This window comes from Hemitrygon akajei, chromosome 7, assembly GCF_048418815.1.
Source record: "Hemitrygon akajei chromosome 7, sHemAka1.3, whole genome shotgun sequence".
NCBI lineage: Eukaryota > Metazoa > Chordata > Chondrichthyes > Myliobatiformes > Dasyatidae > Hemitrygon > Hemitrygon akajei.
The window spans coordinates 18732750-18804838 of record NC_133130.1 but is presented as its reverse complement, the minus strand read 5'-3'; the positions used below and the strand labels follow the sequence as shown (position 1 = coordinate 18804838).

At 45.1% G+C, this 72089-nt stretch overlaps 1 long non-coding RNA gene across 1 annotated transcript; it reads left to right on the top strand.

Annotated features, from left to right (window-relative positions):
- The first annotated feature begins 25860 nt into the window (after positions 1–25860).
- LOC140730254 (uncharacterized) lies at positions 25861–50072 on the top strand. The gene is made up of 3 exons (XR_012099548.1): positions 25861–26251; positions 49129–49239; positions 49328–50072. It is a non-coding gene; the product is annotated as an uncharacterized lncRNA (long non-coding RNA).
- The last annotated feature ends 22017 nt before the right edge of the window (positions 50073–72089 follow it).

The following is a 72089-nucleotide window of genomic DNA, read 5'->3' as shown; positions in this document are numbered from 1 at the left end:
AGAACTGATATTAAAGTTCTCTTACTTATCTTTAATGCTCTTAGAAGTCTGCAACTAGAGAACATCACAGAATCGTTTTCATTTTTTGATCCTGCTCGAGCTCTCTGGTCTTCTTCTGCCAGTATCTTAAATTTAAACAATCTCCCTCGGAAGATAATTGGCAGCTCAGTTTTTTTTGCACCACACCCCTAAACTGTGGAACTCAATACCTGAATGTATAAGGTGTGAAGACTCAGTTGACACTTTTCAACACGAGATCAAAATCTATTTATTTAACTTTGATTTTTAACTAACATCGTTTTGTCTTTTATTTTCATTTATTTTTATTTGTATTTTTTTCCATATTTGTACTTTTATCCCATTGTAAAGCACTTTGAACTATGTCATCTGGATGAAAAGCTCTGAAGTTATTATTACTATTATTAATAGAGAATGTCCGGAGTCAGTGGGGTCTCTGATTTTGCTGACTTCTGAACTGAGTAAGCTACAAATGTGGACAGAATCCATGGAGGGGAGGCTGATTTCCATGATGTGCTGCACTGTGTCCACAGTCTTCTGGACGGGGTGGTTCCAAGATTTATAAAATTGTGGTTAGACAGCACTCAAAATATTGTCTTCCTTTGTGGTCACCCCACTGCAGGAAGGATGTGGAGGATTTGGAAAGGGTGTAGAAGAGATTTACCAGTATATTGCCTGTATCAGAGGGTGTGTGTTATGAAAAGAAGTTGCACAAACTTGGATTATTTTCTCTGGAGCAATGAGAGCATCATAACTCCACACTCGGTAAAAGATAAAAATATTAAAATATTAGCTTTATTTGTCACATCACAATATCAAATCATACAGTGAAGTGTATTGTTGCGCCAAATCAAATCAGCGAGGAACGTGTTGGGTTGCCTGCAAGTGCCATCACGATTCTTGGGCCAACGTACCATGCCTACAACTAACCAACCCCCAACTCGTACGTCTTTGGGATGTGGGAGGAAACAAGAGTACCCATGGGAGACCCATGAGATCATGGGGCGAACGTACAAACATTTTACAGACTGTGTCAAAATGGAACCCCGATGGGTGACTGCTGGTGCCGTAGAGTGGTGAGCTAACCACAATGCTACCCCATGAATACAGTGAATTATTTGTCTCACTGTATTCACCGGTGAAATAAATAGCTCAAGGGCACTCTACTACTGACATACTCAACTGTACATGGGCAAAAATACATGCAGTGGCCTGCACACGTGCAAACTTACAAATACAGTGCACACATGCACACAGACATACAGGTGCTCACTCACAGGAGAAGCAAGAGTCTTCAGACACTGGAATCTGGAGCAGGCAACAGTCTGCTGGTGGATATCTATGGGTCTGTCGAGGGAAATGGACAATCGACGTTTTGGGTCGAAACAGGTTGGCACATGGAACGAGCTGCCAGAGGAGATGGTAGAAGTGGGTACGATTATAGTTTTAAAATATATTTGGACAGGTACATGATAGAAATTGTGTAGGGCGATATGGACCAAAAACAGGAAAACTACACTAGCTTAGATGGGCATCTTGCCTGATATCTTGGACCAAGGAGATTGTTTTGGTGCTATGTCTGCATGATTCTATCTGTACACATGTGAATACACATATAGAAAAATATAACTGCATGCAAGCACAAAAACATACATACAAATATATAAACATTCCTATAACATGCCAACATACATGAGCATGCACTCACAATGAAACATAAACATACATACTGAAAGATTCAAGATTGAAAGATTAAAAGTACACGCATTATCGATGTATGTATGCAGTATACAACCCTGAGATTTATCTTCCCACAGACAGCCACGAAACTAAGAAAACCATGGAACCCATGCAAAGGAAAACATCAAACCTTCTTCCCCTCCACATGCAAAAAGAAACAAATCGCACCAACAGCATAAAACTGAGTGAAAAATACAGAATGTAAAACACCAAATCCAGGCATATTCAGTTCAGCACAGTTCCAGAAGATGACACACGTATGCGTGCACACACGCAGGCAGTATGCACGGTAGCAAGTGGTTAGTGCAGTCACTTTACAATGCCAGCAATCGCTGATTGGAGTTCGATTCCGGTTTCTCTCTGTCAGGAATCTGTACATTCTCCCTTTGACTACTTGGGTTTCCTCTGGGTCCTCCTGTTTGCTCCCACAGTCCAAAGGCATATGGTTAGAGTTAAGGTTAGGGAGTTGTGGGCACGCTACCTTGGGGCTGGAAGCATGTTGACACTTACCAGCTGTTCCTAACACAATCCTCAATGATTTGATTTGACATAAATGACACATCTCAATGTATCTTTTGATGTGCATATGACGAATAAGGTTAACCTTTACATTTTAACATACATATTGTATCTGTGCATGTGTGCACATACACACCTGCTCATACACAGTAGCACAAGCCCTTTCACACTCTACAGTAACCATTTAATCAAGAGCATCGACTGTATTTTCCCTCCATGGATGCTGCCTGACCTGCTGAGTTCCTCTAGCATTTTGTTTGTGTTGCTCAAAATTTCCAGGATCTGCAGGATTCCATGTGTTCCTGTAAACTAATCCCATCTACTTGCACGGTGTATCTCTCTCCGATCCCTGCCTGTCTATGTGTGTGTGTTGAGTTGGTGGGTGGGAGTGGGGATGAGAGGGAATGTGCCTTGACAGGTTTACATGCAGGAGCAGAGTGTGAGGAGTCGAGCCTCTGACTGGAGGACAGCTGTGCCTCGAGGGCAAGAGTTTGGAACGGGGAGTGTGGAGGCCAATAGAACTGACCTTTCAGGCGGCGTGAGCCACTCATTGTGTCACCGAGGAGCATTCTGCCACGATCCCGTCCGCAGGGCTGGGACCGGGTCCTGTGAGGCTCTCTGTCCAATGATAATGCCCCCTTTTTGCCAACAATTGGCCACGCACACTGAGCTATGCTGGGACATCTGACGCCTGACCTGAGCACAAAGCCCTAATTGACAAGAGCATCAGGCCCAAGTGTCTCGCGTGGCCTGCTGCACTGTGAACGCTCGCTGATGGAACTGGGTGAACAATGTATCCCTTTGATACAGAAATTGGGGACAGATGCACAGAACATCAGCACTCACTTGAGGCTTGTCACATGGCAAAAGGCTTCAGGGCACTTTGCTGTGCAGTCAACAGGAAATATACAGGTTGGAGGTCTTTCGGTTTTTATTTGTGGCTGTGCCCTTTAATATCAGGGTCTCATGCATCTTCATTCTAATTACACTCAGTGGCCACTTTACTAGATACCTTCTGTACTTAATAAATTGGCCAGTGAGTGCATGTTCTGCTGCTGTAGCCCATCCACGGTCAAAGTCAGCTGGATCACATTTCCTCCCCATTCTGATGTCTGATCTGCACAACAACTGAACCTCTTGATTGTATTTTCTTATGACACTCAGCCCATCATGTCAGATCAATGCCCAGCAAAGTCATTCTCACAAGTGGAAAGCGGCCAGTGAGGGACTGGGCCAGTGAAGGAGTGGAGATTTGTGGCTTTGACTCGAGAGGCTTCGACGAGAAGAGGCTGAGGACGAGCTTCACTCCAAGTGAGGTAAGGCCGGGTAAGTTCCTTTCAAAGGAGAAAGTTTCAAAAGTTGAGGCAAGTATTGGGTAGGTCATGACAGCTGAGATTGGCCCCGGGGTTTGTTCATCCTGCAGCATGTGGGAAATCAGGGATACTTCCAGTGTCCCTGACGGCTATGTGTGCAGGAAGTGTGTCCAACTGCAGCTTCTGGCAGACCGCATTGAGCATCTGAAGCTGCGATTGGATTCACACTGGAGCATCTGCAATGCTGAGAAAGTCGTGAGTAGCACATTTAGTGAGTTGGCCACACCGCAGGTAAAGGCTACACAGGCAGTAGGGGAAGGGGTGGCCACTAGACAGTGTAGCAGTAGGCAGGTAGTGCAGGAGTCCCCTGAGGTCATCTCCCTCCTAAACAGACATATTGTTTAGGATACTGTTGGGGGAGATGTCTAATCAGGGGAAGGCAGCAGCAGCCGAGTTCATTGCACCATGGGTGGCTCTGCGGCACAGGAGGAAAGGAAAAGGAGTGGGAGAGCTATAGTGATAGGGGATTCGATTGTAAGGGGAATAGATAGGCGTTTCTGTGGCCGCAAATGAGACTCCAGGATGGTATGTTGCCTCCCTGGTGCAAGGGTCAAGGATGTCTCTGAGCAGCTGCAGGACATTCTGGAATGGGAGGGTGAACAGCCAGTGGTCGTGGTGCACATAGGTACCAACGATATAGGTAGAAAACGGGATGAGGTCCTACAAGGTGAATTTAGGGAGTTAGGAGATAAACTAAAAAGTAGGACCACAAAGGTAATAATCTCTGGATTACTACCAGTGCCACGTGCTAGTCAGAGTAGAAATAGGAGGATATTTCAGATGAATACGTGGCTTGAAAAATGGTGCAAGGGGGAGGGATTCAAATTTCTGGGGCATTGGAACCAGTTCTGGGGGAGGTGGGGCCGGTATAAACAGGACGGTCTGCACCTGGGCTGGACTGGAACCAATGTCCTAGGGGGAGCGTTTGCTACTGCTGTTCAGGAGGCTTTAAACTAATGTGGCAGGGGGATGGGAACAAGTGCAGAGAGACAGAGGGGTGTAAAATGAGGGTAGAAGCAAAAAGTAGTAAGGTGAAAAGTAAAAGTGGCAGGCAGGCAAATCCAGGGCAAAAAGCAAAAAGAGCCACTTTTCAACATAATTGTATAAGGGCTAAGAGTGTTGTAAAAACAAGCCTGAAGGCTTTATGTGTCAATGTGAGGAGCATTCGTAACAAGGTGGATGAATTGAATATGCAGATAGTTATTAATGAATATGATATAGTTGGGATCACAGAGACATGGCTCCAGGGTGACCAAGGATGGGTGCTCAACATCCAGGGATATTCAATATTCAGGAGGGATAGACAGGAAAGAAAAGGAGGTGGGATAGCATTGCTGGTTAGAGAGGAGATTAACGCAATAGAAAGCAAGGACATTAGCCTGGAGGATGTGGAATCGATATGGGTAGAGCTGCATAACACTAAGGGGCAGAAAACGCTGGTGGGAGTTGTGTACAGGCCACCTAACAATAGTAGTGAGGTTGGAGATGGCATCAAACAGGAAAATAGAAATGCGTGCAATAAAGGAACAGTGGTTATAATGGGTGACTTCAATCTACCTATAGATTGGGTGAACCAAATTGGTAAGGGTGCTGAGGAAGAGGATTTCTTGGAATGTATGCGGGATGGTTTTCTGAACCAACATGTCGAGGAACCAACTAGAGAGCAGGCCATTCTAGATTGGGTATTGAGCAATGAGGAAGGGTTAGTTAGCAATCTTGTCGTGCGAGGCCCCTTGGGTAAGAGTGACCATAATATGGTGGAATTCTTCATTAAGATGGAGAGTGACATAGTTAATTCAGGAACAAAGGTTCTGAACTTAAAGAAGGGTAAGTTTGAAGGTATGAGACGTGAATTAGCTAAGATAGACTGGCAAATGATACTTAAAGGGTTGACGGTGGATATGCAATGGCAAGCATTTAAAGATCGCATGGATGAACTACAACAATTGATCATCCCAGTTTGGCAAAAGAATAAACCAGGGAAGGTAGTGCACCCATGGCTGACAAGGGAAATTAGGGATAGTATCAAGTCCAAAGAAGAAACATATAAATTAGCAAAGAAAAGCGGCACACCTGAGGACTGGGAGAAATTCAGAGACCAGCAGAAGAGGACAAAGGGCTTAATTAGGAAAGGGAAAAAAGATTATGAGAGAAAGCTGGCAGGGAACATAAAAACTGACTGTAAAAGCTTTTATAGATACGTGAAAAGAAAAAGATTGGTCAAGACAAATGTAGGTCCTTTACAGTCAGAAACAGGTGAATTAATTATAGGGAACAAAGACATGGCAGACCAATTGAATAACTACTTTGGTTCTGTCTTCACTAAGGAGGACATAAATAATCTTCCGGAAATAGTAAGGGACCGAGGGTCTAGTGAGATGGAGGAACTGAGGGAAATACATGTTAGTAGGGAAGTGGTGTTAGGTAAATTGAAGGGATTAAAGGCAGATAAATACCCCAGGGCCAGATGGTCTGCATCCCAGAGTGCTTAAGGAAGTAGCCCAAGAAATAGTGGATGCATTCGTGATAATTTTTCAAAACTCCTTAGATTCTGGATTAGTTCCTGAGGATTGGAGGGTGGCTAATGTAACTCCACTTTTTAAAAAAGGAGGGAGAGAGAAACCGGGGAATTATAGACCAATTAGTCTGACATCGGTGGTGGGGAAAATGCTAGAGTCGGTTATCAAAGATGTGATAACAGCACATTTGGAAAGAGGTGAAATCATCGGACAAAGTCAGCATGGATTTGTGAAAGGAAAATCATGTCTGACGAATCTTATAGAATTTTTTGAAGATGTAACTAGTAGAGTGGATAGGGGAGAGCCAGTGGATGTGGTATATTTAGATTTTCAAAAGACTTTTGACAAGGTCCCACACAGGAGATTAGTGTGCAAACTTAAAGCACACGGTATTGGGGGTATGGTATTGATGTGGATAGAGAATTGGTTGGCAGACAGGAAGCAAAGAGTGGGAGTAAACGGGACCTTTTCAGAATGGCAGGCAGTGACTAGTGGGGTACCGCAAGGCTCAGTGCTGGGACCCCAGTTGTTTACAATATATATTAATGATTTAGATGAGGGAATTAAATGAAGCATCTCCAAGTTTGCGGATGACACAAAGCTGGGCGGCGGTGTTAGCTGTGAGAAGGATGCTAAGAGGATGCAGGATGACTTGGATAGGTTAGGTGAGTGGGCAAATTCATGGCAGATGCAATTTAATGTGGATAAATGTGAGGTTATCCACTTTGGTTGCAAGAACAGGAAAACAGATTATTATCTGAACGGTGGCCGATTAGGAAAAGGGGAGATGCAATGAGACCTGGATGTCATTGTACACCAGTCATTGAAGGTGGGCATGCAGGTGCAGCAGGTGGTGAAAAAGGCAAATGGTATGTTGGCATTCATAGCAAAAGGATTTGAGTACAGGAGCAGGGAGGTTCTACTGCAGTTGTACAAGGCCTTGGTGAGACCGCACCTAGAATATTGTGTGCAGTTTTTGTCCCCTAATCTGAGGAAAGACATTCTTGCCATAGAGGGAGTACAGAGAAGGTTCACCAGATTGATTCCTGGGATGGCAGGACTTTCATATGAAGAAAGACTGGATCGACTAGGCTTATACTCACTGGAATTTAGAAGATTGAGGGGGGATCTTATTGAAATGTATAAAATACTAAAAGGATTGGACAGGCTATATGCAGGAAGATTGTTTCTGATGTTGGGGAAGTTCAGAATGAGGGGTCACAGTTTAAGGATAAAGGGGAAGCCTTTTAGGACCGAGATGAGGAAAAACTTCTTCACACAGAGAGTGGTGAATCTGTGGAATTCTCTGCCACAGGAAACAGTTGAGGCCGGTTCATTGGCTATATTTAAGAGGAAGTTAGATATGGCCCTTGTGGCTAAAGGGATCAGGGGGTATGGAGAGAAAGCAGGTACAGGGTTCTGAGTTGGATGATCAGCCATGATCATACTGAATGGCGGTGCAGGCTTGAAGGGCCGAATGGCCTACTCCTGCACCCATTTTCTATGTTTCTATGTTTCTAATTATAGAATATAGAACAGTACGGCACAGGAAGAGGCCCTTCGGCCCATTGTGTCTGCACTGACCACGCAGCCTATCTGACTAACCCCGTCTGCCTGCTTGTGATCTATACTCTCTCCATTCCCTGCATGTTAATGGGGGAGCTATGTACTTGCAGCCCAAAATCCCTTAATGTTTCCTAAACACCTCTCATCGTAGATCCATTCAAGGGTCTGGAGACTGTGGGACAGAGGCTGGCCTTGCCCCTGGTGGCAGGTGCTTTCAGGCTGGTGGTTACTGTGATGTCCAGAACTCTCTGCAGTTCCATGTGCTCACGTGCAGCGCTCTCACCAGGCCGAGCCATTATGCATCCCGATGGAATGCTTTCTGTGGTGCCTCAATTAGAATTATTAAGGCTAGGGGTGGTTGCAGAGACTGGACAAGGGGATGCTGTCACAGGAATTAAAAGGCGGATCATTCTAAAATGGAGATGTTGACCATAAGACCAAAAGACCAAAACACTGCAAGACGTAGGAGCAGAATTAGGCCATTTGGCCCATCAGATCTGCTCTGACATTCCATCATGGCTGATTTAATATCCTTCTCAACCCTATTCCCTGCCTTCTCACTGTAACTTTTGATGCCTTTACGAATCAAAAACCTCTCAACCTTGGCTTTAAATATATTCAATGACCTGGCCTCTCCAGCCGTCCGTTCTCCTAATCCATCTTAATCCTTTTGCAGATTCCCTGCTTCCTCAGCACTGCCTGCTCCACTATCTATTGTTGTATCATCAGCAAACTTGGCTACAAAGCCACCAATATCATCATCCAATCACTGATATATGACGTGAAAAGAAGCGGTCTGTCAGTACCTCCAGATGAACTCTGTCTTTTTGTGTGTTTTCCCCCTTGCTGTCAGTCTGTGGTTTTGTATTGCCATGTGCTCCTGTCCCCGCTCCTGCTCTACTCCGGCCCCTGTATCACTGAGTACTCCGTCTCTCACCTGTTTCTCATTATTCCCTGCATTGCTGCCACCCGTGTCTCATTGTGCTCCACCTATCATCTGCCTCTCTGTTTATTGCTCAGAGTATCTCAGTCCTGTGTTTTCACCTGTTTGTTGTGAGATTGTGCCCGTGAATTTTCCTGAGCCTTTCCAGCATTTGTACTCTGTCAGTCTGAATATCGACTCTGCCTGTTTCCCGATTCTGGTTTTTGGATTTCTCTGGATGTTTTGATCTCTGCCTGAACTTTGACGCCGACTTTGTTTGCCCCTTGGGATTTGTTACTCAAGTACTATCACTCTGTGCACAGTACTGGGTCTGCGATTGAATCCCTGCTCCAGCACCCTGACACTGTCCCAACATCAATCCCTGCAGAACATCACTAGTCACTGGCAGCCAACCAGAAAAGGCTCCTTTATTCCCACTCTTTGCCTCCTCCCAATCAGCCAATCTTCTATCCATGCTAGTAACTTTCCGGTAATCCCATGGGCTCTTGTTAAGCTGCCTCATGTGCAGTAACTTGTAAAAGGCCTTCAAGAAAATGGCATCTACTGACTCTCCTTTGTCTCCCCTGCTTGTTATTTCCTCAAAAAATTCCAACAGTTTTGTCAAAGAAGATTTTCCCTGAAGGAAACCATACTGACTTTAGCCTATTTTATCATGAGACTCCAGGTACCCTGAAAAATCGTCCTTAATGACAGACTGTTGACACAGCAATGGGTCCTTTAGTTTACTCTGTTCATGACTTTAATCACATGGTTAGCTGGACAGGGAGGGTGGGCGTGATTTGAGGTAAGTGCACAGAAGCTTGAACTGAAGAAGGGAATTTAAGCCTCAGGAGTGGAAGCCACAAATGATTCTTTTAAAATCCTCCCCTGCCCAGAGCTATAGAGGCTAATTGTAGCAACCTTCTGCCACTGATTTCTTAACTACAGCTGAGGATTGGTAGTGGGGGATGGAACTGCAATTAACTCATTATTTAAGGATTGGCTTGTGTATACTTGCACGTATTTTAAAAGCGTTTTTTGAACATCTGGTCAAATCTTGGGCTAGGAGTCTGGTAGAGATAAGATAACGCCTCCAAATATTCTGACTCCCTCAGTCCATTCTTTGCACTGCGTCCACATCTGAAATTCTGATATCCAGACTTTCAGAAATAGCCCCAGAATGAGAGAGGGTCAATACCTTTAGCATTATCATATCTGAAGATCTGTCCTGGTACCAGCATGTAAGTCCCATCACATACACTCAGTGACCAGTTTATTAGATACAACTGTACACCTGTTGTTAATACAAATATCTAATTGGCCAGTCATGTGGAAGAAACTCAGTGCATAAAAGCATGTGGACATGGTCAAGAGGTTCAGTTGTTGTTCTGACAAAACATCAGAATGTGAAGAAATGTGATCTAAGTGACTTTAACCATGGAATAATTGTTGGTGCCAGACAGGGTGGTCTGAGTATCGCAGAACCTACTAATCTCCTCAGGTTCTCACGAACAACAGTCTTTAAAGTTTACAGTGAATGGTGCGAGAAATAAAAAAAACATCCAGATAGCAGTAGTTCAGTGGACGAAAATGCTTTGTTAGTGAGAGGGGTCGGAGGGGAAAGGCCAGACTGACAGGAAGGTGATGACAGTAGCTCAAATAACCATGTGTTACAACAGTGGTGAGCAGAAGAGCATCCCTGAATGAACAACACGTTGAACCTTGAAGTGGATGGGCTACAGCCACAGAAGATCACAGGAGGTACCTAATAAAGTGGCCACTGAATGTATACAAGTAATTGTTTAAATGATTAATAGCATACAGCGGGGCTGGAAGAACCAGCAGGTGAGGCAGCATCTGACCCGCTGACCCAGAGGGAAACGGATGGTTGACATTTCAGGTCAACATCTTTCAACTGAATGAAGGGTGTGGACTCAAAACATGGACTGTTTATTTCCCTCCATAGATGCTGCCTGACCTGCTGAGTTCCTGCAGCATTTTGTGTGTTGATCCATGTGCCATTTACTTGTCTCCTTAAATGATAGAATTGAAATTGGAATTGCTTTATTGTTGTCATATTTACCAAGATACAGTGAAAAGCTTGTCTTGCACACTGTTCATACGGATCAAATCAGTAATTGGTGCTTTGAAGTAGAATAAGACAGAAAAATAACAATGAAGATTAAAGGCTACAGAGGAAATGCAGTGCAGGTAAACAGTAACAGCAAGGTCATAACAAGTTCGATTTTAAGGTCAAGGTTCGACCTTATTGTAGGAGAGGTCAATTCTACCCCACTGAAGCTGTCCTTGAGCTTGGTGGTATGTGGTTTCAGGCTTTTGTGTCTTCTCCCTGATGACAGAGGAGAGAAGAGAGACTATCCACAGCATGTGTGGAGTCTTTGATTACACTGGCTCCTTCTTGCCTTGAAGTAGAACGATGTAAAACAACAGAATGAAAAATAAAGTGAAACAGATGCAATACAGGCAGACAATAACATGCGAGATCATAATGAGTTAATTGCACTGCTATTTAATAAGGCAGATAACAAAGATGGCAGTCTGCAACACATCCTGTGCAACCTTTCCTCATAAGGCATGCTCTCTAATCCAAGCAGCATCCTGATAAATCTCCTCTGCACCCTCTCTAAAGCTTCTACATCCTTCCTGCAATGAGGCAGGCCAAATTGAAGGCTGCCTACTTCAGTAACAGCAGTGGCTGGTGCAATCGTGTATCAAAAGTCATCTGTGATTTGAAACGTAGTTCTAAAAAGTATGTGCACACCCTTCAGGGCCCTACTTGCTCAGGAGGCTAAAGAAATTCACTAACTTTTATCAATGCGCTATAGAAAGCATCCAACCTGGATGCATAACAGCTTGGTATGACCTCTGTACTACCCACGATCACAAGAAACTGCAAGGAGTTCTCGACACAGCTCAGCACATCATGGAAAGCAGCTTCCCTATATAGGCTCTGTCTAAACTCCTCACTGCCTATGTAATGCATCCAGCAGCATCAAAGAACCCACCTACCCCAAACATCCTCTCTCTTGGTCTTTCCTTTTGGGCAGAAGATACAAAATCCTGAAAGCATGTACCACCAGGTTGAAGGACAGCTTCTACCCCGCTGCTATCAACCTCTTGAATGAACCTCTAGTACGATAAAGATAGACTCTTGAGTCTATCATGTTATGACCTTGTATCTTGTTGTCTGTCTACACTGCACTTTTTACTGTAACTGTAATACTTTATTCTGCATTCTGTTATTGTTTTACTTTATGCTACCTTGATCACTATGGACAGTATGGAAGGCAAGCTTTACGGGAAATCTGACTCTCTGGCTGCCCTCCTTCAACCTGCATACAGGCACCCTCATCGCCAATTTGTTGTATCTGTGCACAACTACATATATAATTAAAGAAAGGCATGCACGCGGGAGATGGCTTTAACTGGTGCATTCACAGTGCAGCGAGAGAGAAAACAATGCGCATGCATAGACAATAGCTCATGCGCAGACAACAGGTAAGGAATGGAAGGCAGGTCATTGCTCTAACAGAAATAGATCCATGCATTACACTTCCTCCCCTTTTAGATTAATGCAACATAAAACTGTGTATGTACAAAACATTCAATTTCCTTTCATAAACCCACGTTCCAAATAAACATGCTTTCACAATAACAGTCCAAAACTAACTTCACAGTCTTCTGGCTGGTGCTCTGTTTCTTTCAGGATAGTGCCCCTGGACCTGTGGAGTGGCATTAGGTTTGGCAGGTGTCCATAAGACATAGGAGCAGAATTAGGCCATCTGGCCCATTGAGTCTGCTTGGCCATTCAATCATGGCTGATCCCTTTTTTAAAAAATCTCCTCGACCCCAGTTCCCAGCCTTCTCCCCGTAACATTTGATGCCATGTCCAATGAAGAACCTATCAAACTCTGCCTTAAATGTACCCAATGACCTGGCCTCCACAGCTGCATGTGGCAACAAATTCCACAAATTCACTTCCCTTTGGCTAAAGAAATTTCTCCGCATCTTTGTTTTGAAAGAGCCTCCATCTGCCCTGAGGTTGTTACTCTCTTGTCCTAGACTCTCCCACCACAGGAAACGTCCTTTCCACATCTACTCTGTCTAGGACTTTCAACATTCGAAATGTTTCAATGAGATCCCCTCTTATCCTTCTGAAATCTAGCGAGTACAGACCCAGAGTCATCAAATGTTCCTCATATGATATCCCTTTCATTCCTGGAATCATCCTTGTGAACCTTCCCTGGACTCTCTCCAATCCCAGCACATCTTTTCTAAGATGAGGGGCCCTAAACTGTACACAATACTCAGGGTGATGCCTCACTAGTGTCTTATAAAACCTCAACATCACTTCCTTGCTCTTGTATTCTAGACGTCTTGAAATGAATTCTAACATGGCATTTGCCTTCCTCACCACCGACTGAACCTGCTAGTTAACCTTCAGGGTGTTCTGCACAAGGACTCCCAAGTCTCTCTGCATCTCAGATTCTTGGATTTTCACCCCATTTAGAAAATATTCTGCAAATTTATTCCTACCACCAAAGTGCATGACCATGCATTTTCCAACATTGTATTTCATTTGCTACTTCCTTGCCCATTCTCCTAATCTGTCTAAGTTCCTCTGCATCCTACCTGTTTCCTCAACACTACCTGCCCCTCCACCAATCTTTGTATCATCTGCAAACTTGGCATCAAAGCCATCTATTCCATCATCTAAATCATTTATATACGGCATAAAAAGACCCCAACACCGACCCCTGCAGGACACCACTAGTCACTGGCAGCCAACCAGAAAAGGATCCTTTTATTCTCACTCACTGCTTTCTTCCAATCAGCCAATGCTCTAACCATGTTAGTAACTTTCCTGTAATACCATGGGCTCTTAACTTGGTAAGCAGCCTCATGTGTAGCACCTTGTCAAAGGCCTTCTGAAAGTCCAAATATATAACATCCACTGCATCCCCTTTATCCATCCTACTTGTAATCTCCTCAAAGAATTCCAACAGGTTCGTCAGGCAGGATTTTCCCTGAAGGAAACCATGCTGACTTTGTCCTATCTTGTCCCATGTCACCAAGTACTCCATCATCTCATCCTTAACAATTGACTCTAACATCTTCCCAACCACTGAGGTCAGACTAACTGGTCTATAATTTCCTTTTTGCTGCCTTCCTCCTTTTTTAAAGAATGGAGTAACATTTGCAATTTTCCAGTCCTCTGGCACCACTAAGACAACATTCTTGTTTGTTGGTGTCACATTGCTGTCAGTGACATGATCATTACTGACAGGTAAGTCCAATGACTGTAATGTGTCCATATTGTAGGATACAATAGGCTCAGGTGTGTTCTTCGATTAAACATCTAGTATCTGATCCACATGACAACTCCATGTCTGATATCCAACATCCACTGTGAACATCAGTGGTCCAGTTCTTGTAGCTACCCTACCAGGTGTCTACTTATCTTCTCAGTAATTACATGCTAGGACTTCCTATCCAATCTTAAAGCTCCTCGCTGCTTCACTTGCAACTGGTTGAACTATTTATTCTGTACTTCCCTCCAGAGATCTGGTTTAAGGAGGTCATGAGCAGCAGGAATTGCAGGCTTGGTTTGTTTCACATGAACAGAGTTGCAATACACAATAAGGAAGTTGTCCATCTTATGGCTAAAGACTAAAACTCCAGAGATGGCTGTGGGGGGCAGAGAAGCAGCCGCAGGATTGCTTTGTGTCAGTGGAATGGGCCATGTACAAGGACTCATCAGAGGATCTGAATGAATACACCGGCGTTGTCAAGTGACAATTCCAGACCAAACTTGAATCACTGAAGGATGCTGTGGCAGTTCTTGAATGCTATCACCTCCTACAAAGTGAAACCAAGTGACCTATGTGACAGCAAGGCTCCAGTCCCAGATGAGCTCAATGTCTTTTTATGCTCACTTTGACAGTCAAAACATCGAGGAACCTTCATGGACACGCTCAGCCCCTGATGACCCTGTGATTTCAGTATTGAAGCTGACGTGAGGGCATCCTTCAAGAAAGTGAATTGGTGGAAAGCATTCAGCCCAGATGGAAGATCTGGCCAAGTACTGAAGACCTGCACCAATCAACTGGATGGGGTATTCGGTGATATCTTTAACCTCTCGCTTCGGCAGTCTGAGGTACCCATCTGCTTCAAGTAGGTTTCAATTATACCAGTGCCTGAGAAGAACATGGTAACCTATCTCACTGACTATCATCCAGTAGTATTTACTGTACATGCAATGTAATGAAGTGCTTTGAAAGGTTGGTAATGAAACATATCAGCTTCTGCCTGAGAAGCGACCTGGATCCATTTCAATTTGCCTACCATCACAGCAAATCAACAGTAGATGCTATTTCATTGCTCTTTACTCAAACCTGGAACATCTGGACATACAAAAGGATGATGCATACATCAGGATGCTCTTCATCAACTATAGCTCAACATTCAATTCTGTAATCCCTTCAAAACTAATCAATAAGCTGCATGCCCTAGGCTTCAGTACCTCCTCGTGCAAATGGATCCTTGATATCTTCACTTGTAGATCCCAGCCAGTTCGGATTGGCAACAACATCTCATCCACAATCTTCAACAGCACAGGAGCACCAAAGGGATGTGTGCTAAGCTCCCTGCTCTACTTTCTGTATACTGATGAGTATTAGGCTAAGCTCAGCTCCATTGCCATATTTAAGTTGGCTGATGACACCACTGTCATGTCCGAATCAAAGGTGGGAGGGAGTTTGAAAATCTGTCTGAATGGTGCCACGACAACCTTTCGCTCAACGTCAGCAAGACCAAGGAGCTGATCACTGATTACAGGAGAAGGACACGGGAGGTCCATGAGCCAGTCCACATCAAAGGATCAGAGGTGGAAGTGGTTAGCAACTTTAAATTCCTCAGAGTTTATCATTTCAGAGGATCTATCCTGGGTCCAGCACAATGTAAGTGCCTCTAATTTCTTAGAAGTTTGTATACTTTGGATGGCATCTAAAACTTTGACAAACTTCTACAGTTGTGTGGTGGTGAGTATATTGACTGGTTTACCACATAGTCTGGTATAAAAACACCAAGGCCCTTGAACAAAAATATCCTACAAAAAGTAGTGGACAAGGCTCAGTCCATCATGGCTAAAACCCTCCTCACCATTGAGGATATTTACAAGGAGCACCGTCGCAGGAAAACAGCAACTATCATCAGAGACCCCTACTATCCAGGCCATGCTCTCATCTCGCTGCTGCTATCAGGAAAGAGGTACAGGAGCCTCAGGACTTTCACCACCAGGTCCAGGAACAGTTATTATCCCACAACCATCAGGCTCATGAACAAGAGGGGATAACTTCACTCACCCCAGCTCTATGGACTCACTTTCAAGGTCTCTTCATCTCATGTTCTCAGTATTTACTGCTTATTTATTTATTTTGATTATTTGTGTGTTTTTTTATTTACTGTGAATGCCCAAGTAAATGAATCTCATGGTAGTATATGGTGGCTTATGTGTATGGATAATAAATTTACTTTGAACCTTGAAGATTTTTACTGAACCTCAGTAAATGTGACAATAAACTAATTCTATGTAAATTCCAATTTGTACATTAAGATTGCTCTTGGCCAACCGTTGAGCACATCTACATGAAACACTCGTAGGAAAGCAACATCCATCTTCAGAGTTCCTCACCACCCAGGCCATGCTCTTTTCTCACTGCTGCCATCAGGTAGGAGGTACAAGAACCTCAGGATTCACACCACTAGGTTCAGGAACCATTACTATCCCACAACCATCAGGCTCTTGAACAAAAAGGGATAACCATGCTCACTTGTCCATCCATTGAGATGTTTCAACAACCAATGATCTCACTTTAAGGGTTCCTTATCTTGTTATCTTCTGTCCCTGTTATTTATTGCTGCTTATTCATATTTGCATTTGCACAGTTTGTTGTCCTTTGCATTCTGGTTGATATTTTATTGATCCCGTTATAGTTATTATTGTATAGATATGCCGAGTATGCCCGCAGGAAAACAAATCTCAGGGTTATATATATATATATATATTGACATATGTTGACATATATGTACTTTTGTAGCGGTGTGCTACACGCAGCGCTAAAATAACGACACGGAGTCAGTAAACTGCAATTAAAGAAGAAGATTTTATTCGAACTTCACAGCCTTGCTTTAAAGCCTCCCTCATCCTACCCTCCCCGGGCGCGGATGCTGTAGGGGGCACGTACTCACAAACCCCCGCAGGCTTTTCCCTTTGTTGGTGAAGCAGACCTGGCCTTTGTGCCGGCGCGCTGGCTATTTGTGAGCCGGTTCGAGTGCACTAGGAAGCGGGTCGCCACGTAACCCCCCCCCAAGAACCGGCGATACACCCCCCCAATGACCACAGTCTGGGCCGGACCCTGTTTGGGAGGTCGGCCTCTGCGCCGCGGTGCCAGAAACTCGACCGGTTGCGCCAGGTCCACATGGGCCGGTTTGAGTCGGTCCACCGTGAAAACCTCCTCTCTCCCCCCAATGTCCAGCACGAACATGGACCCGTTGTTCCTGAGCACCGTAAACGGCCCCTCGTAGGGCCGTTGCAGCGGTGGCCGATGCCCGCCCCTTCGTACAAACACAAACTTACAGTTCTGCAGGTCTTTGGGTACGCAGATCGGGTTCTGCCCATGCTGCGAAGTGGGTATGGGGGCCAGGTCACCGAGCCTCTCGCGTAGTCTGCCCAGGACTGCTGCGGGTTCTTCCGCTTGCCCCCTTGGGGCTGGGATGAACTCCCCGGGGACGACCAGGGGTGCGCTGTACACCAACTCGGCCGACGAGGCGTGCAGATCATCTTTGGGCGCCGTGCGGATGCCGAGTAGGACCCAGGGAAGCTCGTCTGCCCAGTTGGCTCCTCGCAGGCGGGCCATGAGAGCCGACTTCAGGTGACGGTGGAAACGCTCCACCAGGCCGGTCGACTGTGGGTGGTAGGCAGTGGTGTGGTGCAGCTGTGTCCCCAAAAGGCTGGCCATAGCTGACCACAGGCTGGAGGTGAACTGGGTGCCTCTGTCGGAGGTAATGTGGGCCGGTACACCAAAGCGGGACACCCAGGTGGCGAGCAGTGCCCGGGCGCAAGATTCGGAGGTGGTGTCGGTGAGCGGGACCGCCTCTGGCCATCTTATGAACCGGTCCACGATAGTGAGGAGGTGCCGTGCTCCTCGCAACACTGGCAGGGGGCCCACAATATCCACATGAATGTGGTCGAAACGCCGGTGGGTGGGGTGGAACTGCTGCGGCAGAGCTTTGGTGTGCCGCTGCACCTTGGCCGGCTGGCAGTGCATGCACGTTCTGGCCCATTCACTGACCTGCTTGCAGAGTCCGTGCCAAATGAACCTGCTGGAGACCATCCGGACGGTTGTCCGGATGGAGGGGTGCGCCAAGTTATGAATGGAGTCGAAAACGCGTCGCCGCCAGGCTGCCAGGACGACGGGACGGGGCTGGCCGGTGGCGATGTCACAGAGTAGGGTCCTCTCACCTGGGCCTACGGGGAGGTCCTGGAGCTGCAAACCGGAGACTGCGGTTCTGTAACTCGGGATCTCCTCGTCTGCCTGCTGCACCTCTGCCAGTGCCTCAAAGTCTACCCCTTGGGAAAGGGCATGAATGTTAGGGCGAGAGACCGTGTCGGCCACGACATTGTCCTTACCCAAGACGTGCCGGACGTCCGTCGTGTATTCAGAGATGTAGGACAGATGGCACTGCTGGCGGGACGACCAGGGATCGGACACCTTTGTGAACGTAAAGGTAAGCGGCTTGTGATCCGTGAACGCGGTGAAGGGCCTACCTTCTAAGAAGTACCTGAAATGCCGGATTGCCAGGTATAGCGCCAACAGCTCCTGGTTGAAAGCACTGTATTTGAGCTTGGGTGGCCGCAGGTGTTTGCTGAAAAACGCCAGGGGTTGCCAGCGACCCACGATGAGTTGCTCCAGCACCCCACCGACTGCCGTGTTAGATGCGTCCACTGTGAGGGCGGTAGGGACGTCCATTCTAGGGTGCACTAGCGTTGCGGCGTTCGCCAAGGCTTCCTTCGTTTGAATGAAAGCGGCGGCGGACTCCTCGTCCCAGGCAATGTCCTTGCCCGGACCCGACATCAGGGCGAACAGGGGGCGCATGATTCGGGCAGCTGAAGGGAGGAAGCGGTGGTAGAAATTGACCATACCTACGAATTCCTGAAGGCCTTTGATCGTGGTGGGTCGGGGGAAATGGCGGACTGCATCTACCTTAGCGGGCAGAGGGGTTGCCCCGTCTGTGGTAATCCTGTGGCCCAGGAAGTCAATGGTGTCGAGCCCGAACTGGCATTTGGCCGGGTTGATTGTTAGATCGTAGTCACTCAGCCGGGCATAGAGTTGACGGAGGTGGGACAGATGCTCCTGATGACTGCTGCTGGCTATGAGGATGTCGTCCAAATAGATGAATGCGAAGTCCAGGTCGCGTCCCACCGCGTCCATTAACCGCTGGAACGTCTGTGTGGCATTCTTCAGGCCGAGGAGCTCGAAAAGGCCGAACGGGGTGATGAGAGCCGTTTTGGGGACGTCGTCCGGATGCATCGGGATTTGATGGTATCCTCGGACGAGGTCTACCTTGGAGAAGATCCGTGCGCCGTGCAGGTTTGCTGCAAAGTCCTGAATGTGCGGCACAGGGTAGCGGTCTGGAGTGGTAGCCTCGTTCAGCCTGCGGTAGTCGCCGCACAGACTCCAGCCCCCTGTCGCTTTGGGCACCATGTGCAGGGGGGAGGCCCATGGGCTGTCGGACCGCCGTATGATCCCCAATTCCTCCATCCTCTTGAACTCCTCCTTCGCCAGTCGGAGCTTGTCCAGGGGAAGCCGCCGAGCACGGGCGTGGAGGGGTGGTCCCTGGATCGGGATGTGGTGCTGTACGCCGTGTCGGGGCATGGCTGCCGTGAACTGCGGTGCCAGAACCGATGGGAAATCCGCCAGGACTCTGGTGAAGTCGTTGTCGGACAGCGTGATGGAGTCAAGGTGTGGGGCCGGCAACTGGGCTTCTCCCAGGGAGAACGTCTGAAAGGTCTCGGCGTGGACCAGCCTCTGCCTCGGCAGGTCGACCAGCAGGCTGTGAGCCCGCAAAAAATCCGTGCCCAGAAGCGGTTGGGTTACGGCGGCCAGTGTGAAGTCCCACGTGAACCGGCTGGAGCCGAACTGTAGCTGCACCGTACGGGTGCCGTAGGTCCTTACTGTGCTGCCGTTCACGGCCCTCGGGGGGGACCCGGTGTCCTGTTGCGGGTGTCGTAACTCGTCGGAGGTAAGACGCTGATCTCGGCACTGGTGTCGACCAAAAAACGGCGTCCCAACCGCTTGTCCCAGTCATACAGGAGGCTATCCCGACGGCCAGCCGCCGTAGCCATCAGCGGCAGCTGGCCCTGGCGTTTCCCGGACACTGGCAGGGCGGGCGACAACGGCGGGCTTCTGTGCCCCACCGCTGGTGGTAGAAACACCATTGTTCGTTGGGCTCCCCACCCCTGCCTCTGGGACTAGCGGGCTCTGCGGCCAGGCCTGGATTGGTTTGCTGCTGGGAGCGTGACCTGGTGATCTGTGCGACGGACGCCCCACTCTCCTTCTTGGCTTCACAGCAAGTCCGCCCAGGCTGCCACCTTCCGGGGGTTGCTGAAATCTGCGTCGGACAGCAGCAGGCGTATGTCCTCGGGCATCTGCTCCAGGAATGCCTGCTCAAACATGAGGCAGGGTTTGTGTCCACCGGCCAGAGACAACATCTCATTCATTAAAGCTGATGGATGTCTGTCTCCCAAGCCATTCAGGTGCAGTAAACGGGCAGCCCACTCGCGCCGTGAGAGTCCGAAAGTCCTTAGGAGCAGGGCTTTGAATTCCGTGTACTTGCCGTCCGCTGGGGGAGACTGTACGAACTCCGCAACCTGGGCCGCTGTGTCCTGGTCGAGGGAGCTCACCATGTAGTAGTAACGTGTGTCCTCTGAGGTTATCTGCCGAATGTGGAATTGGGCTTCTGCTTGCTGGAACCAGAGGTGAGGTTGCAGCGTCCAGAAGCTTGGCAGTTTCAACGAAACCGCATGAACAGATGCGGCGTTGGTCATCTCCGATCCAAAAATCGTTTGGACCGTCGGGGTCACCAATTGTAGCGGTGTGCTACACGCAGCGCTAAAATAACGACACGGAGTCGGTAAACTGCAATTAAAGAAGAAGATTTTATTTGAACTTCACAGCCTTGCTTTAAAGCCTCCCTCATCCTGCCCTCCCCGGGCGCGGATGCTGTAGGGGGCACGTACTCACAAACCCCCGCAGGCTTTTCCCTTTGTTGGTGAAGCAGACCTGGCCTTTGTGTCGGTGCGCTGGCTATTTGTGAGCCGGTTCGAGTGCGCTAGGAAGTGGGTCGCCACACTTTGATAATAAATTTACTTTACTTTACAATCTACCTCATTGTCATCTTGCATTTTATTGCTCACCTGCACTGCACTCTCTCAATAGCTATTACATTTTATTCTGTATTGCTATTGCTTTACTTTATTTTAGCTCAGTGCATCATATAGTGACTTGATCTGTATGAATAGCATGCAAGACAAACTTTTCACTATAGCTGGATATACGTGACAAGAATTAACCAACACTCACATAAATATCAACATCTTCAGATCTTCTGAAGATCTCTGTTCCTCTCAGCTCTAATATCTTGCACAAATTATAAATTTAATTGCTCCATCATTAGTACCCATGTCTTTAGCTACTGAGATCTACATTTCCTCCCTGTATGTTAAACTAGTAATTGGTAAGTGGTTTGTGACTATTATAGATACTGAGATACAGCGGAAAACTTTGTTTTACATGCCATCCATACTGATTATTTCAAAACACAAGTACAACAAGGTATTGCATGCTGTGACTGAACAAACTCACCAGTGAGACACGGAAGCTGGAGGATGTAGAAGTCTTTATTCAGCAAAATGAACAGCAGGCATCTTATTCGAGACACTCCTGGAAGAAGAGACCTACCTGACCCAATAATATACATGACATTTTTTAGGCTAAAGATCAAAGGTAACAGACAGACAAACATACTTTATTGATCCCGAGGAAAATTGGGTTTTGTTACAGTCGCACCAACCAAGAATAGTGTAGAAATATAGCAATATAAAACCATAAATAATTAAGTAATAATAAGTAAATTATTCCAAGTGGAAATAAGTCCAGGACCAGCCTATTGGCTCAGGGTGTCTGACACTCCGACAGGACAGTTCTATAGTTCTATATAGTTATATAGTTCTGTATAATATAGAACTATATATATATATATATATATAGTTACATAGTTCTATAGTTACTGTACAATGTATCTACAATGCTCCCTTTGAATTACATATAGTTTTTAAACACCAAAAATGAATGTTAATCCCCACTGATTCTGGGTAGCATTCATGCAAATCCAGGTATCTGAGATCAAACGGAGTGTTTCTCTATTTGCAAACAACCCCAAAAAGCATATCCAGGAAAACCATTCTTCAGAGCTGCATTTTAAAATCAATCTACAATCCACATTAATGTCTGAAGACTGGCTACTGTTGTCAGAACTTACTATATACCATAACTCTTAGAATAATAAAAATTCTAAATATAGTGGTACAGACTAGAAAAGTGTAGTGCAGTTAGACAAATAACTGCTTTATAAAGCATTGGTCAGATCACACTTGGAGCATCGTGAGGAGTTTTGGGCTCCATATCTAAGAAATTATGTGCTGGCATTGCAGAGGGTCCAGAGGAAGTTCAAGAGAGCGATTCCAGGAATGAAAAGGTTAATGCATGAAGAGCCTTTGATGGCTCTGGGCTCTGGAGTTCAGAAGAATGAAGGGGCGCTCATTGAAAGCTATCAAATTTTGAAAGGTCTGAATGGAGTTGATATGGAGAGGATGTTTCCTACAGTGAGGGAGTCTGGAACCAGAGGGCACTGCCTCAGAACAGTGAGACATCCATTTAGAATAGAGATGAGGAGGAATTTCTTTAGCCAGAGGGTGGTGAATCTGTGGAATTCATTGTCACTAACAGCAATATTCAAGTCACTGGATATATTTAAAGTGGAGGTTGATAGATTGTTGATTTTTCAGAGTTTACAGAGAGACGGCAGGAGAATGGAGTTGAAGGAGAAAATAAATCAGGCATGATGGAATGGTGAAGCAGGCTTGATGGGCCAAATGGCCTAATTCTACTCCTATGTCTTATGATTTTATAATGTACAAGGGCCAAGATGAGGTAAATTGTGAGATCAAGGATTCATCTCATTGTACAAGGCCATTCTATAGTCTGAGAACAACAGGGTAGAAGCTATCCTTGAGCCTGGTGGTGTGTGCTTTTGGGCTTTTGTGTCTTCTTCCAGATGGTAGGAAGGCAAAGAGAGAATGACGAAGGTGACAGGGGATTTTGATTATTCTGGCAGCTTTACCAAGGCAGCAAAAAGTGCAGACAGAGTCCATGGAGGGGACGTTAGTTTCCATCATGAGCTGAGCTGTCTGCATATCTCTCTGTAGTTTCTTACAGTCACGTACGAAGCAGTTGTGATACCAAGCCACTATGCATCTGGACAGGATGAGTTTTTAACATCCCTACTTCTATACTCAGTGCTGTGATTGATGTCAGCCACCATGCCAAAAGCCTCCTTTACTACTCTTTCTACCTGCGATTTCACTTTCCAGAAACTATCGCAAACTGTGATGCATTTGGACTGGATGCTTTCTGTGGTAAAATAGTACACTTCCCTTGTTTTATTCTGGTGTAATCTGTAAGGAGTCCATAAGTCTCTATAAATGTCTTCTAATCATTATACTGTATTTCTACCACTTCCTCTGTAGCTCATTCTGTATACTCACTTCCTACTGTGGAGAAAAAGTTGCCCCTCTTGCCCTCTCTAAATATTTTCGCTCTCATCTGTGCCCTCCAGTTTTAGATTCTCTACACGGAAGGGAAGGAAATATGGCAATCCATCTTATCTAAGCCCCTGAGGATTCTATAAACCTCTCTAAGGAACTCATGTGATCTTTGAAATGAAGACACACAACCTCTGATGGTGGTGAAGAGGAAATTGCAACGTAAACACTGGAATTTCCTCACTAATTCTCTCGAACTTGCTTAAGATGCACCTTAAACAGATGCTTCCGATCAAGAGGCGGCACAGTAGTGTAGTGGTTAGTGCAACGCTTTACAGTACTGGCAAACTGGGCTCAATGCCCACCGTTGCCTGTACATTCTCCCTGTGACCGCATGGATTTCCACCATGTGCTCCAGCTTCCTACCAGAGTCCAAAGACGTGCCAGTTGGTAGGTTAATTGATCATTGTAAATTGTCCTGTGATCAGGCTAGGGTTAAATCAGGGGTTGCTGGGCGATGCGGTTCAAAGGGCCAGATGGGCCTATTCCATGCTATATCTCAACAAACAGACAAACAAATGACTAAATAAAAGACCATTCAGCTCAGTGTGTCTATACACTGGCTGCCGTTCTCCACTTACTTTCCTTTCCATCACATGCTTATCAACCAAGAACTCATCGCAGGCAAAGCCCTCCCCACACTGAGCACAAGGAACGTTGCCACAATAAAATAGCATCCATTTTCAAGGACCTCCATCATCCAGGCCATGCTCTCTTCTCATCACTACCATCATACAGGAGATACAGAAGCCTTAAGTGCCATGCCATCAGCTTCAGGAACAGCTATTACCCTTCAACTATCAGGCTGCTGAACTGGCATGAATAGTTTCACTTACTTCAACACTGAACTGACTTTACAATCTATGGACTCACTTTCAAGGACTCTACGACTCATGTTCTCAGTGTTATTTATTTATCTATCTATTTATTTGTCTTTTTTATATATTTGCATGTTGTCTTCTTTTGCATATTGATTCTCAAACTTTCTGTATAGTTTTCATTAATTCTGTTGTATGTCTTTGTTCTACGGTGTATGCCCACAAAAAATAAATCTGGGGGTGGTATATAGTGGTGTCTGTGGACTTTAATAATACATTTGCTTTGAACTTTGAACCACCCTGGGGATAACTTTTTCACTGAGGTTGGTGCGACTAGAACTTCTGGGTAGCAAGGTAGATTAGCAGTTTATAGTATAGCCGACTGGAGTTCAATTCCCACTGCTGCCTGTAAGGAGTCTGCACATCCTCACATGTCCACATGTGTTCCCTTCGTGTTTCCTCCCGCAGTCCAATGAAATACCAGTTGGTAGGTTACTTGGTTATTGTAACTAATACTAATACTTGATTAATTAGCGCCTCTTCCCCAGGGCACCACTGCTCAGTACAAGAGGACATGGCTTTAAGGTAAGGGGCTGGAAGTTGAAGGGGGATATTAGAGGAAGGTTTTTACTCAGAGAGTGGACTGCACTGCCTGAACCAGTGATGGCAGCAGATACTCTAGTGAAATTTAAGACTACTAGACAAGTAAATGGAGGAATTTAAGGTGGGGGGTTATATGGGAGGCACAACATTGTGGGCTGACGGGCCTGTACTGTGCTGTACTAAGAATAGTAATCACATGTTCTATGTCCTGTGATTAAATTGGGGGTTGCTGGGCGGCATGGCTTGAAGGACCGGAAGAGCCTACTCTGCACTGTATGTCAATAAATAAATAGGTAGACTATCTCTCTAGATTATTTATCTATCAAGAAATATAGGTAGACTTCCTTGAAATATTACAATTGAGTCTTCATCTACCACTTGTACTGGTAGCTTATTCCACAGTCACACCACCTTCTGAGTGAAGGAGTTCTCCATCAGGTTTCCTTTAAATATTTCATCTTTCATGCTATCCCATGACCTCTAGTTCTAATCTCATCCAATGTCAGTAGAAAAAGCCTACTTGCATTCACCCGATCTATACCCTTCATAATTTTGTACACCTCTATCAAATCTCCCCTCATTCTCCTGCACTGCAAGGGATAGAATCCTAGCCTATTCAATCTTTAGCTGTAACTCAGGTCCTCAAGTCCCAGCAACATCACGTGCTGGGGAATCTTGGCAGTGTTGAGGGAGCTCTTTTAAATGCAAACTGCATGTTGCAAATGAACAAATTCAGCTGCTTTCGCCTAAACTGGTTTCCCTTGCTCCAAAATAAATCATTAAGCGGTCTGACCTTGGCAGCTGTGAACACTGAGATATAACTGCAAGGTCACTGTTCCAAGAACAGGGTCCAGGGTATCATTTACTGATTACGAGGAAAGGACACAATCAGACCTGTGATCTCTTCCACATCTGAAAACTGGGTATGTACTGGAATGCATTTGTACTTGGCAAGTATTTCACTGTAAATACACTCACACAGAGTTTACAGGCACTAGGATAATGCCTTATTAGAGCTAATGAAGACGCTTTGACTTAGAAGAGATACTACAGTGGGTTATTGGTTCACACCACCTGGTATGGAGACTTCTACGCACAGGATCGCAAGAGGCTGCAGAGGATTGTAGACTCCACCAGCTTAATCGTAAGCACAGCCCTCCACACCACGAAGGACATCTTTAAGAGGAGGTGCCTCGCAATCAAATCAGGTTTGCTATTGCTGACTTATATGATGTGAAATTTGTTGATTTGCAGCAGCAGTACAGTGCAAAGATATCAAATTATGAAATAAATAACATTGAAAACAAGAAAAGAATAATGAGGTAGTGTTCATGGGTTCATGGACTGTTCAGAAATCTGATAGCGCAGGGGAAGAAGCTGATCTTTAATTATTGAGTGCATGTCTTCAGGCTCCTGTGCCTCCTTCCTGATGGTAGCAATGAGACGTGAGAAGAGGAAGGTGGCATCACTGAGGACTCTCACCATCTGGGACATGCTCTCTGCTCATTGTTACCACCAGAGAAGGAGATACAGGAGCCTGAAGACTCACCCTCAATGATCTAGGAACAACTTCTTCCTCTCCACCATCAGATTTCTGAACAGTCCATGAACCCATGAACACTACCTTGTTATCCTTTATTTTGAAAGTGTTTGTTTTTGTAAGCTATTGTAATTTTACACCTTTACACTCTATAATGTACTTCACATCATATTAGTAAACAATAATAAATCTGATTCTGATTGTTGGAGACCAAACTCTTTTATTATTTAAATACAGTTCTTTACAGTTAGATACAGTTATTATTGAGATACAGTGTGGAGAAGGCCCCTCTGGACCTTTGAGCCACTCTGGCCAGCAATCACCCAATTTAATCCTAGCCTAATCACAGGATAATTTATAATGACAAATTAATCTACCAAGCCGGTACGCCTTTGGAGTGTGGGAGGAAGTTGGAGTACATGGTAGAAGGCCATGCGGTCACAGGGAGAACGTATAGGCAGTGGTGGGTATTGAACCCAGTTCACTGGTGCTGTAAAGTGTTGTGCTAACAACTACACTACCATACCACCTCTTGATTGGAAGGATCTGTTTTAAGGTGCATCTTAAGCAAGTTCAAGAGATTTAGTGAGGAAATCCCAGAGTTTACATTATAACTTCCTCTTCACCATCATCAGAAGTTGTGTCTTCATTTCGAAAAGTCATGAGTTCCTTATAGAGGTTTATAGAATCGTCAGGGGCTTGGATAAGATGGATTGCCATATTTCCTTTCCTTGAGGGTAGAGGGTCTAAAACTAGGGGGCTCGGGTATAAGATGAGAGGGAAAAGATTTCGAGGGGACATGAGAGGCAACATTTTCTCCACAGAAGGAGGTGAGTATATGGAATGTGTTACAGAGGAAGTGGTAGAAATGGAATTGATGGCTTTGCGACAAAGTTTGCTGATGATACGAAGATAGGTGGAAGGGTAGGTAGTGCTGAGGAAACAATGCGATTGCAGCAGGACTTTGACAAATTGGAAGAATGGGCGAAAAAGTGGCGGATGGAATACAGAGTAGGGTAATTTATGATAATGCATTTTTAGTAAAAGGAACAATAGTGCAGACTATTATCTAAACGGGGAGAAGATTCAAACATCAGAGGTGCGGTGGGACATAGGAGTCCTTGTGCAAGACTCCCAGAAAGTTAATTTGCAGGTTTAGTCTGTGGTAAAGAAGGCAAATGCAATGTTGGCATTTATTTCAAGGGAAATAGAGTACGAAAGCAAGGAGATAATGCTGAGCCTTTATAAGATTCTAGTCAGGCTGCACTTGGCGTATTATCAATGATTTTGGACCCCATCTCTCAGAAAGGATGTGTTGTCACTGGAGAGAGTCCAGAGGAGGTTCATGATGATGATTCTGTGAATGAAGGGGTTAACGTATGGGGAGCATTTGGCAGGTTTGGGCCTGTACTCACCGGAATTTAGAAGAATGTGGGGGGAATCTCATTGAAAGCTACCGAATGATGAAAGGCCTAGATAGGATGAAAGTGGAGTGGATGTTTCCTATGGTTAGGGTATCCAGAAGTAGAGGGCACGGCCTCAAAATTGAGGTGTGACCTTTTAGAATAGAGATAAAGAGGAATCTTTTTAGCCAGAGAGTAGTGAATCTGTGGAATGCTCTGCCACAGGCTACGGTGAAGGCCAAGTCCGTGGGTATATTTAAGGTGTTAGTCGATAGTTTCTTGATCAGTCAGGGCATCAAAGGATATGGTGAGAAGGCAGGTGTATAGGGTTGATTGGGATCTGAGATCAGCCATGATGGAATGGTGTGCAAACTTGATGGGCTGAATGGCCTAATTCTGCTCCTGCGTCTTATGATCTTACGATCTAAATGCAAGTACAATATTTAGAAGACATTTAGACGGGTACTGTATAGGGAGCAGAAAGATGTAGAGGGATGTGGGCTAAGAACACAGGCAGGAAGCACCATGGTCACCATAGTCAAGTTAGGCCAAAGGACCTGTTTCTGTGTTCTATAAATCTATAACCCTGTAACTCCAATTCTCTCCTTAAACCTCTCCATCTCTCTCTGTGCTTTTAATTCTACAGAGTGAATTTGGTTGAGTTTTGTGAAGGAGTGACAAGGGTAGGGTGATAGATGTTATCTACTTGGACCGTAGCAAGGCCTAAGAATCAAGTTTGTGAGACACGTTCTCCACACCCAAAACCATGTGATCTACCCCAATCAGCCCTTGCCTTTCCAAATTTAGATAATCCTGTCTTCCAGTAATTTACCCACCAGTGATGTTTGGTCTGTTGTTCCCTGGCTTGTCCTTCTTAAATAAAGCCATCCTTTAACCTTCTGGTACCTTATCCAGATGAAGAAAGAGAAAAATCTCTGCTAAGGCCCCAACTATTTTTTCTCTTGCTTCCTACAATGTTCCATGATACACTTACAAGTCAATGTCAAAGTCTCCATCTGTTGTCCGATGCTGGCAGAGCAGGATTCCGATTTGTAAGTACAAGAGATCCTTCAGATGCTGGAAACTTGTAAAGTTTGATTGAGCTTGGGCTTTTCTCTTCATAGTGAAGGAGGATGACTGGTAGTTTGATAGAGGTGTATAAGATGATAAGAGGCTCTTTCAGAGTCGACAGTCAGAGACTTTTTCCCAGGGTGATAATGGCCAATATGAGAGGATAGCAATATAAGGTGACTGGAGGAAAGTTTAGGGGAGATGTCAGAGGTAGGTTTTTTAACACAGAGAGTGATGAGTGCCTATACACACTGCTGGGAGGCGGTGGTAGAGGCAAATACATCAGGAGATTTAAGAGACTCTTCTTATTATAAAGAAAAAGAGAGGGTTTTGGGCTGTGCAGGGGTAAAGGGTTTGATTGATTATGGAGTAGGTTTATAAAACCATTAGACATAGGAGCAGGATTGGGCCATTTGGCCCATCAAGTCTGCTCTGCCATTCAATCATGGCTGATCCTTTTTTTCCCTCCTCAGCCCCATTCCCCGGCCTTCTCCTCATAACCTATGATGCCATGTCCAATCAAGGACCTATCAATCTCTGCCTTAAATACACAGCCTCCACAGCTGCCTGTGGTAATAAATTCCACAAATTCACCACCCTCTAGCTAAAGAAATTTCTCCATACCTCTGTTTTAAATGGATGCCCTTCTTTCCTGAGGCTGTGTCCTCTTGTCCTAGACTCCCTCACCATGGGAAACATCCTTTCCACATCTACTCTGTCTAGGCCTTTCAACATTAAAAGGTTTCAATGAGATCCCCCCTCATCCTTCTAAATTCAAGCAAGTACAAACCCAGAGCTATCAAACGTTCCTTGTATGATAACCTTTTCATTCCTGGAACCATCCTTATGAATCTCTTCTGGATGCTCTCCAATGCCAGCACTTCTTTTCTAAGATGAGGAGCCCAAAACTATTCACAACACTCAAGGTGAGGCCTCACCAGTGCCTTAAAAAGCCCCAGCATCACATCCTTGCTCTTGTATTCTAGACCTCTTGAAATGGATGCTAACATTGCATTTGCCTTCCTCACCATCAACTCTACCTGCAAGTTAACTTTTAGCGTGTTCTGCACAAGGATTCCCAAGTCCCTTTGAATCTCAGATTTTTGGTCTTTCTCTCCATTTAGAAAATAGTCCACACATTTATTTCTACTACCAAAGTGGATGACAATACATTTTCCAACATCATATTGCATTTGCCACTTTCTTGCCCATTCTCCTAATCTGTCTAAATCCTTCTGTGACCTACCTGTTTCCTCAACACTACCTGCCCCTCAACCAATCTTCATATCATCTGTAAACTTGGCAGCAAAGCCATCAATTCCATCATCTAAATCATTGATCTATAGCATAAAAAGAAGCGGTCCCAACACCGACCCTTGCAAAACACCACGTCACTGTCAACCAACCAGAAAAGGATTATTTTATTCCCACTCACTGCCTCCTACCAATCATCCAATGCTCTAACCATGCCAGTAACTTTCCTGTAATATCATAGGCTCTTAACTTGGTAAGCAGCCTCATGTGTGGCACCTTGTCAAAGGCCTTCTGAAAGTCCAAATATACAACATCCACTGCATCCCCTTTATCTATCCTACTTGTATCCTACTTAAATAGGTAACACAACCTTGTGGGCTGAAGGACTTATACTGTGCTGCACTGTTTCTGCTCTATATCCCATGTACACTGTTTCCTCTGTGAGCTTCACGCGAGCAAGGAACGCGAATCATGTTCGTTATTGCTGACATAAGTCGAGAAGTTGCAGTAGCAGTACAGTGCAGGCACAACAAATTACTACAAATTACAGTAAAAAATATAAAAAGTACTTAAATAAGCAGTGCAAAAAGAGAGAAAAATGGTGAGGTCATGTTCGTGGGGTCATGGACCATTCAGAAATCTGATGGCAGAAGGGAAAAGGGTATTCCAGAAACATTGAGTATGTGCCTCCTATACCTCCTCCGTAATGGTAGCAATGAGAAGAGGGCATGTCCTGGATGGTCAGGTCCCCAGTGATGGAGGTCACTTCCTTGAGGCATTGCCTTTTGTAGATTTCATTGCACCTTGGGGTATACGACAAGAGTGTAATCTGAATATGAACCTGACACTTATTCCCACCTCTGACCTGCTTTCACGTCTTAGAATCGGAATCAGAGATGAGCTGATTATGACTGAGTTATATGTCATGAAGTCTGAAGTTTGTCAGCAGCTGTACACGGCTAGGAGGGAATCATTTGGATCGTTGTCCTTGCACCAGCTCTTCAAAACAAGCTCTCCCATTGGACTCACGGCCCCACCAGCTTGAAAAGACCCACAGACGTTTTCCCTCTGGGTGCGGGCCACTCTCCCTCGTTTTTTCAAGTGGCTGGGGACCCATTCCCACACTCCTGCCCAGCGGCCCTGAGGGTCGGCTCGGAAGACAGAAGGAGACTCGCATTTGTCCAGCGCTGTGCAAGGCCTCAGCACTCACATTCCAGAGCAGTTTATTGCCAGCAAACAAGGTCTGAGCACAGTTTGGTGCGCAACTTGGTACAGGGGTCACACCCTCTTCTCACTGCTACTGTTGGGCAGGAGGTGCAGCTGCCTCAGTGTTGGACAAGTGGCAGCCATAAAATGTCTCAACATTACATCCTCGCTTTTATATTCTAGTCCTCTAAATAAGTGCTAGCAGTACATTTGCCTTCCTTACTGCCCATAAATTGTTTATGGAAGCTCCCATAAATTGTTCTGTGGAGTGACCATGTTAACCTGCTTGAAGGAAGTTGAGGAACATCTGATTTTAACTGTTGTTCTTCAAAATATCACACAGAGAACTCCTTCACTCAGAGGGTGGTGAAAGTGTGGAACGAGCTGTCAGTAGAAGTGGTGAATGCAGGTCTAATTGTAACATTTTTGAGAAGTTTCGATAGGTACATTGATGAGAGGGGTATGGTGTGATATGGTCTGAGTGCAGGTCCATGGGACTAGACAGAAGACCAGGCCAGCAAGACTAGATGGGCTGAAGGGCCTGCTTCTGTGTTTTACTGCACTATGACTTTATAAAACAGTGGAGGGGTATAGATAACGTACAGGCAGAAGACATTTGGTGTAAATTGGCATTGTGTTGGTACAGACTCTGTGGGCCAAAGGTCCTGTTCCTATACTGTAGAGCTCTACGATTCTATGATCAAGTTTTGGGAGAACAGATGGGACCATGATTTTGTGCCTTATCGCAAGACAACCCCTTGGGTTTGGTGGTAAGGAAGGCTAATGTAATATCAGCATTAATTTCAAGAGGAGCAGAATATAAATGCCAGGATGTAATACTAAGGCTTTTGAAGGTATTGGTTAGACCGTACTTGGAGTATTGTGAGCAGGTTTGGGTCTCTTATTTAAGAAAGGATGTGCTACCTTTGGAAAGGGTCCAGTGGAGGTTCACGCAAATGATTCTGGGAATAAAAGGGTTAATGTATTAATAGCACTTGATGCCTCTGGGCTTGTACTCGCTGGAGTTTAGAAGAATGGGGGTGGACCTTATTGAAACCTATTGATTATTGAAAGGCCTAAATAGAGTGAACATGGAGAGGATGTTTCCTATAGTGGGGGAGACTAGGACCTGAGGGCACAGCCTCTGAATACAAGGACATCCCTTTAAAACAGATATGAAGAGGAATTTCTTTAGCCAGAGGGTGGTGAATCTGTGGAATTCATTGTCGCAGATGGCTGTGGAGGCCAAGTCATTGGGTATATTTAAAGCAGAGGTTGATAGGATCTTGATTAAACACGGTGTCAAAGTTTAAAGCAAGAAGGTAATGTTACAACTATATAGGACCCTGGTCAGACCCCACTTGGAGTACTGTGCTCAGTTCTGGTCACCTCACTTCAGGAAGGATGTGGAAACCATAGAAAGGATGCAGAGGAGATTTACAAGGATGTTGCCTGGATTGGAGACCATGCCTTATGAGAATAGGTTAACTGAACTTGACCTTTTCTCCTTGGAGTGACGGAGGATGAGACCTTTTCCCAGGGCTGAAATGTCTAACATGAGAGGGCACAGTTTTAAGGCATTTGGAAGTAGGTACAGAGGAGATGTCAGGGGTATGTTTTTTACACAGAGAGGGGTGAGTGCGTGGAATGGGCTGCCGGCAATGGTGGTGGAGGCAGATGTGATAGGGTCTTTTAAGGATAGTTACATGGAGCTTAGAAAAATAGAGGGCTATGGGTAACCCTAGGTAATTTCTAAAGTAAGTACATGTTCGGCACAGCATTGTGGGCCGAAGGGCCTGTATTGTGCTGTAGGTTTTCTATGTTTCTGTGTTTTAAGGCAGAAGAATGGGATTGAGTGGGATAATAAATCATCTACGGTAGAATGGAGAAGCAAACTGGATGGGCTGAACAGCCCATTTCTGGTCTTATGGTCTTTTTATTGTGTCGCATACCTCCTTCAATCAGTTGTCTGGATCTCAGGGCTGGGATTGTCATCCCTTATGTCATATCCTGGGAATTTCCTCTCCTCTGCCAGTGCTTGGACAGATGCTTCCTCATCCCCCACACCTTGCTATCTTTTACATAACCAGTGAGTTCAGTCATAAGCAGAAACTGAAGGTTTCTGAGGTCAGTATTAAAAGCATGTTGGTGTGCTAGAAGCTCTTCAGAGAAAGGTTACTAGTCTAATGGCTGGGTTGCCTTATAAGGAAAAGTTGCCCGTACTCGGGTTTTGGACCATCTGGAGTGTAGAGGAGTGAGAGGTGACTTCATGGAAACACCTGAATGTCCATCATAGGCAAAGCCTTTAGAAACATTTACGAGGAGCTCTGCCCTAAGAAAACAGCATCCACCATCAAGGACTCACAGCGTCCAGGCAATGCCCTCTTCTCACTACTACCATCGGGCAGGAGATGCAGGAGCCTTAGGTCTCACATCACCAGTTTCAAGAACAGTTATTACCTTACACCCCTCAGGTTCCTGAACTGGCGTGGGTAACTTCCTTCACCACTACTCTGAACTGATTCCGTGACTGACAGACTCACGGTCAAGGGCTTTGTACAACTCACGTTCTCAGTATTATTTTTGGTTTGCACATTCTGTCCTCAAATACACTTTGGTTGTACATCAGTGTTTGTTTATGAAGAGTTCTCAGTAAATTTTATTGTAATTATTTTGTTCCTGTAAATGCTCGCTAGAAAATTTATTCCAAGGCAGTATATGGTAACATATTTTGATAAGAAATTTACTTTGAACATAGACTAGAATATAAATGCAAGGATGTACATTTATATTCTTGTCTAGGGTTGGTCAGACAACATTTGGAATACTGCCAGCCATTTTAGGCCTGTGCCTAAGGAGAGATGTGCTGGCATCGAAGAGGGTTCAGACCATGTTCACAAGCTTTATGCTAAGAATGAAGGCTTAACATATGAGGAGTGCTTAATGTCTCTGGGCCAGGCTGCAGCAATGGAAAAGAGTACAGTTGACATTTCAGCCCAAAATATCAACTGTACTCTTTCCATAGAGGCTGCCTGGCCTGCTGAGTTCATCCAGCAGTCTGCGTGTGTTGTTGGGATTTCCAGCATCTGCAGACTTACTTTTGTTTGAGAGATGAGGAGGAATTTTTTCAGCCAGAGGGTGGTGAATCTGTGGAACTCGTTGCCACAGAGGGGGCTGATGCGAGTCGTTGGCACATTTAATGTGGAGATTAATAGGAGTTTGATCAGTAAGGGGGTTAAGAGTTATTGGGAGAAGGCGGGAGTATGAGGTTAAAAATCTACCAAGATTGAGCGCAAGAACAGACTCGGTGTGTTGAAAGGAATGAGTCTGCTTCTATATCTTATGGCCTTCTTTATTTAGAGAAACAACGCAGACCCTTCCAGCCCTTTGAGCAGTGCTGCCCTGTCACCTCCGATTTAACCCTAGCCTAATCACAGGATAATTTACAATGACAAATTAACCTACATCTTCAGACATGGGGAGGACGTACATACTCCTTACAGATGATGTTGGAATTGAACTCAGGACTCCGACACACCGAGCTGTAATAGTGTCGAGCTAACCGCTACACCACTGTGGCTTTTGTACAGTCTTGAATGATGTTGACAGGGTGGATGTGGAGAGGATCTTTCCTTGTGGGAGAATCTAAACTAGGGGTCACTGTTTAAAAATATAGGGGTTCATCAATTTAAGACAGAAATAAGGTGAATATTTTCTCTCAGAGCCTCTGGAACTCTCTTCATTGAAAGGTGTAGAAAGCAAAGCCTTGGAGCATTTTTAAATAGAGGGAGACAGATTCTGGAAAAACAAGGGGTGGGAAGGTTTATATAGATGGAAGGGAATACAGAGTTGTGATTACACTGAAATCAACTGAGGTCTTATTAAAAGGGCTTCATAATACATTCCTGCTTCTGAATTGTTACATTCATATTGGTAAACAATACAATTTAGATTAGAAAATTTCTGTGAGAGGAAGATAACGAAGGTTGGTATTTCAATGTTCAAAAATTCAGTGTCAGTTTATTATCAACATATAAATATACCATATATCATATACCACCCTGAGTTTCATTTTTCTTGCAGGCATACTCAATAAATCTATGATAGAATAATAATAAGCGTAATAGACTCAATTGGGTGACGGGGTGGAGGTATGTCTCTATCGAAGGAGGTATAAGGCTCTCCTTCCCTCTGCAGGTCACCCTTGGGTAAAGTGTAGCCCCTGCTTAGCCCCCCCCCCCAGATCAGGGTCACATGAAGCCGTGGGAGCAGGTGGTGGATGGTCGTATGAGCAGCTGATGCAATCACAACTCCTGGTTATGCAACCACTGATGCCTGGCAGACTCTGACACCTGAAGAGTATTGATAATGGCTGGGGTCACCCGTCTTATTCCTTAAGGTTGCTATAGCTGGCAGTGGTAATGGAGACAAGTTTCCACTACCTATTAAATGCTCCCAATGGGGTGCAACTCAAACAATCTCCGACAACCAAGTCCAGCTCCCGGCCTTCACGTGTGGCTTAGCTACTAAGCCTGGCAGAACCATTTCTGCTGACAGGAGAAGGGGCAAAGGCAGGTTACTGGCGCCTTAAAACCAGTTGCTTTGGGCAGATGGGCCTTGTCAGCCGTGGTTGGCAGCTCATCAAGAAGGAAAACTCTGATCTCAATCCTCCACTGCCTTGTGACTATACCCACTCAAGGGGAAGGTTTTTGGAGTAAACACCGAGAAAAAATCTGGAGCTGGACCCTAAGGCAGTCTTACATTGAGTTCAATGTTAACTGGCAACTGCTGTGACACTGCTGGTGCCAAATTGAATCGGTCTCTGCCATTCCTTAAGGTTTATCAGATGCGTGCAGAGGAGGAGTTGGCTACATAGGCAACAGCTTGCTCCCCATGTCATACTGCCCTGGCTTGCTGATCTAGATAGCTAGGGCGCAACGTCTATGGCTGACTCTGACCAACGGAGGCCTCACTCACCCGTCTTGTAAAGCTACTGCCTACAAGGAAATGGCAAAACATTTCTCTCGAAAAATTTGCCATTTTCGTTCAACAATCATGATGATGGAAAGATCACCTGTGTCACATAATGAGCAAAGGGAATCAATGGAAGACTGCACCAAGTCGGGTGGACAAACAGTGTGCAAAAGGATGCAAATAGAAAAAGAAAGAAATAATGATAATACTAAGTAAGCAATAAATATCAAGAATATGAGATAAAGAATCCTTGAAAGTGAGTACATACTTTCCTCTCAAGGAAGACGACCCAAGGCTGCTCTGTTGCATGTATGATTACCAAGTAGAGCCCAATCCATCATGGGCACATCTCTCCTCACCACTGACAGCAGCTAAAGCAGGCACTACCTTAAGAAGGTGGCATCTTCATCAGGCAACCATGCTCCCTGACACAACCCCATATTCCTCTGTGTTGTCTCGATTCACAATTGGGGGCCATTCATTGGCGCTAACCTCTGGAGGCCCGAAGGTGGCCTGGCCTGAGGGGGGGGGGGGGGGGGGGAGGGGTGTGTGTGTGTGTGTGTGTGTGTGTGTGTGTGAGAGAGAGAGAGAGAGACAGGGGGAAATGGGTTTGCTTTTCTGCTGAGCATTGTGGGCATGCTATGTTGGCACCAGACTGTGTGGTGATACTTGTGGGTTGCCCCCAGCACATCTTTGGGTATGTTGGTTGATAACCCAAGCAATGCATTACACTGTATGTTTCAATGTTCATGTAATAATTAAATCTGAATCTGAATCTACTAATAAAGATCCCCACCAGCCAGCTCATCTCATCTTCACACTGTCACTATCGAGCAGACACCGAGGCTGGTGAATCTGTGGAAGTCATTGTTATGGACGGCTGTGGAGGCCAAGTCATTGAGTATATTTAAGGCAGAGGTTGATAGGTTCCTGATTAGTCAGGTGTCAAAGATTTCGGGAGAAGGCAGGAGAATAACAGAGATAATAAATCAGCCATGATGGAATGTGTGGTGCTTGGCCAAGTGGTTAAGGTGTTGCACTAGCGATCTGAAGGTCGTGAGTTCAAGCCCCAGCGTCTTGTGTCCTTGAGCAAGGCACTTAACCACACATCGCTCCAGTCCACCCATCTGAAAATGGGTACCAGGAAAATGCTGGGGGGTTAACTTCACGATAGACTGGCGTCCTATCGGTCTCGTACTCTCAGTCGCTTTACGCCATGGAAACTGGCATAAGATGAGTCTATAAGGCTCGGGACAGACTTTAACTTTAACATAATGGAATGGTGGAACAGTGGTCCAAATGTCCAAATTCTGCTCCTATGTCTTATGGTCTTAATGAGCAGGTGTACATGTGTATCTAATAAAGTGGCCACTGAGTGTATCTCTATTCTCCTTCACTTTGTCTGCCAGAGCAACCTCCTGTCCTCAGCTGGACCTACGGAATGATGACGTGGTCAAGAGTTTCATGAATTCCCACCAAGAAATGACTCAGAAAGATAGATCTCTGGCCGTGTCAGCACCAAACAGTGATGTCTCTGCAGACGCAGGCTGTCTGTCTGCTGGGGAGCCATCTCCGGCACACCCTGAGCCCAGTGTTATGCAATCCTCCTGCCTCTGAGTGAACTCACAGCCAAAGTAGACAGGGCGGGCATTTCCTGCCTCAGTCCTGGTGAGAGAGAATCCCACAGCGGTGAGGTGAGGCCATCTGGCCCATTGTGCTTGTGATAGCATGCTCTGGAATTCTGCTTTATTTTATTTTGTTCTTCATTTTATTTAGAGATACAGTGCAGAATTACTGCTGTCAATATAGTGCCAAAATACCCCGTCCCCAAAAAAATTGTAGAAGAAGGTTTTATGGTCATTTACACAAAATACTCTGCGGATGGGATCAAAGCAACACGTACAACACGCTGGAGGAACTCAGCAGGTCGGACAGCATCCGTGGAAACGAACAGTCAACGTTTAAGCCCAAATCGTTGACTGTTGGTTTCCACGGACACTGCCCGACCTGCTGAGTTCCTCCAGCGTGTTGTGCGTGTTGCTTTTGTGGTCATTTCTTGTACTTTCAGACATACTGAACAACATATCAAAAGTTGGACAGAAACGGAGCACGGGAAAGCAAAAAGAATGGCCGCTGGTGAAAAGAATTGGACACATACCTGTCTTATTTTGCTATATTTCACTGTTTCTAACAACGGTAGTGCCATAATTGTGGTATAAAATGTGAATGGGAATACCCGCAGGGTGTGTTTTATTGCCAGAACTATGAACTATTATTTCATGATATCGCACTGTGGGTCAACTTACCAGCACACGGTAGGGATTGCTAGGGCACCTGTTGTCCTATCGATCGAATGGGGTCATGGGAGATGCATCTCAGTGCCATCTCAGCTCGCTTGCTGATATTCGGGGCCACTGGCCAGCTGAATGATCTGAAGTCGGCTCGTCTCTATCTCCAGAAGATGCATGCATTGGAGGATGACAACCCTGAGGTTCATCAGACGTTCCAGCCTGGGTTCCCTGTAATCCGACGCAGCCGCCAACACCGGGCTGGCCTTGGCTCTGACCTTGTGATAGAACAGACACTAATGCGCTCACTAAAAAGCCAAGGGGGCCTAACACGAGGAAGTGGGATGTCAGAGCACCAGAGAACAGTTTAGACTATACCTTCCACTGTGTCATCCTCTTACAGCCTTGCCATGCAAGAACTGATCGCAAATAGTTACACAACATAAGGAGTCGTCCACCTCCAGAGTGAGTAGAGATGTGGCTGACCTTGAAAAAGTCGCAGCAAAACTGGACTGTTTCAGGCCATTTTCGGATGATAAATCATTGCGCAACATCGTCACGGGTTTATGCAAATGAGGATGTCAATGTACATGACCTGTTCGCAATAGGAAATGACGTAGTTAGGAAGATGGACGGACACTTTGTTCTCTTGTATTCGCACAAAAGGAATTCGAAGGTCAAGACACTAGCATCCAGCAGGGCAGTCAAAGTTGCTGAAGACCGTACCACAGATCCAGCGTCGTTCCTCCAGCGTTTCCTAGTTGTGTCACAGACAGGTGATCTCCGGCTAGATGAAGTGATGAACTATGAACTCTGCCCATATCCGATGTCTTTGTTTGAAGCAAAGAACATCTTGCGTCAGCCGGTGAAGCCACAACAGGCAGAAGCGATAAAGAACTATGTCACCTCCAAATCAGACAATGCTGTCACACAGATGGTCCCAGTGAGAGATCACTATGTTCTAGATGGGGGATCAGTTCTGCTCCACTTAAAATGGACGGAAGGGTGCACCTACAGTTCAATTGCAGATGACTACGCCTCATTCACTGTCCAACTTTTGATATGTTGTTCTCCACATCGAATAGTACAATAAACAATCATAAGGCTATTCTGGCCCTTCAAACCACACCACGCAAAAACCCCTGATTTAACCTTAGCCTAATCACGGGACAACTTGCAATGGCCGATTAACCTACCGACCAGTACGTCTTTGGACTGTGGGATGAAATCGGAGCACCTGGAAGAAGGTGCAGATTCCTTACAGATGATGTCAGAATTGAACTCTGAACTATGTTGGCCTGAGCTGTACCACTAACCGCTCTGGTACCATGGCGCCCAAGTGCCTGGAGAAAAGCCATGTGGTCAAGGAGAGCAGATACCAACTCATAGAATGGACTTTCAGCCCACGACGCTGTGCTGTCCTTTTAACCTACTCAAGATGGGTCTAACCCTCTCCGCCTACATAGCCCTCCATTTTTCAATCATTCGTGTGCCTACTAAGAGAATAGACCTGTCTCTACCATCACACCTGGTAGAGTGTTCCACGCACTCACCCCTTTTTAAAAAGCCTGCCTCTGACATCTCACTCTAGACTTACAGTACCTCCAATCACCATAAAATTAGGCCTCTTGGTATTAGCCATTTCCAGCCTGGGAGAAAATCTCTGGCTAACCACTTGATCTATACCCTGTATCATCTTGTACACTTCTATCAACTTGCATTTCTCCAAAACATAAATCCCTATCTTTCCTTATAAAGCATGCTCTCTAATGAACTTACAGACATTTGTCTATCATCTATGTGTCTATCTCAGAGCTTCTTAAATGTCTCTAATGTACATGCATCTACCATTACCCCGGCAGTGTGTTTCTTACATTAAAAAAAATATAGAGTTCTTACTGTGATTTTTTTTATGCATTGCTCTGTACTACTGCTGCAAAACAACAAACTTTATGACAAATGTTAGAGATAATAAACTTAATTATGATTCGGATTTTAAAAAAATTGTTGGAACAATTTGTCTTCTTTTGCACATTGGTCATTTGGGAGTGTTTATTTATGTATAGTTATTGTATTTGCTTATTTTCCTGTGAATGCCAATAAGAAAATGAAACTCAAGGTAGTATACAGGGATATGCACAAACTTTGATAATAAATTTATTTGACTTTGACTTTGAAAGGTTGTTCTTTCTTTGATTAATGATCCACCAATCAACTGGAATCTGTTTCGTATGTAAAGCACCAAGACCATAAGATCTTAAGGCATAGGAGCAAGGTTAGACCATTTGGCCCATCGGGTCTGTTCTGCCGTTCCATCATGGCTGATTCATTATCCCTCTCAGCTCCATTTTCCTGCTTTCTCCCCCATAACCTTTGACACTCTGATTAATTCTGAACTTATCAACTTCCACCTTAAATATAGCCATTGAATTGGCCTGCACAGCCATCTGTGGCAATGAATTCTATAGATTCACCACCCTCTGACTGAAGAAAATTGTCCTCATCTCTGTTCCAAAGTACTTCACCCACTGTGAAGAAATTTGGGGCATCCTGTAAGATGCTGAGGTGTTTCAGCAGGATGGAGTGTTGTGCATCATAGGGGTTAAAAAGCAAACAGCTGGAGAAACACATGGGGTCCGGCAGCAGTGTTAGAGGGAAGTGGATCCGTTCACCCAGTCCCGATGAAGGATCTCGACCCGCAATGTCATTTGTCCATTTCCCTCTGCAGGAGCTGTCTGATCCACTGATTTCCTCCAGCAACAAACAATCCACTCTGGGATCTCAGTGAGTCAAGCAGCATCTTCGGGAGGGAGAGGAATTTGTACATTTCAGGTTGAAAGGTCCCACAAGGGTATGATCTGAAACTTGAATTGTCGATAGGATCAATCAGTTTCTTCCCCGCTGTTATAAGACTATTAAATAGTTCCTCCAGCATTCTGTGCGTGTTGAGGAGGCTATAGCCCAGTCCGTCACAGCCTTTCCTACCACCGAGAACACTTACATGGAGTGTGGCCACAAGAAAGCAGCATCCATCATCAGAGACTTCCAGGATCCATGACAAGCTCTCTTTTGACAGCTACCATCAGACAGGAGGTACAGAAGCCTTAGGTCCTGCACCACCAGGTTCAGGAACAGTTATTACTCTACAATCATCAGGCTTCTGAACCGGCATAGATAACTTTACTCTCCGCACCTCTAAACTGATTCTATGATCTAGAGTTTCACTTTCCAGAACTCTTTGCAGTTCATTTTCTCTGTACTGTTTTTATTTGCACAGTCTTCTTTTGCACATTCGTTGTTTCGCTAGTCTTTGTTTATGTCGAGTTTTTAGTGAAATTGTATTGTATTTTTTCCTTTAAAAGCCTGCAAGAAAATTAATTTCAAGTTAGTGAATGGTAGCATATATGCACTTTGATAACAAATTTACTTTGAACTTTGAACTTTAGATTACAAGCTGCGACATTATTGGATAGTGAAGCAGGCTGGATAACAGACCTGAATTACAAAAGAAAGATTGAACAGGTTAGGAATTTATTTGTTGGAACGTAAAAGAATGAGGGGAGATTTGATTGAGGTATTCAAAATTATGAGGGGTATAGGTAAGGTAAATGCAAGCAGGCTTTTTACACTGAGGTTGGATGAGACTAGAACCAGAGAACATGGGTTAAGGGTGAAAGGTGAAAAGGCGTATCAGGACACCTGGATCCGGGTCATGGAACGTGACGTACTTGGTGCTTGGCCAATTTTAACACTGACGGAGATAGTTTGGAAGCCCAAGTGTCAGGCTGATTTCGCTCTCCTGCAAGTATTCATTCCTTTCTCTGTGGCAGAGAGGCTATGAACTGATCTGGCTGCTGTGTGTTTCTGATCCGCTGGTGTGAAAACTGGGGACCAGGGTTTGGTTTGGGCCTAGTCTAGCTGCTACTTCAGGGATTCAGCCAGGTTCGGGATGCTGTTGCCTTGCTCCTGTTGTTTGCACAATGTTTCTTTTCACTCTCTCTTTGCGCAGTGGATTTTGGTCTTTTTTTAAAATTGGGCTACTTGAGTTTCTTGCTTTGTGGCTGCCTTTGGGCAGAAGAATTTCAAGGTGTTTAATTTATACCTTCTTTGATAATAATTATGCTTTGAATCTTTAAGGGGAACGTGAGGGGAATCTTCTTCACTCAGAAGGTCGTGAGTGTGGAATGAGCTGCCAGCACAAATGGTGCATGCAAGCTTGATTTCAACATTTAAAGGAAGTTTGTATAGGTACATGGATGGTAGGGAAATAGAGGCCTATGATCCCACTGCAGGTCAATGGGAGTAGGTAGTTTAAATGGTTCAGCATGGACTAGATGGGCTAAATGGCCTGGTTCTGTGCTGTAATTTTCTATGACTCTATGTGTTCAGCATTTCCCTTATGTTCTAAGTCATATGTTCACCCATTCACAGAGGGAAGAGATGTTGATGGTGCCACTAAATTCATAGCAGATTAGACATTCATCCTAAACTGCAAGGGTACTGATTTTTAAAAATTTTTCTAGCCTGTTTCCACAGTATGACACTACAACATTTTTTCAGGCGGTCTGGGAATCACAGACAGAGCCAACCTTTAATTTCCTAGCTCCAGTTGCCCTTGAGAACGTCGTGGTGAGCTGCCTTCTTAAACTGCTGAGTCCTTGAGGTGTGGGTACACCCACGGTGATGTAATCAAGGGTGTTCCAGGATTTAGACCCAGAGATGGTGAAAGGACGCTGTTGTATTTCCAAGTCAGGACGATAATTTCAACTCAACTTTCTGAGGTTGTAAAAGAGTATCTGTCCACCGTTGGCGGCATGCCTTTAATTGCCTAGGCACAAACTTTAGAGAAACCTTTCTTTAACCTCCAAAACTCTTTCTCTATTTCTTTCTCTCTCTCTCTCTCTCTCTCTCTCTCTCTCTCTCTCTCTCTCTCTCTCTCTCTCTCTCTCTCTCTTTTCCTCTTTCTCTTTCTCTTTCTTTCTAATTCCTAACTTTCTTTTTCTCTTTCCCACTCTCCTTCTCTGTCTTTTCTCTCTCTCATTTTCTCTCTTTTTCTTTCTCTTTTTTCTCATTCTCTCTTCCCCACTCTCTGTTTTTGTCTTTTTCTCTTTTTTCCTCCTCTTTCTCTCTCCTTCACTCTCTCTTCTTCCCTTCACCCACACCTCTAGGTCCTAACCTTTGATAATCTGCCCTAATATCTCTGTTCATGGTTTACTCATAGCACACTTTTAATGTACTTGGGAAGTTTATCTAAAAATATTTTGGAGGCCTTTGAATGCCATTGGAGAGTATTTTTTTTAATGTTCAAGGGATATTTGAATGTAGCCAGAGGGTGTTGAATCTGAGGAATTCATTGGTGCAGATAGATGTGGAGGACAAGTCATTGGGTATATTCAAAGTGGAGGTTGATAGGTTCTTGATTAGTCAGGCCATCAAAGGTTACAGGGAGAACAATGGGGTTGAGAGGGTTAATAAATGAACCATGATGGAGTGATGGAGAGACTCAATGGTCTGACTGGCCTAATTCAGACCATTCTGAAATAGTTGAGCCATCATTTGCCTGTCCCTCATTGCTCTTGAGAAGGTGCTGATGGACTGACTGCATGAACCAAAGCAGTCTCTAAGGTTTGGGTACACCCACAGTAGCGTGAGGAGAGAATTCCAAGATTTTGGCACAACGATGGTGAAGGTACTGTGATATATTCCCAGACAATATTCCCAAGTCAGGATGGTGTGTAACATAGAAGGCAGCTTCCAGAAGTTCAAAGTTCAATATAAACTTATTATCAAATTACAAATATAAGTCACCATATATGCCCTGAGATTAATTTTCTTGCCAGCATACTCAATAAATCCAATAACCATAATAGATTTAATTGATGAAAATAACATTAATATCAATAGAATCAATGAAAGACCACACCAACATGGCAGAAGAGAACAAACTGCAAATGAAAATGAAAGAAGAAAAAAAAAGAAAAAATAGTAACAACAATAATAAATAATAAGCAATAAATACCGAGAAATCATGAGATGAAGAGTCCTTGAAAGTAGGTCCATGTGGGAACACTTCAGTGTTGGGGCAATTGAAGTTGAGTGAAGTTATCCTCTCTGGTTCAAGAGAAGGTGGCGTACTGGGGGTTGATACTGAATATCAGAGTTTGAAAGTTGATTGGAAGTCAAAGACCGATAGCCTGACCCTGGATGCCCAGAGGCCTGTCCCGGAGCTATAGGACTGCGTGCGTGTGTGCTTATTTTGTAGCTTGTGTTCTGTGTTGTTCAGCTGAGCAGTGTGGACTTGCTATGCTGGCAGGAGAACGTGTGGTGAGGCTTGTGGGCTGCCCGCTACACCCTTAGGTTGTGCTGGTTTGTTAACCCAAACAACACATTCCACGGTATGTTTCAATCTACATGCGATAAATGAATCTGATTGATGATTTTGCTGCCCTTGTCCTTGCCGGTAGGGGTTGTGGATTCAAAGTCACAGCAAGGAAACCATCCCTCCGGCCCATCTCATTCATGCCAACCGTGCCTGCCTGAGCTAGTCCCATTTGCCTGCATTTGCCCCATGGCCTCCAAACCTTTCCTATCCATACATCTCCCCAAAATGTTGTCATTGTATCCATCTCTTCTATTTCCTCTGGCAGCTCATTCCATAGAACTACCACCCTCTGCCTGAGGAAGTTCTCCTCAGCTCTCCTTTAGATCCTCCCCCGTCATCTTAAACCACGCTTCAAGTTTTAAACTCTCCTACCTTGGGAAGAATACTGTGACCATTCCGCTTATCTATCCGCCTCATACCTCATTAAGGTCATCCTTCAACCTCCTATAGTCCAGGGAAATGTGTTGGTGAGTTGAATCAGTGCACCCTATAAGTTGTACAAACTGCTGCCACTGGAGTGAGTGAGTGAATGGTAGTTAATGGGACGCCTATCGAGTGGGCTGCTGTGTCCTCAATGTTGTCAAGTTTCTTGAGTGCAGTTGAAGCTCCGCTCATCCAGGCCAGTGGAGAGCACGCCCAGCAGATAATGAATGGCTTGGATACAGGTACAGAAGCCTTAGGTCCCACATCACCAGGTTCAGGAGCAGTTATAGTCCTACAGTCATCAGGCTCCTGAAGTGGCGTGGAGAACTTCGCTCACCTCAACACTTAACTGATTCCATAACCTACAGTCTCACTTTCAAGGACTCTTTAACTCATATTCTCAGTATTTTTTTTATTTGCACAACTTTTCTTCTTTTGCACATTGGTTGATTGTCAGTCTTTGTTTATGTACAGTTTTCGTAAATTCTATTGTATGCCTTTATTTTCCTGTAAATACCCACGAGAAAATGAATCTCAAGGTAGTATGTGATGACGTATGCATACCTTGATAATAAATTAACTTTGACTGTGACTTTGAGTTGATGTGGAGATGTTGCCTCCATTAATAGATGTGTCTCGGACCAGAGGACACAGCCTCAGAATTAAGGGACTTCTATTTAACACTGAGTTGAGGAGAAATTTCTTCAGTCAGAAGGTGGTGAGTTTGTGGGCTTCTGTGGTGGCCAAGTAATTGGGTGAAGAGATAGAAAGGTTCTTGATTTGAAGGGCATTAAGTGTTATGGGGAGATGGCAGGAGAATGGGGTTGAAAGAAAGTCAGTTGATATAAATGGCAGAACAGACTCAACAAGTTGAATGGCCTAATTCCTCTCCTTTGTCTAATGGTCTGAGGTCTTGTCACACTTCTGGCTTGAACCTCGTAGATGTAAATTGTACTCATATTCACCCCATCGTATCTTTCTCCTAAAATTTATTCTACACTCAGTGACCACTTTATTAGGTACAGGGTACGTTCGTGCCATTCTCCTCTGAGTGCCATTCTTCTCTGACCTCTCTCATTAACAAGGCATTTTCACCCACAGAACTACAGTGGGTGTCTTTTGTTTCTCACACCATTCTCTGTAAACTCTAGAGACTGTTGTGCGTGAAAATCCCAGGAGATCAGCAGTTTCTGAGATACTCAAACCACCCCCTCTGGCACCAATGATCATTCCACAGTCAAAGTCACTTGGGTAACATTTCTTCCCTATTCTGATATTTGGTTTGAACAACAACTGAACCTCTTGACCATGTCTGAATGCTTTTATGCATTGAATTGCTGCCACATGATTGACTAATTAGATATTTGCATTATCAAGCAGGTGCGCAGGTGTACCTAATAAAGTGGCCACTGAGTGTATTTATGTTAGTGGAATGAAACTTCATTGTTTACTTGTTTACTTGTTTGCTTGTGATCCATATTTACTTATCACATCTACATCGAAACATACAGTGGAATGCATAATTTTTGCAATAACTAACACGCCCTAGGATATGCTGAGAACAGCCCGCCTAGTGTTGCCACACATTCCAGCGCCAACATAGCATTCCCACAATGCCCGACAGATCAACACAGAACACAACAAGCAACGAAACTAAAACAGCAGAACAGACTCCCACTCATGCACATACACAGTTCTCTAACCCCAAAACAGTTCTTATTCTTCAGCTTCCAGCCTCAAGTGGACTGGATTTGGACTCGAATTCAGTTGCAGACACACAGACACTGGACCTTCGACTACCCCAGTGAATGCACAGAGGTTTGCAGACCTGAGGCTCCAGCCAACGGACATCAACATCCAGACTTGTTATTTGACCCTCAGGACTCGAACCCCAGCATTGACCACAGGACTGAACACTAGGCTTCAAACTCCGGTTTCACTGATCCGTGAGTCCAGGGAGCCATTGGGCCTCTTCCTTCCTGCCCACATGGAACTTCTACTCCAGAATCCACCAACAACCCACTGACCCTGGGAGAGCCACCAGTCTTCATCCAAACTGGCCTGTTGGCCAAACATCCCTGCCCGGTCTGTGAGTCCCCCTTTTCCACATCACTGTCCTTTGAACAGGGAGCAAAGACATAAGATTTAAGATTCTGTCTTTTTAATCTACTCTCCCACGTCCCTCACCCTAAAACCTTAACCTGACCCCTAACTCCTCTCTCTATCCCCAAACCATCCACAAGAATCCAAAAAGAAACAGTTAAAACTGAGCTGCAACCTTGATGGAATTTCAAGCTCAGCACCATCTCAAGCATGATGGGGCTGAGTGGGATGTTCAGTGCTGCTGTGCTGGGAGGGAAAGATGGATAGCATGTGGGTGCAATATTGAACTGAGAGGCCAAACCCTTCTGGGGAGTCCAGAACTTGGATAATTGGTGACCATGGAGTGGTGCCAAGACTTCCAGGTATCTGCCCTCCAGTCCTTCCCCTCTGTGCAAAGGACACATTAGTTTCAATCTCAGAATACATGGAAATTGGCCCCAGGGGGAATGTAATTGGGAACTCTGAGAAAGCCGAGAGATAACAGTTGTAGTATAACTCACTGTCACTTTTTTTGTCCCTTCCTCAAGGGCAAACAAAAGCCACGGGAAGATCATGAGGTATTTCATGATCCTCCGGATTGCCCTGATGAATGTTCTCCCATCACTGGCATAAAGAGGCATGGCCGCCTACCTAGAGCAAAGATAACAGAAAGCTTCAAAGAGTGCAGAGAAGATTTACACAGCTGATGCTGGGACATTGTTTGGTGTGCAGAATGAAGGGAGATCTTATAGGAGAGTATACAGACTTATGGGGGGTATAGACAGGGTGAATGCTTGCAGGGTTTATCAGCTCAGATTAGGTGGAAAAAAAACTAGAGTTCATAGGTTAAGGGTGAAAGGTGAAATATTTAAGGGGAATCTGAGGGCGTGCTTCTTCACTCAGAAGGCAGTACAAAATGTGGAATGAGCAGCCAGCAGAAGCGATAGGTGCAGTTAATTGTAACATTTAAGAGAATTTTGGATAGGTACATGGATTGGAGGGTTATGGCGGGCTGTGGTCAGGGTGTAGGTCGATGGGACTAGGCTGAATAATGGTACAGCATGGTCCAGATGGGCTGAAAGCCTGTTTCTGTGCTGTAGTCCTCAATGAATGTTAGACTCCAAAACATGTAAAACCTCATCAAGAGAGGTGGAGTCATAAAGTTCAGGGAACTTGTGGAGCAGGACCTCCCTCCTGCCCAGCCTCCTTCATTACTTAAGATCCTCCTGCTGGGACATACAAACAACAGTTCTGGAGTAGGCCATTCAGAATCGGAATCAGGTTTATTATCAGCAGCATATTTTGTGAAATTTGCTTTTATGTGGCAGCAGCACAATGCAATACATAGCAATGCAAACTGTAAATTGCAGTAAATTTTTATATTAAAAATGTTAATGAAGTAGTGCATAAACAGAAATAAAAAAGCAGTGAGGTAGTGTTCATGGTTTCAATGTCCGTTTAGAAATCTGATGGCAGAGGAGAAGAAGCTGTTCCTGAATTCAACCCTTCAAGCTCTCTCCATCACTCAAAAAAATCATGGTTGATCTTCAATTCCAACATCCTGCCAACCCTGGTAAGTTTTCACCCCTTATTTATCATTTACTGATCTACCTCACCCTTAAAAATATTCAAAGACTGTCTGTATTCTATGGTTCTTTGAGGGAGAGTCAGAGACACAGTATCCAGAGAGCTGCCTCGTGGGGAGGATCAGAGACGGGGACCCGGAAAGGACAGAGAACACAAGCTGACTCATGAAAAAGACCAGAGACAGGAAGCGGGCTCATGAACGACTCCATCTGGAAGTGGCGAGGAGGAATGAAGCATCGAGGTGAGTCTGGAGGGTGGCAGCGATTACTCCCAACGGAGGCCACTGGAGCGACGACAGTCAGCGATCAGGCTCGCGGTGTGACGGTCACTCTTCACGGAAATGCTGAGTTCATGAGGCTGAGTTCTCGTGTGCTGACCGAAAGACATTTTCGATATTCTGAGATTCATGTGATTATTGGACTGTACTTTACATTGGCCTCTGTCAGTTTTTCAAATGTTTATTTATTGTGGCCGATTAACGGGTGGGTGATCTGTTAAGTTTATTGTGTGTGGGGAAGGGGTTGGAGGTTTTGATGCTATTGTCACTGTTCTTTTCTGCAAGTGAGGGGTCGGGGATTGTTAGTGTCATTTTTTTCTGCGGGGGGGTGACTTGATGCCATTGTTGCTGGGTTTTTTTCTGTGGGGAGAGACTGGGGGGAAACTTGGGGTTTGCAATCTTTGTTTCTTTCTCTTTTTCCTGCTGGTTGTGGGAGTTGATGACTTTTCTTTCTGTATTTCATGGCTGTCTGGAGAAGATGAATATCGGAGTTGTATTGTACATGCACATTTTGACAATAAACTGAACCTTTGAACCTTTGAGTCAGAGAGTCATACCGCTCAGAAACAGGCCTTTTGCCCTAGCCCATCCAGAAAGCTAAAGATAAAGAGACTAGTTTTATTCACCACACGTACATTAAAACATCAAAACATACAGTGAAGTGATTCACTGACATCAACAACCACACAGTCCAAGAATGTGCTGGGCAACCGATGAGTTTATTATGCTACTAGCAGGAACACAGCACGTCCACAACTTACTAACCCTAAACTGTACTTCTTTAGAACTTTGGAGGAAATCAGAGCACTCAGATGAAACCCACAGCTTTCCTTCCTACAAGAAAGATGTAAATAAGTTTGAAAGAGTACAGAGAAAATTTACAAGGATGATTCTGGCTCTGGAGAACCTGAGTCATAAGGAAAGATTGAATAAGTTAGGACTGTGTTTTTGAGAATGTAGAAGATTGGGAGGAGATTTGAAGAGGTATACAAAATTATGAGGGGTATAGATAGGGTAAATGCAAGCAGGGTTTTCTACAGAGGTTGGGTTTGACTACAATTAAGGGTCATGGGTTAAGACAGACAGACAGACAGACGTACTTTATTGATCCCGAGGGTGAAAGCTGAAAAGTTTAAGGGAAACATGAGGGGAAACGTCTTCATTCAGAGAGTGGTGAGAGTGTAGAACGAGCTGCCAGCACAAGTGGTGCATGTGAGTTCGATTTCAACATTTAAGCGAAGTTTGGATCGGTACATGGTTGGCAAGGGTATGGAGGGCTGTGGTCCGGGTGCGGGTCGACGGGACTATGCAGTTTAAGTAGTAAAGCATGGAATAGATGGGCAGAAGGGCCTGTATCTGTGTTGTACTTTTCTATGACTCTATAACTCTAGGACACATGGTCACAAAGACAGTGGCGGGAATTGAAACCCGATTGCTAACACTGTGAAGTTTTATGTTAATCACTACGCTACCGTGATATGGGTCAAATGTGGGAAAACAACATTATGTCAACAAGGCAACTCGGTCAGCATGGATGAAATGTCAGAGACCTGGCTCTCTGCCCCTTCGTCAAGGGTGTATCACTGAGGCTTTATTTGCTTGGTCAGACCACATTTCAAAGTTCAAAGTAAATTTATTAAAGAACGTATATGTTATCATACATTTCCTTGAGATTTTATTTTCTTCAGGCATTTACAGAAAAAAGTATAATAGAATTTACAATAAAGAACTATATATAAACAAACAAAGACTGACAAACAACTAACGTGCAAAAAGATGACAAACTGTGCGAGCAGCAACAAAATACTGAAAACATGAATTATAAAGAGTCCTTGAAAGTGAGCCTGCACAGAGTAGTATCAGTTCAGAGTGATGGTGTTTGAAATGATGTACATTTAGAATATTGTGAGAAAGCTGGGGCTCTGTCTCTAAGAAAAAAAAACGTGCTGACAGTGGAGAGGGTCCACAGGAGGTTCACAAGACTGATCCCAGGAATGAAAGGGTTAATGTATGAGGAACCTTTTTTGTCTCAGGGCTTGTACTGGATCAGAAAGATGAGGGGGATCCCTCTGAAGCCTATTGGAGACTTAAAGGCCTTTATAGAGTGGATGTGGAGAGGACGTTTCCATTGGTAAGAGAGTCTAGGACCAGAGGACACAGCCTCAGACATCCCTTTACAACAGAGATGAGGAGAAATCTCTTCAGCCAGAGAGCGATGAATCTTTGGAATTCATTGCCACGGAATGGGGAGGTCATGTCATTGGGTGTACTTAAAATAGAGATTAATAGGTTCTTGATTGATAAGGATGTAAAGGATTATGGAGAGAAGACGGGAAAATAGAGTTGGAAAAAAATCTGCCATAATTAAATGGGTAATGGACTTGATGAACTGAATGACCTGTTTCTGATCTTTCCCTCGGAGAGGCAGCCATTTCCAGGCGAGGGAGACCAGCTTACATCACATCTCCTATGAGCTCACATCACCTGGAGCTGCTTCTCAGGGATTGACACGTAATCATAGTGGAAAGCCAGGCTGCGACAATGAGGTAATCTGCCTTTGGGGATGAATTGTAGCCAAATCACAGGGGAGGTCTAATTTTTTTTTTCATTTTCCAATTATGCAGTGGGATCTTCTAAATCCGTCAGAACGGGCAGAAGGGGCCTCGACTTAATGAGGTATTCTACAGGCAGCACCCAACACCATTGCATTCCCCCACCTGACTTGAGGAGCAGGTCTCGAACTCTGAACCCCCTGAAGGTGAGGGTAGCAGAGGCAGAACCTGCTGACAGGGGATGTTACAGGAAGGTAGCATCAAGCTGCCATTGACCAGTTCCTCAAAGTCAAATTATTATCAAAGTGTGTATCTGTCGCCATATAGGTACAACCTTGATACTCATTTTATTGCAGGCATTTACAAAAAAATAAAGACATACTATAGAATTTATAGGAAAAAACATACATAATAAGACTGACAAACAACCAATGTGCAAATTCTCTACATAGAAAATTTAAACATATTGAGAAAATGAACTGCAGAGTTCTTGAAAGTGAATCTATAGGTTGTGGAATCAGTTCAGTGTTGAGGTGAGTAACATTATTTCAGTAACACTGGTTTAGGAGCCTGATAGTTGTAGGGTAACAACTGTTCATGTACTTGGTGGTGTGGGATTTAAGGCTCCTGTACTTCCTGCTGAATGGGAATAGTGAGAAGAGAGCACGGCCTTGATGGTTTGTGTCTTTGATGTTGCTTTCTTGTCGCAGTGCACCTTGAAAATGCGCTCATTGATAGTAAGGGCTTTGCCTGTGATGGACTGGGCTGTATCCACCATTTTCTGTAGCCTTTTCCATTCCTGCTGCCACAGCAAGCTCTCATTTAACAAAACCAAAGAGCTGAATATCAACTATATGAGGAAGAAGTCAGAGCTCCATAAGCCAGTCCTTATGAGGTGGAGAGGGTCAGTAGCTCTAAGTACCTTGGCAATATGCTGGAGGTAATCTAGAAATGCACTATAAATCATTGGAGGCCGACCTGAACTCAATCTTTCCACTGGTTCTCTGACAATCTCCACTCTAATCCTAAAGCCTTATGGCCCCTCCTGGCAGAGTTTGACTTTCAGTTTGGATCCTGGTGAATTTTCATCCACTGGTCTTCATCCAGGGTCCTGATTTGTCAACATCTGAGAGTCCTGAGGACAATATCAAATACTGAAACCTGAAGGTCAATCAGTGGTCCAGATGTTGAGGCTCGAAGGCCGGAGCTGCAAGTCAGTGAGTCACTGCAAATCAATTTCATAGGCCACTGCCTACAAATCCACAAGTCTGCTGGAAGCTGGATGCTGAAGATGGCCTCCTAGAGTCAGAGGACTGTGTATGTACATTAGGGAGGGAGGAACGGGGCTTGTTTCCCTGTTACGTTGTTGCTTGGAGTGTTCTGCCGAGCACGGTGAGTATGATATGTTGGTGGCAGAATGCGTGCCGTCGAAGTCGATCGTTTGGCCGATGTGAATGCAGTGTTCTGCTACCGCCGATTTCTCTGAGTAACCCAGACAGGTACACCTCCCATGGTCCGGGCGCATGTAGATGGGACTGGGCAAAAGAACAGTTCAGCACTGACTAGGCCTGTTTCCGTGCTATGGACTGTAAATGTTGGAATCTGGTGCAACAGAGAAAGCGCTGGTGGAAGACTGGATTGGCAGCAGAGTCCGTGGTTCCACCTCACTGAACCTGCTGCTGACGCACGACTGCAGTGCTAGGTCCACTTCAAACAGGCTCATCAAGTTCAGTGAAGACACAACAACGTTTGGCTTCGTCAGCAATGACGACAAGACGGCGTACAGAGAGGAAGTAGAGCAGTTGGTAGAATGGTGTGAGCACAACAACTTGAGTCTCAATGTGGACACGACCAAAGAGGTGATTGTGGACTTCAGGAAGGTGCAGGATAACCATTCCTCACTGCACATCCACCACTCCTCTGTGGTGAGAGTTAGGAGCCCTGGGTTTCTGGGAATGCACATAACAAATGATTTCACCTGGTCCCTCAACACCACCTCTTTAGTCAAGAAAGCACAGGAGCGTCTTTATCTCCTGAGGAGGTTGAGGCGAGGGAGGCTTCCTCCCCCTGTCATTCTACACGATTTTTACAGGAGCATCACTAAGGGTGTCCTGACCAGCTGTATCACCGTCTAGTATGGAAATTACGAGGCGTCTGACCACAAGTCCTCATAAAGGATTGTGAGGACTGCTGAGAAGATCATTGGGGTCTATCTTCCGCCCATTGGAGAAATTTATCAGGCTTGCTACATATGCAGGGCTCTTCGCATTGTCAGTGATCCCTCCCATCTGTATAACAATCTCTTTGACCACACCCCACCCCCCCACCATCAGTCATGAGGTACCATAGCATTAGGACAAGAACTGTTGGGATGGAAAGCAATCCCTCAATGACTTTCTGAGTTGCTTGTGTGATGTCGGTGCACAGAGCACCAGCACTAACCCCCCACCCCTTCTTGCTGCGGAGTCTGAGTGTAGAAAACAGCCTCCTTCTCTCTGCCAGACTGGGTGAGAACGTGCTTCAGGGACTCAGAAATTGAGGGAAATGGAAAGATAAGGACATCATGTAGCTTAGTTGGCCTTTTGATTACTAATTTAATTGGTTCAGCACAACAGTGTGGGCTGAAGGGCCTGTTCCTGTGCTGTACTGTTCTATGTTTCGTTTGTTTGTTTGTTTGTTTATTTATTTAGAGCTTCCAGCCGCTCGAGCCATGCCACCCAGCAACACATTTTCTTAATCCTAGCCCAATTACAGGACAATTTACCATGACCAATTAACAAACATCTTTGGACTGTGAGGGGATGCTGGAACACACAGAAGAAACCCACAGAGTCATGGAGGGATGTGCACACTCCTTACAGAGGACGCTGGAATTGAACTCGGAACACCTTGAGCCGTAAGAGCCTTGCACTAACCGCCACGTTACCTTGTTCGAGGTCAGGCTGTTCCTACGGAGAAAAATGGACAGTCAATGTTTCAGGCCAAGAGCCTCGTAAATTCATTTCACTGTCTTCGCCACATGAAGGCTGGGGAAGGAAGAAAGATGTGGGGTTAATCATTTTATTTAGCCAAAGGGCTGGAATGGATACACTGGACTGAATGGCCTTCAGCACAGTTAATTATTCTCTCTTCCCTGGTGCTCAGGGCTCAGTAACATTGCAAGGGTTAATGATCCTGTGGTTTTGATGAAGTGCGTGGTTTAGTACATGCTGGGGATGGGTGTGGGGTGATTGGAATGTTTTGCACTCACAGGGTGACAGGAACTTCCTAATTACTCAAGGAGAAACGGCCGCATTCCACGGGGTGGGGGAGGGGTAGCATTTCTCTGTGTCTGTGTGTGTGTAAAAATACTTGTGTTTGTGTGCGTGTCGAACTGTGTGTGCATGTCTGTGAGAGTGTGTGAGTGTGCACATCTGTGTGTGTGTGTGTGTGTGTGTGTGTCAGAGAGCCATTGTGAGTGTACACATGCAAAAAATGTGTGTTGTGTGTGTGATTTTGTATGTAAATGTCTGTGAGAGTGCATGTTTGTGTGTGCGTGTGTGTGCTTTGACTCACATATTTTTCTCACACACACACACACACACACACACACACACACACACACACACACACACACACACACACACACACACACGAGGAGGACAATGCAATACAGTGACTCAGAGGAGCTGTTATGCAACTACCTCAAGGAGGGAGCCTACAGAGATGCTCTCCTTCTGTCCGCCACAGGGTGGGTCAGACCACCATTGTCTTCGCCCGGTAACTGTGATGTTACTCCCCAATTACAATCTGATTCATCTGTGTACTCAGATACAGATTCAATTATTTATTACATGTACTTTGAAGCACACGGGGAAATGCGTCATTCGCTTTAACAAACAGTACAACATAAAGGTGTGCAGAGGGCAGCTCACAAACGTCACCATAATGCCCAGCAAAGAAGCAACAGAAACAGCAACAAAACAAACCAAGACAGGAAAACAAGCCCCTTCCCTCCCTCCCACCCACCCACCCACTCACAGTCATAGATGGACTCCAACCTCAGGGCAGGCCGTCTCCGGGCCTCCAGCCTCCTGTGGTCTCACAGACTCAAATGCCCAGGGCTTCAGCCACCGGGCCTCGGCTGGCTCCTGGAGATACGGTTGTCATGAAATACAGATAGTAGGACCAAGTAGTGTACATGGTCTACCTCACAAAGGCTCTTGACTCTGTGAATTGGATATGGAGTGTCTTCCTCAAGTATGGCTGCCCTTGGAAGTTCAACTCCTTCATATGACAGTGAAATGGTAGGAAGCATACCATGATCTTCAGGTCAAGAAACAACCTCAGTCCAGACTGCCGGCAAGCGAGGCTGCATCATAGTCCCAACCACCTTTCTTGACCTCCAACCTTGCTCCTATTCCAACCTTTCCTTCTACTACTTTATACCAGCTCTCTCCTCCTTTCTTTCAGTCTAAACAAAGGGTCTAGATTGGAAACATTGATTGCCTATTCCTGTCCAGAGATGAGGAGTCATTGCCAGACTGAGTTCAAGAGGAATGAGGTAAAGCTGCAGCTCTGTAAAGCTCTGGTTACACCACACTTAGAGTCCTGTGTTAATTTCTGGTCACCTCATTATAGGAAAGTTGTGGAAGCTTTAGAGATGGGCATAGATTTACCTGGATGCTGCCTGGGTCAGAGAGGCTGTCTTATGAGGAAGGTTGAGCGAGTTAGGACTTTTCTCTTTGGAGTGAAAGAGCGTGAGAGGAGACTTGATAGAAGTGTGCAAGTTGATGAGGTATAGATAGCCAGCATATTTTATCCCAGGCTGTAAATGATTAATAGAAAGAACATAGTTTTAAAGTGATGGGAGGAAAGTATAGGGGATATCAGGGGTAGTGGGTATTGGGATGGAGAAAGGAGGTGTCAAGCACTCCTTCCCTCTGCAGGTCACTCTAGGGCACCTGCTTAGCCTCTCCCCCAACCCTTGATCAGGATCACATGAAGCCATGGGAGCAGGTGGTGGATGGCCGTATGAGCAGCTGGTGCATATCATGTCCTGGTTTTGTGACCACGGATGCCAGGCATTCTCTGAAGAGTATTGATAATAGCTGGGGTCACCCATCTTGTAAAGACACTGCCCAGAAGAAGGCAATTACTAGCTACTTCTGTAGAAAAACTTGCCAAGAGCTATTATGGTCAAGACCATGATTACCCACCATCATACAACACGGCACATTAAGAATGAATAAAGTCGGGGTAGTTTTTTTTACACAGAGAATGATGGGTGAGTGGAACACGCTGCCAGGGGTGGTGGAAGAGGCAGATACATTAAGGGCATTTAAGAGACTGTTATGGATGAAAGAAAAATGGAAGATTATGTGGGAGCAAAAGGTTGGATTGATGTTGCAGTAGATTAAGAAGTCAGCGCAACATGATGGACAAGTGTCTCTACAGTGTTGTACTATGTTTTATGTCTATTTATGATAGGTCTATCTATGTCTCTATGTTCTATGTTCTATGTTCCATGTTCCATGTTCCGTGTTCTATGCTGCCTGACCGCTGAGTCCCTCCAGTGCTTTGGCTGTTGCTCCGGATTACAGTTTCTGTGGCCTTTTGTATCTTCGCCTTTCTTGTCACAATATCACACCTCACCACCAACCCCTTCCCCCGCCAATAAACTTCTCACCAGAGATAATCGAGAGAACAAATGGTAAAACCTCACCACCAAGCCCTCCCCACCCACCGCCAATAAACTTCTCACCAGAGATAATCGAGAGGACAAATGGTAAACTGCATCCAGTCCAGAACGAAGACCACCCAAGCTTCTTCACTGATCTATGGGATACAGACAATGTTTGCATGTTAAAAAGGATTAGCTTTAGTTGTCACATGTACATCAAACTTCGACACATACAGTGAAGTGTGTCATGGCCCCCTGCACATGGCTCATTGATGGAAAATGACTCATTTCATGTTTCAACGTACATAGACAAATAAAGCTAATTCCTACACTGGGATGTTAAAAGCAGAACGTAATATTCCAAATGATGCCACACCATCATAAAGTCATACAGGACAGAAACAAGTTCTTTGGCCCATCTAGTCCATGCCAAGCTATTATTCTGCCCAGTCCCATTGACTCATACTTGCATCATAGACCTCTATATTCCTTCCATCCATGTACTTATCCAACTTTCTCTGACAGTAAATGTTAAAATTGAACCCGCATCCACCACTTCTGCTGGCAGATCATTCTACACTCTCACCACCCTCTGAGTGAAGAAGACCCCCCTCAAGTACTCCTTAAATATTTCACCTTTCACCATAACCTATTGCTTCTAGTTCTAGTCTCACCCCTTCAGTGGAAAAAGCCTGCTTGCATTTAGCCTATCTATACCCTTCATAATTTTGTATACCTTTATCAAATCTCGCCTCATTTTCCCACACTCTGGGGAATAAAGTCCTAACCTATTCAATTTCTCCTTATAACTCAGGGTCTCAAGTCCTGGCAACATCCTTGTAAATTTCCTCTTTACCCTTTCAATCTTCAAAGTTCAGAGTAAATTTGTTATCTAAGTACACAAATGTTATCATATACAATCCTGAGATTCATTTTCTTGCAGGCATTTACAGTAGAGCAAAGAAATGCAATAGAATCAATGAAAAGCAACCAACATGCAACAGAGGACAAACTGTGAAAATACAAAAAAAATAGATAATACTGAGTTGTAGAGTCCTTGAAAGTGAGTCCACAGGTTGCATTTAGTAATCAGTTCAGGGTTGCGGTGAGTGAGTTTATTCACTCTGGTTCAGGATTTCTTTCCTTTAGGTAGCTAACCAGATCTACACACAATACTCTATAAGGCCTTAAAAGTGTCTTATACAACTGCAATGTAACATCACAAAGTTTATACTCAATGTCCTGACTGATGAAGATCAGCATGCCAAAAGCCTTCTTCACCACTATGTCTATTTGCGATGCTACTTCAGAGGTCCATGTAACCAACATCCTAGATCCTTCTGTTCTACAACACACCTCAAGAACTGCCATTCATTATGAAAGTCCTACCTTGATTTGACTTTCCAAAATGCAACACATCACATTTATCTAAATTAAATTCCATTTGCCATTCCTTGGCCCACTTTCCCAGTCAGATGGGATGCCTCTGTAAACCCTGAAAACTATCTTGAAGCAGGGCAGATGGCTGACACGTAAATAAGATCACAACAAGTTGAATACTATTTCTGACAATTTGTCCCCAGGATGTGGATGTTGCTAGCATTATTCATTCGCAGTTGTCTTCCAGGACAACAACTTGCATTTATGTAGCGCCTTTTAACATGGGAAATAGCCCCAAGCTGCTTCACATGACAACACTCTGAAGCAACATACTGGGACCTTTCTCTAAATGAACAAAAAGAACCTTATGCTGACAGCGGAGCACGCTGGAGAATCAAGTTGGTTCGATGAATAAACACTCTTTGAAGTAGAAGAGCTGTAACTGTTCTCAACCACAGCTCCGAATGGGCAGAGCAAAGACCGACAAGTTTTCCCGTACTGGTGGTGATGGCGTGGGATGGAGAAGGTGGGCTCAGAAGATGTCTTGCCTTTCTTCAGAGAATGATTCATAGAATAATTGCCGCATAAAATAAGACAATTCAGTCAATCAAAACGATGCCAGTCCTTATTAATCCCGACTATCTGGGCCGTGTGCTTTTCTTGCTAATACCATTGGGAAGAGGTAAGGAGTCTTTGGTCCCACACCACCAATTATTGCCCTTCAACCATCAGGCTCCTGAACCAGTGTCGATAACTTCAATCACCACATCTCTGAACTAATCACTGTACACAACCTATGGACTCACTTTCAAGGAATCTCCAACTCATGTTCTCAGTATTATTTTTTATGTACAGTGGATTACTGTTAATTAGTCCATTGGTTAATCAGGGCAGCAACTTATTTGAGACAACTCTTAAAGAACGAACACTAATCAAGAAAATAGCTGGGACTCCTTTTGTTCATTTGAGACACCATGCCACTTAATTGGGGCAGGAAACTGCTTCTGAACAGTTTCTAGCTAGTGTCAGACACATGCATTTGTGTAGCTATTAGATACAGTACCGTGCTTTGAGCAAGTAGTTTTTAAATAGTTTCAGTTGCATGTGCTTGTGTTCATAAAGCAGTGATTTTTTCCCCACTGAAAATTGGCGAGAACTAAGCATAAAAACAATTCAGAACTGATCTCACTGTGGTTTTGAGAATTCAGGCTTGAAGATTCCAGAAATGGCCGGGAGTGAGATGAAATAACTTTACTACTTCAAGTTATGAACTAAAAAGAATTTGAGGGTATCGGCAATCATGTTGAATATCACAATGAAAATGAAGATTTGGAGGACGCAATCATCGAATACATTGTATGAAGGTAGTTCATTATCTCCACAAGGTGCTTGCACTAATTTTGTTCATTTACAGTCAATCAGAAGATCACGGCAGTGTGCTGGTTACCCGTCATGGTGATGATGACAGTGAAACCTGTGTGGAAGAGTTTTTAAAGTGTAAAAGCAGTTGCACTGTGACAGATCCACTCTCTCAACCTTGGATGTCAAGGCCCAATGGAATGAGTAGTTATCATAAACCGAGGTCTTCCTTGTTAGCAGCGGAAAACTATGACTTCTTCTGTGCCTTATCATGTACTTCACTTTCTAGGAAGCATGACAGAACTGCCTCCTTGATCTCCTGATGGTGTTATCTGCCCAGACTGCTGAAGCTGACTTCAGATGTTGGAACAGGCACGATCCGATTTCACCAGGGTATGGGGCCTGCCAGCTACCCTCATCTGGTTTAGATCACCTGCTGAAGTGGTGTTTGGAGACTGGCGCATGCAAACAACTGCTTCTAGCCACAAGGAACAGAGAGCTGAGTGTCCGGTAGGGACCAATGTTGAATGAGCTGCCCCAGAATGGACACGTTAAGCCCCTTCACCAGAGGTGGTACCACCTCCCTGGACAGCCCATACATGGAAGCATTCACTGGATGAATTCCTCCATCGATAACCGTTAGGAACGAACACAGTTTGATAGTACTGTAGTAGTATTGGTAGTGCACTAATTTATTCTGTATTTCATTTAAATGCATACAGTGGTGCTAGAAATTTTGTGAACCCTGTAGAATTTTCTCTATTTCTGTATAAATATGACCTAAAATGTGATCAGGTCTTCACCTAAGTCCTAAAACTAGATGAAGAGAACCCAATTAAATAAAAAGCACAAACACATTATACTTTTTTTCATTTTTTATTGAGAAGAATGATCCAATATTACATGTATTTGTTGAAAAAGTATGAGCACCTCTGAGGTAATGCCTTCTACAAAAGTTATTTAGAGTCAGGTGTTCCAATCACTGAGATGAGTTTGGAGGTGTGGGTTGTAGAGGTGCCTTGCCCTATAAAACAGACAAAGTCAAGTTACTGACAGAGCCTGCTCTTCTCAAGAAAAATCTGTCTAGGTGCACCATCCCTCAATCCAAACATTCACAGGATATGGAAGAAGAATTGTAGAGATGCATGAAGCTGGAAAAGGCTACAAGAACATTTCTAAAGACCTGAGTGTTCATCAGTCTACAATAAGAGGTATTGTATACAAATGGAGGAAACTCAGTACTGTTGCTACTCTCCCTAGGAGTGGAATCACACCAAAAACACAACGTGCAATGATGAAGGAGATGAAAAATAACCCAGGGTAACCTGCAGAAATCACTAGAAGTTGCTAAAGTCTCTGTTCACAAGTCCACTATAAGAAAACCACTGAACAAGAACGGTGTTCATGGAAGGACACCATGGAGGAAACCACTGCTCTCCAAAAAAAAATTGTTGCATGTTTCAAGTTAGCAAAAGACCATTTGGATATTCTACAACATTTCTGGGACAATGTTCTGTGGGCAGATGAGACACAAGTCGAACTTTTTTTGGTAGAAATGCACATTGCTATGCTTGTGCATAAAAGGCTCTGTACACCAACACCAACACCAAAACCTCATCCCAGCTGTGAAGCATGGTGGAAGGAGCATCGTGGTTTTGGGGCTGCTTTGCTGCCGCAGGGCCTGGGTAGCTTGTGATTGTGGAGGGAACAATGAATTCAGAATTGTATTAGGACATTTTACAGCAGAATGTCAGGGTAGCAGTCCATCACCTGAGGTTTAATAGTACTTGGAAGATGCAACAAGACAATGGTCCGAAAGACAAGGGTAAGTCAACAACAGAATGGTTTAAAAAGAAGAAAGTTTGTGTTTTGGAATGGCTGAGTCAAAGTCCTGACCGTAATCCCATAGAAATGTAGTGGAAGGACCTGAAGCAAGCAGTTCATACAAGAAAACCATCAACGTCCCAGGGTTGAAGCAGTTTTGTAAGGAGGAATGGCCTAAAATTCCTCCAAGCTGACATGCAGGACTGATCAACAGTTACTAGAGATGTTTGGTTGAAGTTATTGCTGTACAAGGAGGTCAGACAAGTTACTGAAAGCAAAGATTGACATATTTTTTTCCAACAAATACATGTAATATTGGATCATTTTTCTCAATAAATAAATGAACAAGCAAGTTTTGGTGTTATTTATTTAATTGGGTTCTCTTTATTTAGGCCATAATTATGAAGAATTAAAGAAAATTCTACAGGGTTCACAAACATTCTAGCACCACTGTAACTTGTTACTCGGTTAAGTGGTAGTTTGCATTTTTTTAATAACTTTTTAATTATTTTCATGAAACTTCAGCTAACTGGACCAAAATGCACTAGTCCCAATGTGTCTGAATTAACCAAAATCCACTATGTATATATTTTTTAGTATTTGCTCACTTTGTCTTCTTTTGCACTGTTGGGGTTCGGTCCAGAGCTCGCCTTCCGGGTCTTGCTCCGGTCCGCGGACTCCGGACCCCGGGCCTTGCAGTCAGCCCTCCTGCAACCCGGAGCCATTGGATCATCTTGGCTTAAGGAGGTACACCTGTTGCCTATTAGGGGGCAGGTGTTTATAAGGGGCTTGGGGAATGAGCCTAGTTGTGGGGCTGTCCTGCTCTGTACCTGGACTGCTGGCTCTGAATCCTGTCTGTAGCTGTTTCACCTGCTCCATATCCTGCTCTGCTCTGGTTGCTGGCCTGCTCTGTATCCTGTTCTGCCCTGGTTGCTGCCCTGCTTGGAATCCTGTTCTACCCTGGATGCTGGCCTGTTCTGTATATGCTCTATCTGGTTGGTCTTGTTCCCCTGCTTCTCTCCTGTGTGCAGGTCCTGCTGTTCTGCCTTATTTGCCTTGCCTGTGCTGATGGTTGCCTTTACCAATGTACCCGGTGTATCATGGTAGTTGATGCACCATCAATAACTCACGCTGAGATGTAGGAAATGAGGTATTGGCTTTTATTGACTGGAAGAATGAACAACACTACATCCTGGGGAATGAGGCAGAGCAACAGGCCACAGATGCCTTTATACAGGGGTCTGTGGGAGGAGCCACAGGAGCAGTCAGCAGGGGTCTGTGGGAGGAGCCACAGGAGCAGTCCAGACAGGTATATCAAGTTCACCACAGTAGTCCTGCTGCTCACTCTGGACCCAGCTTCCTTCTGATCCCTTGCCTCTGTTGGGCAGGTCCGGCTGGATTGCCACTGCCCAGTGGGGGTTCTACCCCTTCCTACCTGTTGCCTCTGTTGGGTAGGTCCAGCCGGACTGCTGCTGCCTGGTGGGGGTTCTGCCCTTTCCACCTATTGCTCCCTAAAGGTTGTGCCCTGCACCTGCCCAAGTGTCCACGCCTTGCCCAGGCTTCCGTGTTTCTGCCTGGGTGGTGGCCCTGCCCGGGATCCATGTGGCCCACCATGAGGGATCCTCCTGTCTGCCACGAACTCTGGGATCCTCCTGCCTCGTCTGAACTCGGGGATCCAGCCCTACCTGCCTCACCCCTTGCATGCCATGGCATCCCCATCCTGTCCTACCCCTAGTACTTCAGTGTCTGTGTCCTGCATTTGGGTCCAATCCTGCCCCTGTTCCTGACGTGCATATTAATTGCTGATTGTTCTTTGTTTGTGTGTAGTTTTTCATTGATTAACTAGACACTTTGACCAGTGACCAATCCAGACAATGGAAGTTTGAGAGGAGGGGATTTCACTCAGTCCAATGCCTGAATAGAAAAAGGCAGCAGTCAGTCACGGCAGTGTAATCGAGTTTTGGCCAGAGACTAATGTGGACATCAGAAGTTTGAGAGGAGGGTACAGTATTTTGCTCAGATACACTTCCAAGAAGAAAGGGGGAGCAGCAGGTCACAGCAGTGGAACATAGCTTTGACCATCAACCAATCCATGTTTGAGATTGATAAGCAAGAGCAAATTAAAGGAAGGCAGGGTCAGAGGAGTGACTTTGAAACTTTAGCTCTTTGAGGCTTCAGCAGAGAGACTTCAGTCATAAATGAACGAAAAGAAAAGCTCTGGGTTAAGTATTTTAATTTCCTTTCCCTTCTCAGCCTGGACAGTAGAAATGCCAGGCAGGATAGTGGAATGCACCTCTTATGGAATGTGGGAAGGCAAGGAGACATCCAGCGTCCCTGAGCATCCAGCTGCATCATCTTAGAATATGTTAAAGAGTTGGAGCTGGAAATAGATGAACTCCGGATCATTCGGGAGGCTGAAGGGGTTGATAGAAAGGGGATATAGAGTGTCAGTTACACCCAAGGTGCTGGACACAGGAAACTGGGTGACAGTCAGAGAGGGGATAGGGGTTAAGTGGCCACCCCCCCTCATCAAAAGAGTACTGTTGGGTGGTTGACCTAGCAGAGGAAAGTCACAGTGGTTGGATCTCTGGCACTGAGTCTGGCTCTGTGACTCAGAAGGGAGAAGAAGAGTACTATTGTGATCGGGGATTTGTTAGTTGGGGGAACGGACAGGAGGTTCTGTGGGCAAGAATGAAATTCCTGGTAGGTATGTTGCCTCCTGGATCCCAGGCCTGAGACATCTGGGATTTAGTCCTCAGCATTATTAAGTGGGAAAGTGAATAGCTAGAGGCCGTGGTCCATGTAGGTACCAATGACATGGGTAGGACAAGTGACTATGTTCTGTATAGAGAGCTCAGGGACTTAGGTGCTAAGCTAAAAGGGAAAGGCCTCCAGAGTTGTGACCTCAGGATTGCTACCTGTGCCACATGCTAGCGAGGCCAGAACTAGGAAGATTATACAGTTTAACATGTGGCTAAGGAGTTGGTGTATGAGGAAGGGCATAAGATTTTTGGATCATTGGGCTCTCTTCCAGGGAAGGTGGCACCTGAACTGGAGGGGGACTAATATCCTAGTGGGAAGGTTTGTTAATGCTTGTGGTGAACTACATATACCTGTCTGGACGTGCCCCCCCCTGCTGACTGCTCCTGTGGCTCCTCCCACAGACCCCGGTATAAAGGCGATTGGGGCCTGAGCCCTGCTCTCAGTCTCCAGGATGTAGCATGGTGGTCAATTGCTGCTTGTTCTTTCTTCCAGTCAATAAAGGCCGATATCTCGCCTCACGTCTTAGAGAGTTATTGATGGTGCATCAATGCTACAGGGTGGAGTTTAAACTTGAGCTTCAGGGGGATGGGAACCAGAATACCAGAACAGTTAGTGGAGAGGTTGTGGAGACAGAAGTTGGCAAGACCTCAGACAAAGTCAGGAATCAGAAGGTTGAGCATGGGGCAGCTAGTGACCTGAGCTGCATAAACTTCAATGCAGCAAGTATCGTAAGAAAGATGGATGAGCTCAGGCCATGAATTAAAACATGGAATTATGACATGGTAGCCATTAGTGAGTCTTGGTAGCACGAGCAGCAGGACTGGCAGCTCAATGTTCCAGACGTGACAGAATGGAAGAGAATGAAGGAGGAGGGGTGGCTTTCCTAGTCAGGGAAAATGTCACGGCAGTACTCCATCAGGAAAACTTGACCAGAGAGGCATTATGGGTGGAAATAAGAACTAGGAAAGGTATGAATACATTAATGGGGCTATATTACAGACCACCCAAAAATCCTAGAGATTTCAAGCAACAGACCGCTGCAAAAAACATAAGGTTGTTATGTTATGTTATGCCCGCAGCCCCCTCCTTTGTGAGAATTGCAAGAGCGCTCTTGGGTTGGGTCAGGGGGCCCAGGAAATGAGAGAGGGGCGTGCAAGATGCCACGTCCCCGGCAATGTAAAATCCCGGGACATATCTATTGTTTCTTGGAGACACCTTCGTGGATTGCGATCCTATGCTACATGACAGCCCTCAGGACAAAGTGGGCTGGGTGACGGGGAGAGATTGCATCATCCACCAACCTGATTGACATCTTCAACCCTGCAAGTCAGGATAAAAGAGGGGCTGTAGGAACAGCCCCCTCAGACGCACCAGAAGAAACGCTAGCGATCCCGTAATAGCGGGAAGCCATTTGAAGAAAGCCACGTGCGTTCGGTTCCCTTGCCTGGGGAGAGCCGGTGGCTGGTACCACGGACGACGATTTTTGAACTAATAACGGGGAACCAACTCCCCTGACTCAATGGAATCGGCCTCATAAAAGACACGGGCAAGTTTAAGACTGTCTCTCTCTACAACCCAAAAAGAGCTGCATCTTTAATGACAATTGACTTTTATTTCTTCATCGGACAATACAGTAACCCCTAGACAAACGATAGAGTTATTTCTTATTGACGATTATGATTATACCCGCGCTTTTAGATTGAGTATTGACGACATATATTATCTGAATGTTTGTATTACTCTTATTTTTGTGCCCCTTTATAAATAAAGTCTTTTAAAAATAGTACCATCAGACTTCAACGGACCTCTCTATCTTTGCTGGTAAGTGACCCAGTTACGGGGTATGTAACAACTTGGAGATCTCGTCTCGGGATTTGATACAAAATTGGAGGGCCAGTGAATCGGGATTGTAAGTCCAAACTTGGACCTGGTACGTGGGTAGCCAGATGGGAAACCAGCAAAGATGGACGTGGATGAATTTATAGGAAACCCGACTCTGGGGGTGCTAGAGGCGGCCACCAAATCAGACTTGGTAAATTTGGTGAAGGGGTTAAACCTCGCAGAGGTGAGGTCGTCAATGAAAAAGCGGGAGGTGCGAAGGGCCATAACTCAGTATTACATTGAGAAGAATGTGTTTGCAGCTGAGGTATTGGAAAATATCCCTGAAAAGGTACCAGCTAGTGGGACGGCTCAGTTAGAGTTGGAGAAATTAAGGTGGGAACATGAAATTAAGTTAAAGCAGCTGGAAGCAGCTGAGAGAGAGAGAGAAAGAGCCGAGAAAGAGAGAGAGAGAGAAAGAGCCGAGAAAGAGAAAGAGAGAGAGAGAGAGAAAGAGCCAAGAAAGAAAGGGAGCATGCGCTCCAGCTAAAGGAGTTAGAGGTGAAACGGGATCATGAGATCTAGCTAAAGGCGTTAGAAGTGAAAAGGGAGCAGGAAAGAGCTGAGAAGCAAAGAGAGCATGAACTTCAGTTAAAAGAGCTGGAAGCAGCTGAGAAGGAGAAGGAAAGGGCCGAGAAGGAGAGGGAGGCAGAGAGACAGGAAACATGACTTGGAGATGGAGAAGTTAAAGCAAGAGCAACGAGGTCAGGGGTCGGACCGAGAGGAGCGGTTTGATGTTAGTCGGGCGTTGAGGTTAGTACCCCCGTTCGAGGAGACGGATGTTGATAGTTATTTCTTGCTTTTTGAAAAGGTGGCAGTGAATCAGAAGTGGCCCAGAGATCAGTGGATGGCGCTGTTACAAAGTGGGTTAAAAGGGAAGGCACAACGAGCATATGCGGCGCTGTCCATGGAGGAGGAAGAGGCAGAGAGTTATGACAAAGTAAAGGCGGCCATTCTCCGGGGTTATGAGCTAGTACCTGAAGCATATAGACAAAAGTTCAGAAATTTACGGAAAGGGTGGAATCAGACGTATATGGAGTTTGCTCATGAGAAGGGGGTGCTCTTGGACCGTTGGTGCACCGCAGAAATAGTGGACGAGGATTATGGGCGTCTCAGGGAGTTAATTTTGATTGAGGAATTTAAAGGTTGTGTTCCGGAGGAGATCTGGATGTATTTGAATGAGAAGCCGAATAAGTCCATCTCAGAATTTGCTAGATTCGCAGATGAATATGCCCTAACCCACAAGGCAAGGTTTTCCTCGAATAAAAGTTCCCCGAGAGACCGTGGGAACGATCGAGAAAGTCCGCCGGCTGAGGCAGAGGTCCCGCCGGGAGCTAGTAGTAAGGTTGAGGGGGAAAGGCCAGACGGCCAGAGATTTCCAGGCTTGACCTGTTTTAATTGTGGGAAGAGCGGGCATGTTGCGTCTCGGTGCTTAGCTCCGAGGAGGGAGACGGGAAAAGGGAAAGCAGCAGTCCCTATCGGATGTGCCGTGGTAATCAGTAAATCGACAAGAGAGCCCTGGGTAGACAGAGTACGAGAAGGGTCTGAGACTTGTCTGTCACACGGGACCGTGTCTTTGAGGAAGGGGGACCCACCAATTCCCGTACGAATCTGGAGAGAGACGGGGGCTGAGCTGTCATTGATCAGCAGTAAGGTACTAGAATTTGGTCGAAAAATGGATATGGTAGCAGTGAAGGGAATAAATAAAAGGATAGAAATGGTGCCCTTACATAAGGTCATTATAGATTGTGAGCTGGTATCTGGAACAGTTGAAATAGGGGTGCCATCAGAATTCCCGAGAACTGACGTGGACGTCCTTCTTGGTAATGATTTAGCCGGGGGTAAGGTTTGGGCAGCCATGACGCTGATAAACCCGCCTGTGAGTGTTGAAGCTCCGCCCCTAGTTTCCAAGAACTATCCCGCATGCGCGGTCACTCGCAGCCTGTCGAGAGAGGCAGCTGAGACAGAGAGCAGTTTAAATCTGGCCAGTTTCGATTTGACCGAGACGTTTTTACCGACCCTGTGCCACGAGGGTTTAGAGGGTGGTAAAACGAAGAGTAGTAAAATGAAGGAGGGTAAGGGAGAGGAGGTAGATCTTCCCTTAGCGAGGAGCAAGGTTCTAGAGGCGGAAAAGAAAGATGAGGAACCGTTAGAGCGGTTAAGAGGTCCAGAGTTGGACATGGATGATCTGTCTGGTGTGGCAGACCTGTTTGACGAAGTTGAAAATTCTAAAGGTGTTCCCGATAATGAAATGAGGGCAGTCCTAGATGAAACGGGTGCCCTCGCCTTGAAGAAGTCTGCTGGGTTGGCAGATGAGGTTGTTTCAGACCGCAGGGTTGAGTTTACTCCGGAAGGGAGTTGCCCAGAGAGTAATTGGGAGGATCAGGGGAATTTAGAATTTGAAAAGGGTATGGGCATTGAAGGCCTGGAAGAGGTCAATGTCTCGTTTGAGTGTGTCCAAGATCGGGATGCACGTGGTACTGAATCTAGTAACGGAGCTCAGAAAAAGTCTGAGGTATTTGATTCAGCTGAACAGGACGGCCGTCGTTTTGGGTCAGATAGACTGGGTTCAGGGAAGAAAGGGTTAACCTTGGTAATAGGGGGAAGTGAGATTTCCCCGATGTTTGTACTCGAAGGTGGGGTGAAACTTAATGCGGAGCTCAAAAATGGGGAGATAAATATTATTATTGAAGGAAACGGAAAATCTGTAGGTCCCAAATCGAATGAAGAAATTTAAAACCCGGCAGATCGCTTACAGACTAAGCCGGGAGATAGCGGAGCCCCCCACGCTATTGTTATTCCAGAATGGGGTGTGAAGAGGCAGAATTTGAAATGCTGCCTGAGCAAAAGGTTCGAACTGAAAACCATTAGCCTGCAAGGTCCTGACGAGCGGGCTAGCCACTCATGTAACATGAAAGAATTGGGTGGAAATTCACAAGGTGGTCTAAGTTCGGGACACGGTGTTGAGAGAATAACCCCTATGAACAAGACAGGTGGGAGTTTACCTTGCCAAATTACCCAAGTTCCTCACGTAGGAATTCACCGGAAAAGAGGCGACGGTTAATGGAGGGGGCCATTTTTTAAATAGCCCAGCCGGTTGTACGGGATTTCGACAAAGCATGTGAATAATAAAGACAACTCCCTTGGAAGCCTGCCTGTTAAGTTTGAACACGACCGAAAGATTAAACTTTTGTAAATGCACGTAAGCTAAGATCACAACTCCTCAGTTTTGTTGCTGAAAAAAATAGGTGGTTATTAAAGTTGAAGTCTGATGCTACAAGACTTTATTAAGGCGCAAGATGTTACAATATTAAAGGAAGTGACACTAATCGTTAACTGTTTGGATGTTGAATTGAATGTATCACTGTATTACTCTGTAGAAAGGACCAACTTTGGTCTTGTGTTAGCTTCCCCAATCCTGTAAGACTCTGTACTACTTCGTTTTAACCACTGGTAAAAACGCTGTGAAGAGGGGAGGTGTTATGCCCGCAGCCCCCTCCTTTGTGAGAATTGCAAGAGCGCTCTTGGGTTGGGTCAGGGGGCCCAGGAAATGAGAGAGGGTCATGCAAGATGCCACGTCCCCGGCGATGTAAAATCCCAGGACATATCCATTGTTTCTTGGAGACACCTTTGTGGATTGCGATCCTATGCTACGTGACAGCCCTCAGGGCAAAGTGGGCTGGGTGACGGGGAGAGATTGCATCATCCACCAACCTGATTGACATCTTCAACCCTGCAAGTCAGGATAAAAGAGGGGCTGTAGGAACAGCCCCCTCAGATGCACCAGAAGAAACGCTAGCGATCCCGTAATAGCGGGAAGCCATTTGAAGAAAGCCACGTGCATTCGGTTCCCTTGTCTGGGGAGAGCCGGTGGCTGGTACCACAGACGACGATTTTTGAACTAATAACGGGGAAACAACTCCCCCGACTCAACGGAATCGGCCTCATAAAAGACACGGGCAAGTTTAAGACTGTCTCTCTCTACAACCCAAAAAGAGCTGCATCTTTAATGACAATTGACTTTTATTTCTTCATCGGACAATACAGTAACCCCTAGACAAACGATAGTTATTTCTCTTTGACGATTATGATTATATCCGCGCTTTTAGATTGAGTATTGACGACATATATTATCTGAATGTTTGTATTACTCTTATTTTTGTGCCCCTTTGTAAATAAAGACTTTAAAAAAATAGTACCATCAGACTTCAATGGACCTCTCTATCTTTGCTGGTAAGTGACCCAGTTACGGGGTACATAACAATTACGTGATTTGAACTTTCCACATATTGACTGGGAATCCCACACAGTACTGTAAAAGGGCAAGATGGGACTGAGTTTGTCAAATGTGTACAGGAAAGTTTCAGTATGTAACAGTGCAATGAAAAAATGTGTGAGCCTGGATCTGCTATTAGGGAATTAAACAGGGCAGGTGACAGAAAACAGTGCAAGGGAATAGTTTGGATCCAGTGACCACAATGCCATTAGTTTCAAAGTAAATAAGCAAAGAGATAGGCCTGGTCTGCAGGATGAGCTTTTAAACTGGAGAAAAGCCAATTTTGATGGTATCAGAAATAATCTGACAAATGTGGATGGGGACAGGCTGTTTTCTGGCAAAGGTGTACTTGAAAAGTGGGAGGCATTCAAAGTCAAAATTTTGAGAATACAAGGCTTATATGTGCCTGTTAGAATCAAATGTAAAGATAACAAATGTAGGGAACCTTGCTTTACAAGAGATATTGAGGACTTAGTTAAAAGACTCGTCATGAGGCATATCAAGACCCTGCTGCCCCCTTCACTGGACCCCCTGCATTTTGCATACCGTCCCAACCGCTCAACAGACGATGCCATTGTCACCACCCTCCACCTGGCCCTAACCCACCTAGTCAAAAAAGACACATACGTTCGGATGCTGTTCATAGACTTTAGTTCAGCATTCAACACAATCATCCCTCAGAAACTGATTGGAAAGCTGAGCCTACTGGGCCTGAACACCTCCCTCTGCAACTGGATCCTAGACTTCCTGACTGGGAGACCTCAGTCAGTCTGGATCGGAAGCAGCACCTTCAACACCATCACACTGAGCACGGGGGCTCCCCAGGGTTGCGTGCTCAGTCCACTGCTGTTCACTCTGCTGACCC